Below are 56,889 nucleotides of genomic sequence, written 5' to 3' on the forward strand. Positions count from 1 at the left end.
TGGTATCCAATGCTTGCTGAGTCATCCACCATTTGTTATTGGTGGTCTATTTGTCTTTTACCACTAATTAGTGGTTGTCTTGTTTCTACCACTCACATGGTAGTGGTCCTGCTTTTGTAATGGAGGGTCACATGTCCCTTTTAATTTTGTCGAGGAATCTTCGGCTTTCGGCTTCCTCGAGGAAATCGTGAATGTGGTCCATCCCCACTTGTACTGGTATCGGTAAAGTTTTTCCGATCAGATCTCGGCTTGAATCCTTTACCAAATTCCGGTTCCTTCTGGTTTTGGCATTCTGGACAGATGTTTTCAGACCATCTTCCTACATGTGCCATATTACAGAATTTCCGACGAGTTTCTTTACTTGCCGGCAGCTTGCTATTCCACAAAAGATTTCTTTTCTTTTCAAATAGATCTTCTGCAAAACTTGTTGTTTTTCCTGTCATGGTATTTAACAGGAATGATCCGTTCACTGAATGATTGTAGAATTTGAACGGAAACTTGACTTTGTCCATCTCAGTGAGACAGACCCAAATACCCCAAGCTCTTCTGGTAGAAATGTCATCTTCAGTTATTGAAGACACCAGGGGTGTTTCTTCTGTCGGAGGGTCCTTGATAAATTTCTGGACATTCAAATCTGGCCTCCTTAGCTTGATGAAATGAAAGGTTTCGTGAGAACCTTTTCCTGCTGGTTCTGGTGCTGTACTAAAAAAGTATAGCTCCAGAACATCTCCCCTGGACAAATAATCATTGTTTGCCCAAGTCTCGTGAACAGCTTCCTGGATCCATTTTGGTAGACCTGAAATTTCTGGAAAGCTGGGTGATGTAGTATAAACTGAGGCAAGAGCCCCAAATTCATACCATGCTTTAACTTCCTTTGGATATGAATTTTGTTTCATCCATACCCTTGGATATTTTCCTGAAACGTCAACCCTGCTTGTGGCTGGGTTAATGTTAATTCGTGTTTTTAATTTCTCCCAATTCTGCTGATAAACCTGAAATGGAGAAATTATACTTTCATTAGTATCAACCTTAGTTTTGCCTTTGTCAATACGAGGCCTAAGGTTAATCTCTCCCTCTTCAATCCCCGAGGTGAAGGGTTGACTTGAAGACTCAAGATAAGGATCAGGAGTCTCAATTTTTGTTTTGGCCGACTCATCTGATGATGATCCCGACTTAACACTTGTGCAAGGGGTATTTGAATCCCCCGCTACAGGTATAGAGTCCTGTACTCGAAAAATCTCCATTTGAGAAACCAGTGGTCTCTCAATGCCCTGGAGGATAGGCCTTTGCGTTACAGACCATAACTGAGTATATGCCTGTAAACATCCTGTAATTCGATCAGAGACAATTCTCTTATCAGCTTGTTGTAGCCTTCCCGCAACTTCTGCGTTAACAGCTAACTTGTTGAACTCGGTTTGAAGCATTTCAAGGTGTTCCCTCAAATGCCTCTGCATCTTGATAATAGCATCAATGTCAATGCTGTCCATCTCTTGTTAAAAAATCTGCAAGAATATTTTCATGAGATTTTATTATCATAATATCAAAAATATAATTTTGACATAAAGCTTGCCATCGTAATAATCTAGCCTTCTCCTGTTTAGACTCAATTCTATTCCTTAAAAAGGCTTTAACTTGAGTGTTATCAACTTTCAAAGTGAATTTCTTTGCAAGTAAAAATAACGGCCATTTTTCAAAAGCCCTTTTTACTGCATAAAATTCCTTTTCGTTGATATGCCATCTTATGGCTTCTGCGTCTGAGAATAACCCACTACAATATCTGCATGGTTGTTCTCCATCTGGTGTGAGCTTTGTTAATACTGCAGCCCACCAATGATCACTGGCATCGGTATATAATACCAGATCATCCTCGTCTTGAGGAATAGCCATCTTTGGAAGATTTTTGCAAACCTTCTTTAAATGGATAAGTCCTTTTGTGTGATCGTCTGTCCATATAAATCTAGCATCTTTTTTCAACAATGAACTAACACCTTCCTGTGTTTTGCTAGGTTTTTAATAAACATCCCAGCAAAATTAACAACCCCTAAAAAACTTTGAAGTTGCTTCTTGTCTTTGAGATTCTCTGGAAAATTCTGCACCTTTTCTACTATGTGTTTTTGCAGAATTATTCCTGATTCATCGATTTCAATTCCGAGGAATTCAATCTTTCTTGTAGCAATGACTGCTTTCTTTTCAGATAAAACCAGACCTTCTTTCTTGCAAACATTAGAGAAAATCTCCAAATGTTTAACATGTTCATTCATATCTTTGGATGCTATTAAAACATCGTCGATGTAAACAAACATAAACTTGAAATAATCTTTGAAAATATTATCCATCTTTCTTTGAAATATCTGGGGTGAGTTAGCCAATCCCATTGGTAATACTTCCCAAATATAATGTCCTTGAGGTGTGGAGAAAGCTGTGAATTTCTTGCTTTCTTCCTGCATCCGAATCTGATAGAATCCAGACTTGCAATCAAATTTAGAGAATATCTTGACATTGCGAATGCAACTAATCAAGTGTTCTCTACTAGGTATAAAATACCCATCAAACTCCAGAATCTTATTAATTTCTTGATAATTAATAACCAATCTGGGTTTTCCTCGTTTAATTTCACCATGATTTCTTACCAGAAAACCTGGACTGCTATATGGTGACATCCCTGCTTTGATTAATCCAAGGTCCAAATGTTCCTTGATTATAATCTGCATATCCCTCTGATCAATGATGTTCATTGGGATGGGTTTACAACGGACAAATTCATACTCTTTGCCTTCCTTGATTTTAAGGCAAGCCCTGAGTTGATTTCTGTCCCACCATGCCAAAGGATCTTCGTTATAATTTTCTTTGATCCTTTTCTTGACATCTTCCAGTGATACCTTAGATTCAAACTCTACTTCATTTGTATGTAGAGTTATCTTAAGGCATTCTATATCTTTTGGTTGGAGTTCCTTATCTGCTCTTAACTGAAGCATTGTTTCTCCAAACCGTCTTGAATCCTTCATTTTTGGGTTCAGAAGTTTTCCTGAATCACCACGCTTGTTGCGAAACTGGATTGGCAATTTTCTGTAAAATGCCTCCCTAAGTCTCTGGACTATGATTTTGTGAGCACATGGTGTTGTGAACACTAATCTTCTAGTCTCATTTTCTTGTGTATAGGACTTGAACATTTGTAGGAAATTATTTCCTAACAATATGTCAGCTCCTGTATCATGAAAATAAATTGGTGGTGTCTTTACCTTGTACCAAGGTGTTTGTCCAGCACCGCCAATCATGATTTCAGTCATCTTAATCCCTTTACATAAGATTATGATTCTTCTGGAAAAATCTCTTCCAGCAATCTTGGGTAACTCTTCTTCCAAATTATTTGGAAAAACTCCTCGTTTTGCTGTACATATTCCAGCACCTGAATCAATATATGCAGCAAAGTATTCTGCCTTATATTGTTCATACAACATTCCTACTGGAATGTATATGGAGAATGGACTTGTGGTCATTGGATTTTCCACATTTTATCTTCTGCCATAAACTCCATTCCATATTCTAGACGTTTCCAAGGTTTATGTTCCTCGAGAAACTCTAGCCCAAGAATCAATCGTTCTGATTCTTTTCCTGGAATTCCTTGAATATGAACCTCCAATTCTCCGATATTAATCAGTCCTTGGTAAGTTCCTATCATCGGTTGTTCCAAATAGTATATTGAATTACAAGGAAATTGATTCCTTTGTTTTGTAATGTCAAATACTATTTCTACTTCCTTCCAACCTTCTGGGCATCTGAGCTTTCCTATTGTAGAAAAACTTTTCAGCTCCTGTTGGGTTTCTATGACAGGCTTTTTATCCCATCTGTAACTTGTAATTCTATCTCCTTGAAAAGATAGTCTTCTTGGTTCCAGTCTAAGACTTTGATTCCTCTGTAGAATCGGTTTGTCTTGGATCTGGATATCTGTTTCCTGTATTAAAGGAAACTCAATTCTTTCTGGATAAATTGCCTGCGCAACTTTTCCAAATATCTCAGGGATTTCAATAAACTCGTTTCTAATAAACAATTCAGAATGATGTGTATTAGATAGAGCATATGAAATCTGATAGGTAATAGAATATGGTCTATTGCCTTCTTTCATCAACCTTTTTTCCTTGAAGTTCTGATGTAATGTCAAGGCTCGGCTGAAATCTCGATCCGCCAGGTTGTAGGCTATCCTTGGATAGATTACTCCTACAATTTTCCCTGCACAGAGGTTTCCTGAGTTTGTTCCCAGTACTGAATCTTGTAGATTCCCCATTTTTTTATCGCATATGGCGATATCAATTGGTGAATCTATCCCTTCTTTGAAAGTAGCCTTTATCATAATCTGGATTGCTCCTATATGAATCCAGGACATAGTCCTTGCTACTTCTATCTTGAGTTTTTGTAATTCCTCCTTTATTTCTTCGGAAGGAATTAACTGCATCTCCATTCTATTTCCTGTAAGTTCCATTGGGATAGCCATTTCCCTTCTAGAAACTTTATAGATTAGATGATGCTTTCTGCTTCTTAGGCCAAGACTTCCTAAGAACTTTTCTACCTGTCCTGCAGAGAAACCTTGGTATCTCTGTAGACTTGGATTTTCTCTCATGATTCTTTGAACCATGTTATGAGATATTATTGTCTGGCTAAAAAACCCAGACAAATCTTCATGTGTTTCGTGTCGAAACACCTCGTCTTCAGTCAGATTCCGATTCTGTTCCATCAGATTCTTCCTGACTTAAGACTTCCTCTTCTTCATATATACTCTCATCTGAGGCAATATCCTCAAATCGGTATACTTGAATGAGATCTTGGTAATAAACTGCATCTTCTATATCCGGAGTAGGATCGAAGCGTTTAATACCTCTTTTCTCATTTTCTGGACAGTTGGTTGAGATATGACCTCTTGCTCCACATGTCCAGCAATTACAATCTTTGAAACTTTCATTGGCTCGCGTATGAGCTCTTCTGAAAGTTTTCTTTGTAGGTGTTCTTCCTGTGCTTCGAGATGAACTTGATGCCTGGGATGATATCCTACTTCTCGATGGTCCGCTTCTTTGTCCAGATTTATAAGATCTGGCTTTCTGTCTAGACCATACGGTTCTTGGTTTCCAAGAACTTCTTCTACTTCGTGCATAAGGATGAGTCCTAAAACTTTTCCTTTTATGCTTCTGTGGTTTACTTCCAAAATTGTTGGAAGATCATTTTCCTTACAACACAAAGGAGTTCTTTTGTTGATACCCCTTAGTCGTTTGTAATTCTTTTGTAATGCTGCCATGTGACACCATTCTGCTAATTTCCCTTTAAGGAAAGAGGCTCTTCTTGCCAATGTATCTGGATTACCAGGTACGTATTCCCTTATGAGCATTTCTCTCCAAGGGCTTGGCATTTTTGCGAAGAAAAGCTGCATAGCTATATCTTCTTCGACTCCTGAATTCCATCTATATTTGGTAAATAACATAATGTATTCATCTACCAAACATATATCATGTAATTCAAGACTATACATAGCTTGAGTATATTTTTTCTTCTTCTCTGTATCTTGACTATTGAAATAGTCTACCCCTATAAAGTGTGCTTTGAATAGGGTAGCCATCTTTCCAGCGATCTCACTAAGAGATTCCCCAACTAGGACTGACTCTTTCATGTCTGATGAAGTCATGTCCCAAGCAATTTTCACTGATCCCATAAGACTCATTTCCAAAAGTTTAATGAATCCTTCTTTGTTGAGATCAAGTGTTCCTGCTGCGATCCTCATAGCAGATGTCCAATCGTCTATGAGATCTTCTCTGTTTTTGAAGTCCAATATATCAAGGTTAAGCATAACCCCGTAAGGATGTATAGGATCTAAAACAGTTTTCCCATAGGGTGTTTGGTGCAAAGGAATTTGAGTTCTCCTTGCCCTTGTTCCCGCTGGGTGTGATCCTCCACCAGTATGGAAATCAGTCTGAGATTCTCTCATATTTACATTATGAGATCCCATACTTTCCCTTGGTGGTTCCTGAGAAGATGACCAGGTTATTGCAGGTGGTGTTTCACCTACTGCTGTATTCATCTTTAGATCTACTACTTTGAGATTTGCGAAAGATTCCGCAAGCTCTTGTAGATCCTCAAAACCAATCCTTTCTAAAGTTGTCATCAGATCAATTTCTTTTCTGAGACAGACTTGATTAGATTGATCATCTTTTCTTCTTCAGTTAAAGGTTTTGACACCACTCTGGCCTTCTCTTGTTGATGTAACAAAGGTTCGGTACCAAAGGATGGTGGTAACCAGCCTCCTGAAGTTCTTCTACTAGAACTGGGTTGTTGTTCTAGTTTCTGTATTCTTGTTTGAATATCCTTTAAGATCTCAAGAATTTCTTCTTGTTTCTCTAGGACCTTTTCAATCCTTTGAGGTACATAATATAGCATATTGCCATAATTTTGTACCGTTTTCTGTATTTCTCTAAGATCCAGAGAGAGCTTAGAGGAGTCTGGTACTATCTCCAGAAATTTATTATTCTGAATCATAAATTTTTACCTGAGGGTGCTGTTGCTTCCCTTCGTAGATCTTCTGTCTATACAGATTCATTGTTCTCTGAAGAATTTCTTCTGAGTAGATTTTGAAGTATGTTTTTACGGTTCTTTAAACCTTGTAATCGCATACCTTTCGTTCTGAGTTCAGTGAAGCATGTACTTCGCTGTAATTCTTGTTCTAATTGAATTATTTCCAGGGAAATAAGTTCAATTTCGAACTGGATGGTAGTCCCTGGCATATTTAACAGATCATTGAAGATCTGGTCTTTTTGGCCTGTAAGAGTCTACCTTTTGTGTATGCAAGGTTTTGCAAACACTGCTATCTTTCATCAGGAGATAAATTTCCTTTGTTCTCCTGTTTCTGATATCTAACAATAGTTAGATAAACTTGTGTATATTCCAAAATATTGGAATAGTTCTTGTAAATTATTCTTCTCGAACTAAAGTTCGGATTCATAATTTTTTCGAAATTCTCCTTCTCATACATTTAGTTACTAGTAATAATAAAATTTTCGTGTTTGAAATAAATTAACCATGCTCTGATACCATTTTTGAAGCGCGGAGGATCAATTAAAAGAAAATAGGGAATAAGGGTAGTTTTGTCAATTTTATAGATTTAGGGAGTTAAAAGAGAGTTTTTGATGGCTAGGGAGTTAGGGACAAGTTAAGTTTGGTTTTAGGGATTTACATGTTAGAATATATAATATATTTAAACAAACAGTTTATTAGTTTTTGCAGAGCGTTTGGTTAAAGAAACATGAAAATTAAAGGAATCATATTTTAATATTTTAAAATTATTTTTAATATAAAATATGCTAAAAGTAACGTAATAAAAAATAATTCTCTATTTAATCCGTCTCCGTATTTCATCGATTCAGTCTCTTAGTTTTCAATTGTCTAGACTTAATTCATCATTTTATGTTTTTTTTTTCGATTTATTCATCTCGTTAATTGAACAGATAAAAATGAAACATAAGATATCTTTTAGAAACTCTTCTGGTTTGATTTATATTTTTATAGCATTAAATATTCCATTGCTACAAAAATAGTTATTTTTTTAACATTAGTTCCAATATAGTATGTATGTATAATATAATATAATTTAATTTATAATAAATATTCGTTTAATTAGAGTTTTAAAGAATTGTTTTGAATATAAATATTTTTTTTCTTTTAGAAATGATTGACATAAAATACGGAGCAAATTGTACTTAAATTTTTCGGGGGTAAACTAAGGGGCTCTTGGATTTAATCAATTGTTTTGAATTTTTTTTTTTTTTTAGAGATGATTAACATAATCTTTATCTTTGAAACGAGTCAACACTACAGATATTCACAATAAAAAGTATAATTTTTCATTGATGACCTAAATAAGATATTCGTCTCACAAAATAGGATTTATGAGATCGTCTCACACAAGTTTTTGCCTAATATATAAGACGAAGCATTTTTACTTCTATCGAACCAAACTCCAAACATATCTTTTCATTTCAATTTTTTTTTTCTAAAATATAACAATTTCTCATGTGTCTCGACTGAATGTAAAAAAGAAGAACCAATTTGAAATTTCCAAGGCGCCATATAACAGCAAAATTTATGCTATATCCTGTCTGGAAATACACAAAAATTTCTGTGAAATGATTTTACGGGTCAGTTTTGTTATACATATATTCTATTTGAATTACTCGTGAAAAAATATTAATATTTATGTAAAAATATTACTTTTTATAATAAATATAGAAATTGTTAATCTGTCTCATGGATATTTAAAATATTACTTTTTATTATAAATATAGACATTGTTAATCTGTCTCTCAAATAAATATCCGTGATACCGTCTCACAAGAGACCTGCTCTCAGAAATATTATATTTACATTTATTTATCCCTATACTTGTGTATAAATTACAGATACCCATTTTCGAATTTTTTTAAATAATTTATTAAATACGATATATAATGAAACTTATCATTAATTTTCACGAGCTCTTGAATTGTGATTGCTACTTAGCTTATATCAAATTATTGTGTTTGTCCCACATTGTATTGTTATATAGTTTGACGGACTAAAAGGGATATAAAAGGACGGGCTCACTACCTTTACACCTCATACCTTTCTCGGCCTTTTGGCTAAGATCAAGTGTAGTATCTGTTCTTATCAGTTTAATATCTGATACGTGGGCCAATGGCCCACACGATATTAAATTTATTTTTGTAGGGGGAAGGCCCATAAAGGTAGCTTGCTGCCTGGGTCTTCGAGTGTCGCCCAAGCGTTGCACTATTACATGGGCCTGGCACACCCCACCAATCCAAGTATAAATTACGGTCCGATATCATTTAAGATTGACAAGTCTTTCTACTGCACGATATCCAACTATTGGTAATTTGCGAATGTTTTGTTCTTAATAATAATAATAATAAATAGCATTGCTAAAATTTAAAAAATATATATATTATATATTTCAATTTTTAATTATTTGAGTTTTTCAATGTACATTAATTTATAATTTAATGTAAAACAATTATTTTTTAAAATTTGTTGAAAACAACTTTTTGATTCAATATTCTATTTGGACAGAACTACCTGTCGAATAAATTTATGTGAAACAGTTAAAAAAAACCCGATTAAATTGTGTTTTCCATAAATAACCGATTAAATATATTTTCAAATAAAAATTTGAATCACAGGACAAATAAACAAGGATTTATAATTTAATCAATTCGGATGATTATTTTGGCGACACACACACACACACCAAGATCTATAGTATGAAGATATAGTAGTAAAAATTATGATTTTTTTTCCCATCGATCTTTATGGGCCAAAATGGGTTTTCTTTTAAAATCAAATCTAATTAACGGAAAGAATTAAACCAGAAAAAAACGTAAAATGAAGGACTAACTCGAGATTATTGGAAAAATGAAAATTGGAAAATACGACAAAAATGGAGGACTAAATAGGTATATTTATAATTGGGTCATGTACAGTTATTGGGAAGAATAAACCGATAAAAGTTACGTAAAATGAATGACTAAATTGGAACGATTGTAAAACGAAGGACTCAATTAAAATAATCAGATAAAAATTGGGGACTATATAATTTTTACAAATTTGTTATGCATACATTTTTTTTTTATTTCTAGGAACACACACAGGAGCGACACTTGAATACTCGAATCCCACATCCCAGCATCCTCATAATTCACTTGGTTCAACAAATATTATTTGGCTATATCACACCTCATTTTTTGTTTTTTATTATTAAAATCGACAATGCTACTCTTTAATTAAATGTTTTTTAGTAAATTTACTAATAATTTTAATGGACAATTCCTGAAACAATTATGAGTAAGTTTCTTGTGAGACTGTCTCACGAATCTTTATCTGTGAGACGGGTCAACCCAATCGATATCTACCGTAAAAAGTAATACTCTTAGCATAAATAATAATAATTTTCACGGATGACCCAAATAATAGATATGTCTCACAAAATACGACTCGTGAGAACGTCTCACACAAGTTTTTGTCAACAATTATCTAAAAACATAATTACATAAAATATAATTATATTTGTTAACATCATTAAATGTAAAAAAATAAATACACAAAAATTAGTAAAAAATAATTATTACTCATATTTTTTGTTTATATTTTATTTTCAAATTTCCCAAACAAATGATGTTCTTTCTTGTTTTTACAATTTTTTTATTCTCTATCTTTTATATTTTTTTACTATAACTTAAAAAATTAACTTAAAAGTACTAAAAAAGATTAGTTTTAAAAAATATTTATAAGATATATAGTTAATATATTTGTGTTTTAGCATTTTTCAAAATAAAAGTATGGGCCTCTTGGAGTCTTTCATAAATGATACCGAAAATAGCATTGTTATTATTATTTAGTTAAAAATAGCATTATTATTATTAGATACAATTATAAATGTGACAATTGAAATGAAAATGTCATTAATAACTAAAAATATGCTTTATCGATAAAAGTTAAATACAAAACTCAAATCACAAAAACTCTTATAAAACGATTTACATAATATCATTTAATAAAGTTATTGTTGCTCGATATAATCTTTCATTAGTAGTATGCTATACACTAATACAAGGCAAGTAGCATTCATTCATCGTTCTATAAACGGGTTTTTTTAAAAGTAATTTAATTTTTAAAATTAATTTTAAAACTAATTTAAAAAAACTAATGCAATCTGCGCTTACGAAGCGCGGACGCTGCACACGTGGAGCCACGTCCGCGCGACGGAAACTTCAGCGACAGAATATATAAACAAACCCGTCACAAAAATAGATTCTGCGACGATTTTAGAAAACCGACACTCATATTGAATCAGCGACGGTTTATTATTCGTCCCTAAAATTGCATCCGCGACGGTTTAATAAACTGTCGCTAAATCGCATTAAACCGTCGCTATTCCGAATTTTGGTATTTTCAATTTGTGTCGTACATTGCACGCCGTATCATTATATTAACGACGTGCATATACATACCGCAGATAATGGTATTAACAGCGTGCACATATACGACGCGGATAATCTTGAACTTTAAACGGCTTGCATCTTTGCAGCATGCAATGTGCGCTGCGGAAAATGAATTTGCGCGTTGCGAAAAATCATTTTTGTAGTAGTGAAGACAGAGAGAAAAACAGACAAAAATTCATCACGAAAAAAGTTTAACAACCGTCGCTATTCCGAAATTTAGTAATTTCGCCTAACGTTGTACATTGCACGATACGGATAATTGTATTAACAACGTGCATCTGTACGTCGCAGATAATATTATTAACAGCATGCTCATGTACGACGCGGATAATCTTGATTTTTCAACGGTTTGCATCTTTGCAGCATGCAATGTGCGCTGCGGAAAATTAATTTGCGCGCTGCGAAAAACCATTTTTGTAGCAGTGAAGATAGAGAATAAAAACAGACAAAAAGTCATCACGAAAAAAGTTTTTTCCCTCTGAGTTTTGTTTATTTTTTAATAAAAAATAAATAATAATTTTTTGTGTTAATGTACATGTTTTTTCTGATCAAGTTGTCACGAAATATTTGAATTTGTGATATGGGAATTTTCAATAAAGAGAAAAAAACATACAAAAATTCATCACGAATAAACCAGGTCGAATAGTAGAAGTTCTTGGAAAAAAAAATTCGTGATTAATTTTTGTCTTTTTTTTCACTACTACAAAAATGATTTTTCGCAGCGCGCAAATTCATTTTCTGCAGCGCACATTGCATGCTGCAAAGATGCAAGCCGTTGAAAGTTCAATATTATCCACGTCGTATATGTGCAAGCTGTTAATACTATTATCTACGGCATGTATAGGCACGTCGTTAATACAATTATCCGTAGCGTGCAATGCACGACGAAATTGAAAATACCAAACTTTCGGAATAGCGACAGTTTTAAAACCGTCGCTAATAGGAGCGACAGTAAACCGTCGCGGATGCAATTGTAGCGACGGATAATAAACTGTCGCTGATTCGATATGAGCGACGGTTTTATAAAACTGTCGCGAAATCCATTTTAGCGACGGTTTTTTTTATATATGCCGTCGCTAAATTTTCCTTCGAGTTGACGTGACTCTACGTGTGCAGCGTCCGCGCTTCGTAAGCGCGGATTGCATTAGTTTTGCAAACCTTTTTTTTTAAAATTAGTTTTGAAATTAATTTTAAAAATTAAATTACTTTTAAAAAAAAACCCTTTGATCAAGTAGGTTCCCCATGGACAACCCATGCATGTATCTTGGGATAGAGTTAATGGGGGTAGTGTCGATGCTACTTGAGGGACAGTGCTCCCACAGGATCTGGGTCGTTGATTTGAAAGAAATTGGTGGACTCCGCATATGTGTGGTTAAAATTGGATCTTTGATCTTCTCATGGGGGCAGTGCCCCCACAAAGTAGGGTGAAATATTCCGTTAATGGGGGCGGATGAGTACGACCATCTCATTCAATTTTTTATTTTATTGAATAAAGATATAAAAATTATTATATTTTTTCGTTTTCCTCTCTGATATTTACTCCTACGAGGCTAATAGATCTTTATTTTCTGGCTTCGTCCGTGTGTGTAGGCAAAAACTTATGTGAGACGATCTCACGGATCATATTTGTGAGTAGGGATGGGCACGGGTCGGATTTTTCGGGTTTCGGGTAGTTCGGGCCGGGTACCCGATTTTTTCGGGTAGCATTTTCATTTTCATTACCCGAACCCGACCCGATTCTGGACACTACCCGCTTTTCGGGTACCCGATAAAGTCGGGTTCAGGTTTTTTTTGATAAAATAACATTTTATCATTTTGTGTCTACTAAATAATATATGACGAGAAAATAAACTTATCAAAATAATATTGTCTCGTGAATGTCTACAAAAGTTAAACACAAAAATATTTATCTGAAAACATAGAATGAGTATTATAATTAACAAATCTTTAAATCGAGCATAAACTATTTAGATGCATATATAAGAAATTAACAAGTCTAATCTTGAAAATTCAACTTAGATCTTCACCAAAAAAATCAGAATCAATTTCTTGTTTGACTTTTAAAATATCTTCTGGAATATTTTATCACCTACATAAAAAGATGTAAATTTATTAACAAAAAAATGAACATCATGAAACAAAAAATAAAGTGTACCAATAATTCATGTTTTTCATCAATGCATGAAACAAACCTGAGAAAAATAAAATGCAAGAAAATAATCAAATAAACTGAGAAAAATAAAATGCAATAAAGTGTACCAATAATTCAAGAATAATCAAACATCAATAATAGATGTATCAACACCCAATTTTATCATTATAAGCCCACTGCCCATATGTATTTTTTAAAAACAATCGGGTACCCGATCGGGTAATTCGGGTACCAATTCAATATCCGAACCCGACCCGACTAAAATATAGTCGGGTTCGGATAATACCCGAACCCGACTATTTACCCTATTTTACCCGAAAGTTGCACCCGATCGGGTTTCGGGTCGGGTAGAACCCGAAAAAACCGACCCGATTGCCCACCCCTATTTGTGAGACAAATCTCTTATTTGGTTATCCATGAAAAAGTATTATTTTTTATTGTAATATGGATAGGGTTGATCCGTCTCACAGCTTTATATATATATATATATATATATATATAATTTTTTTAATTAAAATTTTAAAAATGTATAGATAAAGTGTTTCATAATAACTTTTGATTAAGAATTGATATGATTATTTAAAATAAGATAAAAACAAAAATTCATATGATTTTGCTTAATTTAAAATTGACAAAAACTTGTGTGAGACGGTTCATGAGTCATATTTTGTGAGACAGATATCTTATTTGGGTCATCCATGAAAAATATTACCTTTTATTGTAAATATCGGTAGAATTGATCTTCTCACAGATAAAGATGCGTGATATCATCTCACAAAAGACTTTCTCTTTTAAGATTACAAAAATTTTCTTCAATATCTAATATATTAAATAAAATAAGAGTAATTTTTTTTATTAAATAGAACATATATCAGAGTTAATTAATATAAGTGACGCATGTTCGATAATATGGTAAGTATAGATTTAGTTAAATATTTATTCTATCATAGCTAAAAGAAATATTCATTTTACCATAATTCTTTTTATTAATCAAGATAAATATAAACCAAAAAAATAATAATATTATTATTATTATAATTATATAAACAAGATAAATATAAACCAAAAATGCCTTTCTTCTTCCGGAATAAACAGAATCACTTCCCAAAATGCCTCTTTGAACTAATTAATCACGTATGCATACATATATATATATATATATATGTATGTATGTAAATATACGTGCAATTCATGTATACATACACACACTACGAACATCGATTGATTCACAGCTGAAGAAAACTGTCTTCAGCTCCTTCATTCAAATATTCATTATTTGAAAGAGGCTCAAAGGATCTCTTAACTGTCATATTTCCAATATTTTCCCATTTTTTTTGCTGAATTATGCCTTTCGTATGATTCAGGTATGTGGATTTAGTATTGCTTGTTTTTTTTTTTGGTTTATTTTCAGGATTTTTTTTTTATTGATGATACGTGAATTTGGAGGTGATCTGCGTAGAGATATGGTTTAGAGCCGATTGTATTACGCTAATTGCTGTTTAGGCGTGTTTAGTGGATCTGTGTCGTTATTTTTAATGTGAATAAGTTTGGTGGTTTGATGATTTCGATTTTTGCAGGTCGTTGGATGGTTATTAGTTTTTCCAATTTGGGTGAATAAAAGTAGATTTGTTTTGAAGATTGAGGGAAACAATCAAAATAAAAGTACTAATTTTTTAAAATAGAGGTTTGAGATGAAGAGGTCTAGAGAGGACGTGATCATGAATTCTCAACATAAGCGGCCTGTTATCTCTTCTCGAGTTCCACCGTAAGCTTATTATTATTTTGTTTAGTTTTAGTTTCACTATTTTGTAAAGTTAGTTAATTGATTGTTGGTTTTGTCGTTTTTGTTTTTAAAATTAATGAGACCGATATTCCATCATCAAACCTACAGTTTTGAATGTCGTTAGAAACTATGGTAATCATGAGTTGCATGTATTATGTTAGTCTTTGCATCATCAAGTGTCTAAAAGTTGAGATCTTTTTTACTCATGCTCTTTAGTTATGGTTGTTTCAGTTTTTTTTTGTTGGCCATAGTTATAGATAAAAGAATCAGGCCGGTTTGAAGTATTCATTCCTTTATTTGTATATTCACGCAGTTGTTGCGACACCACATGTTATAATAGTATTTTAGGTTTTCAGAAATAAGTTCGATTCTGATACCTACACTTATAATTGCGTTTCTTTTAATGTGATGCAAGTACTGATTTGTAGTCACGAGTCTTTGATGATGTGATATCTGTAAATGGGTCGATGATAGTTTTTAATCGAGTATTCCTTTGTTCTTATTGATTTAAAACTAATGCTTTGGGATGATGAAGATCCGGTCAAGTCCAGATGGTAACCCCAAGCAGCACACAGAGGCTGACAACAAATGATGCATTGACATATCTGAAGGCTGTGAAGGACATTTTTCAAGACAATAGGGATAAATATGAGGATTTTCTTGACATAATGAAAGATTTCAAGGCTCAAAGGTGTAAATTCTGCTTTCCTCCTTGTTTATTACAGTTATCCCATTGTTCAGATTCTGTAAGTGTAGTGTATTTATAGCCTGTTTACATGGTTTCTTTGCAGAGTTGGTACAACGGGTGTTATATTGAGAGTGAAGGAATTATTTAAAGGGCACCGACACCTAATTTTGGGTTTCAATGCTTTTCTCCCTGTGGGATATGAAATCACTCTCCCAGTGGAGGATGAACCACTTCCAAAGAAGAAGCCAGTAGAGTTTGATGAAGCAATCAACTTTGTAAACAGAATCAAGGTCAACTGCGAAAAGCATTGTACCACTACAGTTATCTACTCTGTACTTTTTAACTAGAATTCAGTGTAAACCTCTTCTGAATGAATTGCAGACTAGATTTCAAGGGGACGATCATGTGTACAAAGCTTTCCTTGATATTTTGAATATGTACAGAAAAGATAATAAGTCAATAACAGAGGTTTATCAAGAGGTATTCCACTATAAATCATATTTCTAACTTTTTAATTACATTCTTAAAGAGTGAGAATAATGACATTTGGGATTCCAATTTTTTTGTAGGTTTCAGTTCTTTTTTGGGGCCATGCTGACCTACTTGTAGAGTTCACACATTTTCTACCAGATACTTCAGGTGATGCATCTGTCCATTTTGCTCAGTCTGATAGAGATTACATACTACCACGGGATGATAGAGGCTCTCCCATGACCATGGCAAGGTCAAGTCTAGTTGACAAGGTAGTTAGTTTCTTTGTGATTGTGTGGGCATGCGTTTTTTTATGGTGTTCTGCTACATTTGTACTCACTTGTCAAAAGCCCGCTCTTTCACACGATGTTGATGACCAGAATGTCGATCACACTGATTCAGATCAGTGGAATTGGATTGAAAAAGTGGAAAAAAAAGAAGACGGGGACCAAAATGAGTGGGAACGCGAGGACAATTTTAATCATAAAAGAAAATCTGCTCGCAAAGATGATTCTGTGACAGACCAGGTTTACCAAGGTAGTTTAAATTCTGCAAGCTTTGTTCCTTGGTAATTTTATGTCCTGGGAAATATATTTAATTTATGTCTTCATTGGTTTGCCTGTTGTTATAGAATCAATTTATCAGAACAGTCAATCTTAACTAAGATTATGTTTGTACAACTTATTATTTTATATATGTTGAATCTTAATCAGTTTTGTTCAAACTCCAGTCGATATGCTTGTAGGAATTTACTCATAATGAATAATATTAAAGCTCGTTAATTGAACTTTTTAATTCTCTTTCTGTTGCAGAATTTTTTTTGTCTTGAGGGGATTAGGATATGAGCACCTTCTGAAAATCAAAGTAGGGACATTCATCATCACTAAATTATGTCAATTTATTCTCAGGGATGCAGGAGCTGGTGTCATCTTTCTGTGAGAAAGTGAAGGAAAGATTACAGGATCCAAATAATTACGAGAAATTTTCAGATTGCGTTCGTTCCTACAAAAGGAAATTCATCACGTCATCTCAATTTCGTATTCTGGTGATCTTCTCTTGAATTATCTTTGCTATTTTTCTTCACACATGACTTGCACATGTCTTGTTATTAATATGGTTCTGTACAAGGGTATATACAGTATTACCTTTTTAACCCTTTTCTGTTGTGGACTGCTTATGCTGTTTCCTTGTGGTTAATATCTACTGCTTCCAATTCATTTTCACAATTCTTTCTTTTGAGACCCCATGAGAGTAAGTACCAATTCATTTTCACAATTCTTTCTTTTGAGACCCCATGAGAACAAGTACCCTTTGAAATTACAAAATCTTTATGTCCGTCCTTCATGTTCCCTGTGTTTGCACGTTGAAAGATGTAAAGCCAAGTCGTTCGATAATTTCCCGATCCATTCAGTAGAGAAATTAGTTAGTAGCTTGTTCCGTGGTCTGAGATTAATTTAAATATCTACTTGTTGATTTTTTATTATGTGCTTACTTCATGAATGAATGAATCTATGTTCTCCTACACCAATCCCCTTGTCAAGTCTACACTAATGGCTATCACTGTTTCTCAGACTGCAATAAAGGTCCATGTTGTCAATAACCACAAATAGGCTTACCGACATTTCTTTTGTGATTTAAATTCAAGAAGTGGTTAAAAAGGAATTTTTAGTTATTGAATTTTTAATTTTTTAATATTTTAATTTCTATGATGTCCTTGGTAAAGTCACTAATCTAGATAGAATCTTTTGGCTTCAGGTGGCTAGTTTGCTAGGGACTCATACAGACCTTATGGAAGAGTGCGAAGATTTCATAATTTATGTTGAGAAGACCGGTAAATGTCAATTTTGGTTTATCTTTAGTACTCTCTCTGAAAGTGCCCCATCTCTGTATGTGCCCCATATATTTCTGTGCCTGGGGATACTTTCTAAAGTGTGTCTTCGTAAAGCTTTTTCAGTTCATACTGAAAAAGCTTATATATATATATATATATATATATATTTTGAGGAACATACTTATAAACTTTTTCGTTCATCCTGATAGTTGTTTACTATGTTAATTATTTGTGTGGTAACAAATTTTCTGAATGATATTGCTAAATCATACAAGAAATGTCTGTATAGAAGTCTGTTACAACTTACACCTATAGCGCCTCAAGAATGATAAATGTCATGTATTGTAACCAATTTATCTCATTTCAGGAAGCTTGTGGAACAATAAAACTATTGTTAGATCTTTAAAGGTGGAAGATCGAGATGCATGTGATCATGACGGAGAAGGCATGGATAAAAGTAAAGATCGAGATATCAGAGAAAGTGATAGATATGATAGGAGTATTGCCTTTAACCCTAAAGATGTTTCGGGACACAGGATGTCTTTACATGCAAGCAAAGACAAGTTGATGGCTAAATCTATTCATGAACTCGATCTCACCGACTGTGAGAGCTGCACCCTAAGTTATCGGCTTCTTCCGCAAAATGTAGGTTTATTTATATATATGTCCATAATGAATCATCTAAATTTTCTACTCATATAACATTGCCATTTCCATAAGACAGTATCCGATTTCATTAGCAAGTCATAGAACAGAGATTGGTGCTAAAGTGCTGAATGATCGATGGGTGTCTGTCACATCAGGAAGTGAGGATTACTCATTCAAACACATGCGGAAAAACCAATATGAGGAAAGCTTGTTCCGTTGCGAGGATGATAGGTGTGGACTTTCTCATGAGTTCAATTGTCACAACTTCACCCCTTAATGAATTTACTTTCATTTTCCTTACACAGATCTTTATGTTTTCTTCTTTTCTATGCTGTCATCACTTGCTATTCCATAAGTCTCTAGCATAGGCTTCTTTATCCTTGCATAACATCTTAAACAGATACTATAAATTTAGCATCTGAATTGTTGTTCGCTTTTCAATAACTATTGGTGGCTGTTCGGAGCTTCTTTTACTTCTTTTTCATTTGTCTAATTGGAGATGAATATTGGTCCCTGGTGGATTTTCTTTCATTTTAATTGCCAATTGGCTATCTGCCAGGTTTGAACTTGACATGTTGTTGGAATCTGTGAACGCAACAACAAAGCAGGTTGAAGAACTCTTAGACAGTATTAACGTTAATACAAGCATGACAGATAGTTCATTTCGCGTGGAAGATCATTTGACAGGTTCAGCCAATGAGTGTGATGAAATATGAATCCTCATATTATTATGCCTTGCACCGATTTAAAGTTCATTTCCTTTTTTCCTCGTTTCAGCTCTTAATCTACGGTGCATTGAGCGTTTATATGGGGATCATGGGCTTGATGTAATGGATGTATTAAGGAAGAACGCTTTGCTTTCCTTGCCGGTTATATTAACCCGGTTGAAACAAAAACAAGAAGAATGGGCAAGGTGTCGCTCCGAATTTAATAAAGTGTGGGCTGAAATTTATGCGAAGAACTACCACAAGTCACTAGACCATCGAAGCTTCTATTTTAAGCAGCAGGATACAAAGAACTTAAGCGCTAAAGGTAAAATAGGTTAATTTTTTTTGACTTGGTTCCTTATCTCATTTTACAAGGCTATGTTTTTGTTCATTATTTGTTTTACTATATGATAATTTTAAAAATTACAGTCAAGTATTAGAAAAGTATGAAAATGGTTCTCTGTGTTGATCAGTACATAAAATAGAAATTTGAAGCATATTTTATTTTCAGTCATGGATGATGATGCTTTAATGATTGCAAGCATCTTACACAATTTTATGATATACATGCTTTTTTCAGTGATTGCCATTTTATTGTCTTCAGATTTCATGCTTTGGAAATTTTATGTATCAATTGAAGATTTGTTGGATTTTGGTGGAACACTGTGTATTCTTTACTGTGTTATTATGGCATCTTTTGTTTATTTGATTTGTAGTTTGTGCTTTTTGTTTTTACAAGTGATGGTGTTCTCCACTTGCCATAAACTTGATACAGTCTACTTCTTACCTGCGTGTCCATTCTTCTGGCTGGAGTTTTAGAGTTAACTACTGGTGAAGATATTGTTTATTTTTAGTTTTTTTTTGGCCGGGTGGGTCTTTGGATGATGTTCCTTTTTACCTGCGTGTCCATTCTTTTTATGATATTCCTTTTTTGTCCTTCAGTTTTCAGTTTAATTTTCTCACCGTTGCTTTCAGCCACGCACCCCACTCGTTTGTCACCATTTTTGCTCTCCTTGCCTGGTTTTACCAGATCCCTGTTTCATTATACATGGCCACACCAGTCTCCCTCCACATTGATGCCTCTGAGTCAGGTATCTGATTCTGGGTACCTAGAGTTTCTCCTATTTTCTTCCGTTATTTGTCTTCTCATGTGTGTTTGGATCTGAGTTCCTTTTATGCATAATACAATTTTTTTAATGTAAAAATTATCGTTTGTTGACCGAAGATCTATTTTTGTAATTTAATAAAGATCCAGACACATATTTGGCTTTTTTCCAGAATTGAGGTTTGTTCAGTTCTGTATATGGATCTGAAGCAACTTGGTTTCTTGCGTTGTTACTTTCTTGTGATTCTTGTTAACATTAAAAAATCTGTACATTCATCAAAATTAAAGATTAAAAATTGTTTGTATGGTGTAGTCAGGCATCTGATTCTGGGTACCTATGGTTTCTCCTTTTTTATTCCATTATTTGTCTTCTCATTTGTGTTTGGATCCGAGTTCCTTTTATGCATAACATAACTTTTTTTGTGTAAAAATTTTCCATTGTTGACTGAAGATCTATTTTTGAAATTTAATAAAGATCCAGTCACTTATTTGGCCATTTTTCCAGAATTGAGGTTTGTTCAGCTACCTGTTACCTGTATATGGATCTGAAGCATCTTGATTTCTCCCATTGTTACTTTCCTGTGATTCTTGTTAACATTAAAAAATCTGTACATTCATCAAAATTGAAGGTTAAAAATTGTTTGTGTTGCTTCCGTGATCGCATTCTTCAAGGAAATTCTTGATCTGAAAAATCTCATGAGTCTGCCAGTTCAAAACTCTGATTACGAAGTGTACAAATAAATTATGCCTGCTCAATTTCGATATTTGATTTTCTCTCTTTTCACTGAAAATGACAAATGACCAAAAAATTGTGAGAATGAGATTGCAACAAGTCTTGACTCTAATATTTGTTTGTTTTGTTTTTGTTTTAGTTTTAGTTTAGTTTTAGTTTTCGTTTTCGTTTTTGTTTTTTATTTTTATTTTATTTTATCTTAATAATGTAGGATAAGGCTTTTTTTAATTCCTTTCCAATCTTCTCACTAGTTTTCCCTTATAAAACATTTTGCATCCATCATTGATATTGCTGCAGATGGAAATAAAAACTCCACAGATAATTTTGCAATTCTTCAAGATTGATCTACTGGTATTTAATATTATCATAAATTCATACTAACAAGGGATGCCTAATTGAGTTCCTCTCTCTCTCTCTCTCTCTCTCTCTCTCTCTCTCTCTCTCTCTCTCTCTCTCTCTCTCTCTCTTGCATGTTAAGTGTATTATCTCTTCCCATAAAATGTTGGTCTGAGCTTGTATATTACACAAGTTTTGAAATTTATTTTCCTCCAGGCTGATTTTTGGCTGCTGCCGTGCAAACTAAGTAATAAACTGTATCTAGTCAAAGAAGTTGGATTTCTACAATTGATAATAAAGTTTAGCTGGAAAACATCAACCGATTTCTCCCTCTCCCTCTCTCTCCCTTTGTCTACTTCTATCTTGAAAATTAATACCGTGATTTTTAATGACCACATATTTTCATTATGATTTTCTCTACATTCAGCATTGTTAGCTGAGATCAAAGAAATCAGTGAAAAGTACCAGAATGAAGGTGATATGCTTCTCTCAATTGGTGCTGGATATAGGCAATCTAAACAACCTCATATGGAATTTAAGTATTCCGATCATGAAATCCATGAAGATCTTTATCAGCTCATGAAATATTCATGTGGAGAATTTTTTACGTCGGAACAGCATGACAAAATCATGACAATTTGGACAACCTTCCTTGAGCCAATGCTTGGTGTTCCTGCCCGTCCACACAGTTCTGACTCTGAAGATGTCAAGCATATCAATTATGTAGCCGAAGATGTGGCCAATATTGGTGTAGAAGTGAATGCTAGTCCTCTTGGTAAGGCAACTTCAGGAAACTGCAAATCAGTGGACCTGTTGAAAAATGGTGACAAAAATATTCCGACTGAACAACCTAGCTCCAGCAAAGAGCAGATGGGAAATGGCGGCGATGGGGTTAATATTGACGGTTCATATCATAAGAGTGATGTCTGTATGGCATCCAAAAATGCAGCGATGCAGACTGATCGCAGTATAATGTCTGTCGCCTCAGGGTCAAGCAAACAAGCTGGTGTCTTTGAGCAACGCGCATCTGCCGAAAGTGGCATTAATGAGGAAAACACTTCAAATAGGCAGAATGGTTCATATTTAATTCTTTAATCTAGTTTTTTACTTTTGAGATGTATTGTTAAATTTAAGGCAGCTTTTAATTATTGTGCTCTTTGCTATTGCATCAGGACCTGATGTTGCCAATTCTGATTATCCAATAGTGGCAATGCTTAGTGAAGAATCACAGGTAAATAAGATTTGCGTGAATTGAATTTTAGTACTTTATTAGCAATCCCTCTATAAGTTTGGCTTGGGCATGATTATTTTGGTATTTGATAGCTACCACCTTTGCTTTGTCTGGTTGCAAGGAAATCTGATGATGAAAGTACTTAGATTTTAGAGAAGATTCCGTGAAGGGAAAGAAAGATGTAGGAAAGTTTTCATGTTCTTCACATCTGTTTCAGAAAATTTCCTTTCGAATAATCCGGGGCCTGATGAAAATTGGAAGTTGTGAATATAATACTTGATAGATTCAAATATATTTAATTCTTTGCATAAATTAATGAATGTTCAGGTAAAATGAAGGTGAGAAAGAGAACATACAAAATCATACTTGTAAACATGTAGTTAAGTAAAATGACGTGGCCACTTGTTATAAATTGCTGTTGATTGGTTATGCAATTATCTGAGATATGTTAAAATTTGAACTAGAAATTTACTGGAATGTCAATGTTTAATTTTATTCTTCAATATATTTTGAGGTGTGATGAGTTTTGTGGGAACACTGGCCCCTATAATTAGGGGGACTGGCAGCGGCTGTTATCCTCCTAAGTCCTATCTAAACCTGAAATAACTATAATATCGGCTCTCCTCACACTTTTTGTGACCTCTTTCCCCTCCAACCAGAAGCAGGTTTTGGATCAAATTTAAAGCCACTCTTTTATGTACTACCACAGAAAAAAAGGCAATGGATCCATGTTTAATTACCTACAACTTACTCATCCCTCGAACTTCCTGCCATATCATTTGTTACCCATCGAAGTATATAGAAGCTATTTCTTTTGACTAATTTGGATTCATTCTAAGACATGGATGATTAAGAAGACATTTAGGTACAGTTTGGTACATAGGATATGATAAGTAAGGGATATATAGTATAAGGATAAATCAAGGATAAATATAATGATAAGATAATATGTTGAATGTTTGTTATGATTTTAACAAGAGTGATTAAATTTATATATTGAATTGTAATGACAAAATTAACCCTACAACAAAAACTTATATTTCATTGTTATCAAGATCTTGTAATTGCATATCTCAGTTCTTAAATTACGTTATATATATATTATATATATATATATTTATATACACACACATATATATACATGTGTGTGTGTATATATATATTTGTGTGTGTATATATATGTATCTATATATTTGTATATATGTATGTATTCAATAAACATTTAACATTAACTTAAATGCATTTAAATTGGGGGTAATTAAGTCATTTGTAATGTATTTTATCATTACATTAAAATTATCACACCTCTTACAAAGGATGTTTTATCATTCTCAAAATCTATTTATCAAGGGCCTATGATATTATCATGGGCTTTTTAAAAAGGTACCAAACATGAGATAAGGGAGATTATTTATCAATCCTACCCTTATCACATGTACCAAACCATGCCTTACAGTAGCTGAGAATAAAAGTTTTTATTAAGAAGCAAATCACTTGACAGTTTCTAATTTTTCTCACCATGCTGTGTTTGGTGGTACATCGACTTCTGGGTGGAGAATGTTGAATATTTGTTAGAACAGAAAACGGAAATGATTTTCCTTGGAGCTCTTGCAAGCAAACTAATACCTGATTATCATTTATTTAATATTTTCTGAATGACAGTGATCCTTTCATTCAATCAAGGAAATAACCAGAGTTACAAATTTTTGTTTCTTCTCTTCTTTACCTTACAAAAATTACTAGCAAAATGATCAACTTGTAAGGTGAACATAATTTATTTTATCACCTTAACTGGTAATTGAATGTTATTGAACCATTATATTACATGAAACATAACTTCTCCTCTAGTTTATAGTTGACAAATTTGATTTCCATTAGCTCAGAAGCTATTTGAACTTGTTTTCTGGCTTTTGTAATATGCACACTAATCTTTCTTAACAATTGCAGAATAGATTCTGCTTTTGAGCCAATTTTGCACTGTGTTTCCACTGTATTTTTAGTTTTGTTATCTCATTCCATTTTTCTCTGTTGCCTGATTATGCTGCAGGATGATGGTAGTACAAGACCTGCTTCATCTTCAATTAAGGTGGTGTATGAAGATGTCAAAGCTCAGAACTGTAAAGAAGAAACTGAAGGTACTGCTAAAAATGAACGAGAAGAGGGTGAATTATCTCCTACTAGAGATCTTGATCAGAATAATTTAGCACCATTTGGAAATATTGGTACCGAAGCAGCACAAACTCCTTTTATAAGTGCTGGAAGCACGAAAAGAACTGAAGAAGAAAAATGTAAGGAGGATGCTGAAGAAACTGAGGCTAATGCTGACGATGGAGATGAAATGAGTACCAAGGGCTCATCAGACGGTGAGAATCTCTCTGAAAATGTTGATGCTTCAGAAAGTGAGTCAGCTGATGGAGTAGAGTGTTCGCCTGAAGAGCCTGACGAAGATGGAGAACATAATGAGAATGATAGCAAGATTGAAAGTGATGGAGATGTAGGTGGCGCGGTGAATGCCCATGACACTGAGGGACTGACTGTATTTACTGATCGTTTTTCACAGAACGCAAAACCTCTGACAATGAAAATCCCAGTGGGTTTACTGGGCAAAGCCAAGAATTCAGAATTTTTTTACGGAAATGATTCCTTCTATTTGTTGTTCAGGCTTCACCAGGTAAGGTGTATCTATCTATAGGATGGGTTTATGCTTTTTAACGGGTTCTTTGGGGTGTTCTAAGTAATTATTACACCCTCAATTGTACTGAATACACTAATTTACAGATGTTGTATGAAAGAATGCATAGTGCGAAACTGCACTCTTTATCTCCAGAAAATAAATGGAGGATTGCAAGTGATGCAAATCCAACTAATTCGTATGCTAGGTAGTATATCTAGACTTTTTCATAGTTTTCTTTTCATGGGAGGAAGCTCATTAAACATTGTTAATGAATCATAAACTTGAAATCATTGCGATTTGGAGCAGATTTAAGGATTCTCTACACAGTTTACTGAATGGCTCATCTGATAATACAAAGTTTGAGGATGACTGCCGAGCTATTATTGGTACTCAATCATACATCCTTTTTACCGTAGACAAGCTGATACATAAACTTGTCAAGCAGGTGATTGGAACATATTCTTCTTTATCCCCCAGTTTGTTTTGTAATTATTTGTGTAGTTAGTAACCTATGTACCTTGGTATTTGCAGCTACAGACGATTGCAACAGAGGAAATGGAAAACAAACTCCTCCATCTATGTGCATACGAGAGGTCAAGAGATCCTGAAAAGGTTTCTGATGCAATTTATCATGAGAACGCATGTTTTCTTATTCCTGAAGATAACCTGTATCGAATAGAATGTGTAAGTTCATGTCAGTTTTTCATTTTGTTTTTCAATTGAAATGTTGGTAACCTGATAAAACTATTATTTTCAATTTACAAATAAGTTTAGTTAAATTTAGAGTCTGATAAATGAATATGCACTTCCATTGCAGTTGGCTTCTCCAAGGCGTCTAACCATACAGCTCATGAAAAATGAGAATGATAAACTTGAAGTGAATGCTGTCTCCATGGATCCCAGTTTCGTCGCATATCTGAATGATGTCCTCTTATCAGTTCCTCCAGATAGAAAGGAAAAACCAGGGGTATTCTTGAAGAGGTATGATGTGGCTGAAAATTGTTAAATTACGTGTTTCCATATGCATTTATTAATCCTGGCATATAATTTTCAGAAATAAAAGAAAATGCACAATTGGAGATGAGATCTGTGACGTGCAGAAATCCATGGAAGAACTTGTAATCTATAATGGCCTGGAAAGTAAGGTGGTTTGCAGTACATTGAAGGTAATAGTAGTTTCAAAGCTTTAAATGTGCTTTTATTACTCGTGTAAAATTTATTTCTGCAAATTGAATACCCTTTCTTTGGCTAATTTTTGTTTGTCCTGGCATGATTTAGGCAGCTTATGTTTTAGACACAGAAGACTTCCTCTATCGGACAGGGAAAAGGAGGAAGATTTCAAATCAGAATGGCTCGTGCACTGATGCTGTCAATGGAGCTTCCAATGGTGTTTCCAATGGAGCTTCCAACGGGTATTCTCACAGAGTCAATCGACTTCGCAAGTTGATGTTTAGTTGATAGTTTACATTTTTCAGGGAAACGTGAAAGTATGCCTTTCAATTGTTTATTTGAATTTCACTCGTTCATTGTTCAGTTCCAATGCTCCGGTGCACGGAAGTTGCACTTATTAACTGTGAATGGACTGTTTGATACACAGGTGCAGCCGTTCGTTAAAGGAGTAGAGCCCAGAAGTAAACTAAAATAAACTTTCTTTTACTAGTTCCTGGATTAATAATAATGGTAGTGAAAGGAAGTGATTTTAGCACCATAGGTGTAGACTGAGTAAATTTCGATCTAAAATATAGAAATTTGTTCACTTTCATTCACAGTGATTCAGGCTATACTATTATTATCCAGTTTTGCTATTGTGGCATCTGGATTTTGTCGGGCTAAGAGTAACATGGAGTTCGTTTGGGTGTTTCATGTACAATGAGTTTCTAGAATATTTAAGAAACACATGTGTCGGACGGACATGAACTGATTTATGACTTGTAAACAGCACGTGTATTGCACGTACTCAAGAAGTACGTGTGTCGAACATGAATAATTGTTATTGAATTATTATTAAAAAAGAAGCACGTCTGTTGCACGTGAATATTCATAAAATACGGGTGTCATGTACAAATAATCACTTTTCGTTTGTGGTTGGTAGATCATATTGATTATGAAGATTTTGATGGGCCTGTGGCCATTTAATCCTGAATTTGGGTTTTTCTTTAATTTAAATCAACCAAAGTATAGTTATTGAGAATAACATCTCAGTATGTTACTGATAAATTATATATGATATATCATATTGTTGAATCGTAGCTCGTCAGACTTATTCATGAAAAGTATTTATTATTCAATATAAAGGCTTTATAAACATTCGCATTGATAATTTGAGCAAATCAAAAGAATATATTTTTCAATGTTTGTTTAAAAAATCACTAAATTGTTTACATGTACTATTGGCTGTGGATGCAATGCATCAATATAAAGTTGTATTACGAATTTCGAGTGATATATTAAAATTTTATTTTAATTTAAAAACAAAACGTTCGATTAATCCTACAAGGTGTTATAAACAATAAGAGTTCAATAGAAGTGTGAGTTGACCACACTTAATGAATTATTAGTCCACCGACTCACGTGTTGCGTGCTTGTATAATATTTTTTATAATTCATTTGATTTATATTTAAATGAGGATCAAAATATAATTATAAGAAATAGCGATGGACAACACTGTAATTTTGATATATAAATTAAAAAAATTAAAAGAATAAAATATAACCTCAGTAAAAATTGAACTTATAACCTAAACCCTAAAAAACAATGACTCTATCTTCTGAACTACATATAACTTGCAATAAAGTTTTAACATTTTATTAATATATATAATTATTAAAACAGATTATGACACCAAATTAGTTACTCTAAGTATCTCAACCTTAATAAAATAGTATATATAGTATAGATTAACAATAATTATAATGTAATTAAATAAAAACTTTAAAACATACGGAAAACCGGAATAAAGGAAAACATTAAAAATGGAAGAATTCACACTTATTACTATTAAATCAAACAAATGAACCCATTGAATTAGCACAAATTCAAATAGTATAAAATTAGAGATGATAATAAGTCGAGTTTACGCTATCAAATAGATTTCTTATTTATTAAACTAATTTTTTTAATACGCTATCAAATAGATTTCTTATTTATTAAACTAATTTTTTTTATAAAAAAAGGAAAAAGAAAATGAATAGCACGAATTCAAATAATATAAAGTTAGAGACGATAATGAATCAAGTTTACATGGATTTCTTATTTATTAAACTAATTATTTTTTAAAAAAAGGAAAAAGAAAATGAGTCGGGTAGTGTCAAATTAATATTTTATTTATTAAATTATATATATAAATATATATATATAAATATATTTTAAAAAAGGAATATGAAAACTCATGTCAATTCCTACTTCATTTTATTTTATTAAAGTTCGTAAGTAGCACGATCGCTGACTTTTGTTCACCAAATCTCCCAGGTGATAGACCCTCCGCCGTCGATCAACCGCCCGTCGTTCTAATCAACGGACCACAATGTCTCAGCTAACTCACCGAGCTCCGACCCACCTCAAACCACTATTCGCCGCCCTCTTCGCCACACGCCACCTTACCTCCGCCTCCGCCTCCACCTCCCCAATCACCGTCGAAACATCCCTCCCTTTCACCGGCCACAAGATCGACCCCCCCTCACGTTCCGTGGAGACCACCCCACAAGAACTGCTGACCTTCTTCCACGACATGGCCTTGATGAGGCGTATGGAAATAGCCGCAGATTCGCTCTACAAGGCCAAATTAATCCGCGGATTTTGCCATCTCTACGACGGACAGGAAGCCGTATCCGTGGGAATGGAGGCCGCTATCACTAGGAAGGATTGCATAATCACTGCTTATAGAGATCACTGTCTCTTTCTCTCCCGTGGGGGGACGCTACTGGAGTCGTTCTCGGAGCTTATGGGGAGAAAAGATGGGTGTTCGAAGGGGAAAGGGGGTTCGATGCATTTCTATAAGAAGTCTGGGGGGTTTTACGGAGGGCATGGAATTGTAGGGGCCCAGGTACCGTTGGGTTGCGGATTGGCCTTTGGGCAGAAGTATAACAAGGATGAGAGTGTGACATTTGCTATGTATGGTGATGGAGCTGCGAATCAGGGGCAGTTATTCGAGGCGTTGAATATGGCTGCTTTGTGGGATCTGCCTGCAATTTTGGTTTGCGAGAATAATCACTGTAAGATTGTTCAAAGATTGGAGCTTTTGCATTTCTTTTATTTATTTTATTTTGTGTAAATATACATTTTAAAAGGTTTGTTGAGTTACTGGGTTTTATTTGCCTATTCCATCGGATTCGTTTCTTTGTGTGAAAGAGTAGTTAGAAGCTGAGAGTGATTTTGTAATCAAATTATACTTTCGTACTTTGTGGAAGTAAGCTATTGGGGTGGTGTTGTTTAATGAAATTATCTGTATCTTAATAACATGAAAGCTTGGGATTAGCCTGAGTAGATTTACTAGGTCTCGTTGTAATGATCAAAAGTTGGAGGATTCAACATTTCAGTTTCTTGTCACTCTCGATGTGGACTACTGGGAAAAATGTTTAGAGTTTATACGTTATGCCCGAATGGTTGGTACGCCTCGACTAAACTCGAGAGGTACACTATGATTGATAGATGTGATGCACTATGATTGATAGATGTGATGTTTGCGATTTTTGTTTGCATGTTAGGACTTAGGAGTGATTTATGAGAATTATAAGCCATTGTTGGTTTGCGGACATCTAAATTATCGTAGGTGTATTTGCATGCAGATGGAATGGGCACAGCAGAATGGAGAGCAGCAAAGAGTCCTGCTTATTACAAGAGAGGGGATTATGTTCCAGGGTTGAAGGTGAGTCATCGGTAGCATTATCTTGAAAAAATATCGTTTCAAACAACTTTTACATGTTAAAATACCTGCCATGGTTCCTATATGTTCTGTTATTGGGATTCAGTGCACATAGTTAATTGTTTTAAATGATGTCTTGCAAATATAGATCACTTTTAAGGAAAATGATTTTGTTAGTGATAGACTGCATGATCAATGAAGTATCTTTCTGTCAGATACTCAGATAGATTAAGTGTCACGTCCCGGGACGGGGGTGGGTTGACACAGGCGTTGCTCTCAAATATTACATTCGAAAACAACAAGCCTCAGAAGTACAGAATCTCATAAACCAGTCTTTTATTCATAATACGAAATAAATCAATTGTCTGTTACAACTCGAATACTGATGTTTTACAGCGGAAATGTAAAACCAAATATTACAGTATCTTAACAGATGCAGCGGAATAAAAATAAACATAAACTGAGAACAACAGTCTTCTTCACCAGCCCCAGAACTGGATCTGTTCCTCTTCTTCTAACATTTCTTCAGTACTCTTATCTGAGATGGGTTTGGTGGGTGAGTGATATGATTGTCACTCAGTAAGCAGGGGCGGGAATAACTCCCAGTTTTCGAAATCGTTTTCAACAGAAACAGTAATACAATAATATACAGAAAACTCGTATTTTCATAACAGAAATCAGAATTCAGAATTTATATGTTTCAGAACAGAAATCAGAATTATTAAGCACTGAGCACGTTAGTGAATTTCATGGCTAAACTGATATCAGTCCCCTATATGTTCTCTCCTCTAAGGGGTGAGGCCAGAATCAGAATCAGAATCAGAATTCAGAAATGTTCAGAATATATATTCCTACCATTAGTTCACTAGGGAGTTTCAGTGCTTCGAAATCAGAAATCAACATACAGAAACTGAACTTTAAAACAGAATTATCAACGGATTTCAAGATATTTATATATAAGCCCACTTACTGTAATTTGCTTAGAGGTTTCGGTTGAAGTCTGGAAAAATGCTTTCTCTCGCTACTGGTTTCTACTGCTCGAAATTCAGCACCCTCTTAACTCGAAAATTCAAGAGATAACTCATGATTTGAGTAACACCAATTTCAGAGACTTGAGGTGTTATTTATAGGCCACAATCTGACTGTTAGGCTCCTATTAATGGCCATAATCTGACATTAACAATCTTTATTCCGTTTAAATGCTTCAGTTACAAGTCATGGCTGAATTGGTAACTGTCTGCTGCTTCTTCGCTCTTCTGTTGCTGCTGCTGCTTTCTCGCTCTTCTGCTGCTGGATTCTGTCGGCTGGAAAATACATGTCTGCTGGAAAATATAAACTTCTGAAATATTAGCTTGATGCTGGAATTGCTAGCTTCTGCTGGAATTTTCATTTGCTACTGAAGTTGCTGGCTGCTGAAAATTCGGGTTCTCACATCCCTCCCTCCTTATGAAAAGTTTCGTCCTCGAAACTTGGCTATACTTGATCTTCAAAGAGATAGGGATATTGTGTTCGCATTTTTTCTTCCAACTCCCAAGTAGCTTCTCTTTCGGTGTGGTTGGACCATTGTACCTTGACATATGGAATAGTTCGTCGCCTCAGTACTTGGTCTTTGTGATCCACAATTCGAATCGGAATCTCTTCATATTTCAGCTCTTCATTTAGATTACTCTCCGCCAGAAGTGGTCCAGCTCCCAGAATGTGACTTGGATCAGAGATATATCTTCTCAACTGCGATACGTGAAAAACGTTGTGGATCCTTGACATATCGGGTGGAAGTGCTAATTTGTAAGCAAGTGTTCCCACTTTTTCAAGAATCTCAAATGGTCCGACGTATCTGGGGTTAAGTTTCCCAGCCTTATTGAATCGGAATACACCCTTCATGGGTGACACTTTGACATATGCCTTCTCTCCAACTTCAAATTCGGGTCTTCTTTTCATGTCAGCCCAGCTTTTCTGTCGATCTTGTGCAGCCTTTAATCGCTCCCTGATCATAGCAACTTTATCCACTGTTTCTTGGATTAGTTCGGGTCCAACGATGAATTTTTCCCTTACTTCATCCCAATACAGTGGTGATCGACATTTTCGTCCATACATAGCTTCGTATGGTGCCATTCCAATGCTGCTGTGGTAACTATTATTGTATGCGAACTCGATTAAGGGCAGATGTTCGCTCCATGTACCACTGAAGTCCAAGGCACATGCTCTCAGCATATCTTCTAGAGTTTGTATTGTCCTCTCAGTTTGGCCATCAGTCTGCGGATGGTAGGCCGTGCTAAGAGTAACCTTAGTCCCCATAGCTTGTTGAAAGCTCTTCCAAAATCGAGATGTAAATCTAGGATCTCTATCTGACAGTATGCTAGCTGGAACTCCATGCAATCGTACGATCTCATTCATGTACAATGTGGCTAGCTTATCCAAATTATAGTTCATGCGGACAGGTAAGAAATGCACAGATTTTGTGAGTTTATCAACGATTACCCATACTCCGTCATGCCCTTGTCTCGTCTTTGGTAAACCCACAACGAAATCCATAGAAATATGCTCCCAATTCCATTCTGGAATTTCTAGAGGTTGCAGAAGTCCTCCAGGTCTTTGGTGCTCTGCCTTGACTTGCTGGCATACGTGACATTTGGAAACAAATATCGCCACGTCTTTCTTCATTCCACTCCACCAAAAATTTTTCTTTAAATCTCTGTACATCTTGGTACTGCCAGGATGAACTGAAAATTTTGACTTATGTGCTTCAGACATTACTTCTTGTCGAAGGTCATCAATGTCTGGTACGCACAATCGTCCGTTCATCCACAAGATTCCTTTGTTATCTGTCTCGAATTCTGGTGATTTCCCTTCTTTAGCTTGCTCTTTCAGCTTCACTAGGCTGGAATCTCTATCTTGACTCATCTTGATTGTCTCTCGAAGACATGGTTGTGCTGAGATTGATGTCACGATCACCTTACTCATATTCTTTCGACTTAAAGCATCTGCTACTTTGTTGGCTTTGCCTGGATGGTAGCTTATTGTCAAGTCGTAATCCTTCATGAGTTCGATCCATCGTCTTTGTCTCATATTTAGTTCCTTTTGTGTGAACAAATATTTGAGACTTTGGTGATCAGTGAAAATCTCACACTTGGCTCCATAAAGATAATGTCTCCAAATCTTTAGTGCGAATACCACTGCAGCTAGCTCGAGGTCATGCGTTGGGTAATTTTGTTCATACGGCTTCAACTGCCTTGATGCGTATGCAATCACCCTTCCCTCCTGCATGAGTACACATCCTAAACCTTCTTTGGATGCATCACTGTAGACGGTGTAGTCCTTACCCTCCATAGGTAATACTAGCACTGGTGTGGACGTAAGCTTCTTCTTCAAAGTCTCGAAGCTTTGCTCACATTTTTCACTCCATTGAAATTTAGAGTTCTTCTGTGTGAGCTTGGTGAGGGGTATGGCTATTGAAGAGAATCCTTCAACAAATTTTCGATAATAGCCTGCTAATCCCAAGAAACTTCTAATTTCTGTCACCGTCTTTGGTCTAGGCCAATATGAGATTGCCTCTACTTTCTTAGGGTCCACAGATATTCCTGCTGCCGATATTATGTGTCCCAAGAATGCGATGTTCTCTAGCCAGAATTCGCATTTCTTGAACTTGGCGTATAGTTCCTTTTCTCTCAACTTCTGTAGGGTGAGACGAAGATGTTCTTTGTGGTCTTCTTCACTTGACGAATATACTAGAATATCGTCGATGAATACCACAACAAACTTGTCTAGAAATGGTTTAAACACTCTGTTCATGAGATCCATGAATACTGCCGGAGCGTTTGTTAATCCGAACGGCATCACTGTGAACTCATAGTGTCCGTACCTTGTCCTGAAGGCTGTCTTTGAGATATCGTCTGATTTGCCCTTCAATTGGTGGTAGCCTGACCTTAAATCGAGCTTGGAAAAGACCGAAGCTCCTTTGAGTTGGTCAAACAAGTCATCTATCTTTGGAAGCGGATACTTGTTTTTGATTGTGATCTTGTTCAGCTCTCTGTAATCGATACACATCCTCATGTTTCCGTCTTTCTTCTTTACAAATAAGACAGGAGCTCCCCACGGAGACGCGCTTGGTCGAATCTGCTTCTTATCCAACAACTCTTGAAGTTGCTCTTTGAGTTCTTTCAACTCTGCTGGAGCCATTCGGTATGGTGCTTTTGAGATTGGTGTAGCATTGGGTACTAGATTAATCTCAAATTCCACTTCGCGATCAGGAAGTTCGCCCGGGAGTTCTTCAGGAAAGACATCCGGGAATTCTTGCACTACCGGAATCTCTTCTAGTGTAGGTGCAGTTTCTTGTTTTACCTCGCTTAACATGGCTAGGTAAATTTCTTCTCCACTTTTCATGGCTTTCCAAGTTTGAGAAGCAGAAAGAAGAGTCTTTCGTTCTTTGATCTTGCCATGAAATAAAATTTTCTCTTGGTGTGGAGCTTGGATGGTTACCGTCTTTCCATGACAGTCTACTAAGGCATGATTCTTGGCTAACCAATCCATTCCAAGAATTACATCGAATTCCACCATGTTTAGTTGAATCAGGTTTGCCTTGAATTTCTGATCTTCTATGAGAATACAAATATCTCGATATAGAGTGCGAGTTTCTAAAATTCGATTTGCAGGAGTGACTACTCTATATGGTTCTTCTAAGTTATCAGGCTTAGCTCCTAACTTCTTGGCAAATCTCTTAGACATGAATGAATGCGTAGCACCACAGTCAAATAACACATAGACAGGTATATTATTGATTAGAATGGTACCGGCTACGACATCATTGGAGTTGTCAGCCTCTTCTTGAGTTATAGCATAGACTCGAGCATTTGGTTTGTTCTCTTTAGGCTTATTTGGAGTTGATCCTCCTGCTGGTCCATTCCTTGGATCTGGAAGAGGACATTGAGCAATGCGATGGTCCATCTTTCCGCAACGGAAACAAGCTCCAGAATTCCTACGACATTCACCCGTGTGTGTGAATCCGCAAGTTTGGCACTTGACTCCCTCTTTGTTTGATTGAGAAGAAGTGGTTCCTTTGGATGGAGCACTGGTATATTGGTTGCTTGCAAACCTAGGCCTCTTGAATTGCTGGCCCGCTTGGTACTGGCTTGACTGAGGACGTTTGAGTTTGTTCTCACCTTCACGCCTGTTGATGTCATTCTCAGCTCTGATGGCGGTTCCCATCAATTCATCAAAACTATTGGGCTCGATCACGGCAAGGGCAGATTGAATACGGCTGTTCAATCCCTTTTTGAAGCGATGCATCTTCAAGGCTTCGTCTCCCATGATGGTTGGGGAGTAAGTTCCCAACGAGTGGAACTTGGACGAATACTCCACCACTGTCATGTTTGGTTCTTGAACCAAGCTTTCAAATTCTGACAGCTTTTGCACTCGAACTGCTGTCGGAAAGTACTGCCTCAGGAATACCTCTCGGAACCTTTGCCAAGTGATAGGTCCCGCCTCTAACATAGCTGGTGAGACTCCTTCCCACCATTTGGCAGCTTTATCGACAAGAAAAGGTGTAATCACCTCTACTCTGATCCTTTGGAGAACCTCAAGTAATCGAAGATGATTTTCCACCTCTTTCATCCAATTCTGTCCGACCTCTGGATCGGTGCTTCCATCGAAGTTAGGGACTCTTGCTCTTCGGAGAGCCTCTTAGTGCTGCTTAGTCCCGTTGTTCTGAGCTGGAGGTGGTGGCGATGGCTGGTTAGCATTGGGGTTCACTAACCCTTGTAACGTGGTTGCCACAATCGTGGCTATCGCCATTAAATCCACTTGGCTGAGGCCAACTGCTGGTGGCTGTTGTTGTTGTTGTTGTTGTTGTTGTTCATTCTCATCGTTGCGGTTGTTGTTACGGTTGTTGTAACGAGGATTGCGGTTGTTTCTAACTGGTCTTCCGTCCATATCCTGCAATTATGAAAGTTCTAAGGTTGATAACAGAATAGAGACTAAACAAAAGAATCACAATGATTGAGTAATTGCTCCAAAAATTAAATATGAACCAATGGATAGAAATAATCTTTTATTGATTCCTCAAGAAAGTGCAATTACAAATGAACTTTGAAAATGTAATAGAAATGTAAATGGGACAAGTGTCACAAGACTACTAATGATGTTCTAATCTATCACTTCTCCCAAATCTAAATCCATATGGTCCTCTTCAACTTCCTCTTCTTCTTCTTCGGGATCCTCCTCGGGTTCATCTTCATGGTTGGCTATTACTGCTTCGAGATGTTCAATATGACCATGCAGAACTGCATTCTGGTCGCTAAGAACTTCAACAGTATCTTGCAACTCTTGAATCTGAGCATCAGTCTGTGCACTATACTGATTGTGCTGGTGCACAAGTTGGTGATTCTGATCCTTGAGTATTTGGATCTTCTCGAGTAGTGTATCACGTAACTCGATGAATTCTACCACAGTCTCTTGGGATATTTCAAACTCCTCTTGAGTCTTCCTATTCCTCTCTTCTGCTTCATGTAGATAGTGAGCATATCTGTGAACATCACCCTCCAAGTGTTCTGCTCGACGCTCTAACTCGTCCTTGTCCAGCTTTAGGCAGTAGTTATGCCCATTTAGTTTCTCTAGCTTCCTCTCTAAGTTCTTAACGTAGCTACTTTGGTCAGCCATATCCTACATCCAAAACATGAGGGTAAAGGTTCAGAATTGATATCAAGAATATGGATTAAGTTATAGACAAGTACTGGAATGAATAGAATCAGTAAGCCTATAACATTCAATAGCAGAAAATAGCTCAAAAATTTTCAGTCTCAGAATGGCGTGAAAAATTTACTAAAAATCCTTGACATCAAGAACATGAATGGTACCAAGTTTGGTGTAAAAATACTAAGCCATTTGGAAATGAAAATTCCTCAAGGTTTCGAAAAGTTGGAAAATTTTACGGAAATGATGAACGGAGGTTTTTGGGGTTCGTCGGTGGTGCTAGAAAAATTTTGTTCTAGGTTAGGTTCTCCTCGTCGAGAGCTTTCCAACGCCTACTTTTAATAGTAAAAATTCCTCCTGGATCAAAAGTTATGGTCGTTTGAAGTTGGCGCGAAAAACACCTCAACTTCCATGTTATTTGCAAGGTCTACTGCATTCCCTTGTTGGAATACACTGTCTACTGCAACTCTGATGCTGCTGCAATCAGTCTGCTGCATTTCCAGCGTTGTCTGCTGCATTCTGAGTCTGCTGACTCAGTCTTCTGCATGCAGATCTACTGGTTCCCATCTACTGATTCTGGTTTCAGACTACTGGTCTTATCCTACTGTTTTTTCCGTCTACTGGTTTTGGCCTATTGATTTTTTTTTTTTTTAAAAACTCGTTTCAGTAGTCTATTATAATAGCTTATTATTTTCAGTAGTCTATTCCCGAGATTTATTTTTAGTAACTTTCAGAACCTATTTTCAGAAGTATATAAGAACTCATTATTTCTAGTTCCTCCTCCCCAGATTATGAAACCCGGTTTTGCTCTAATACCACTTCAATGTCACGCCCCGGGACGGGGGTGGGTTGACACCGGCGTTGCTCTCAAATATTACATTCGAAAACAACAAGCCTCAGAAGTACAGAATCTCATAAACCAGTCTTTTATTCATAATACGAAATAAATCAATTGTCTGTTACAACTCGAATACTGATGTTTTACAGCGGAAATGTAAAACCAAATATTACAGTATCTTAACAGAGGCAGCGGAATAAAAATAAACATAAACTGAGAACAACAGTCTTCTTCACCAGCCCCAGAACTGGATCTGTTCATCTTCTTCTAACATTTCTTCAGTACTCTTATCTGAGATGGGTTTGGTGGGTGAGTGATATGATTGTCTCTCAGTAAGCAGGGACGGGAATAACTCCCAGTTTTCGAAATCGTTTTCAACAGAAACAGTAATACAATAATATACAGAAAACTCGTATTTTCATAACAGAAATCAAAATTCAGAATTTACATGTTTCAGAACAGAAATCAGAATTATTAAGCACTGAGCACGTTAGTGAATTTCATGGCTAAACTGATATCAGTCCTCTATATGTTCTCTCCTCTAAGGGGTGAGGCCAGAATCAGAATCAGAATCAGAATTCAGAAATGTTCAAAATATATATTCCTACCATTAGTTCACTAGGGAGTTTCAGTGCTTCGAAATCAGAAATCAACATACAGAAACTGAACTTTAAAACAGAATTATCAACGGATTTCAAGATATTTATATATAAGCCCACTTACTGTAATTTGCTTAGAGGTTTCGGTTGAAGTCTGGAAAAATGCTTTCTCTCGCTACTGGTTTCTACTGCTCGAAATTCAGCACCCTCTTAACTCGAAAATTCAAGAGATAACTCAGGATTTGAGTAACACCAATTTCAGAGACTTGAGGTGTTATTTATAGGCCACAATCTGACTGTTAGGCTCCTTATTAATGGCCATAATCTGCCATTAACAATCTTTATTCCGTTTAAATGCTTCAGTTACAAGTCATGGCTGAATTGGTAACTGTCTGTTGCTTCTTCGCTCTTCTGCTGCTGCTGCTTTCTCGCTCTTCTGCTGCTGGATTCTGTCTGCTGGAAAATACATGTCTGCTGGAAAATATAAACTTCTGAAATATTAGCTTGATGCTGGAATTGCTAGCTTCTGCTGGAATTTTCATTTGCTACTGAAGTTGCTAGCTGCTGAAAATTCGGGTTCTCACATTAAGACCTTTTGAAGGAGCCAGATTTTGCTTAGAATGATAACTTATGAACTTGGTAAATGAATGTGAAAGAGTTGTACCATCGAAGTCCTCGTCTCTGGTTTCATTTTTTTCTTTTTAGATCTGATTTAAACTATATTGGTGCGTGCTTTTTTTGTCCATTACAGGAATTGTAGAGTAAGAACCACCATAGTTCATGCATTTTGTGAGTCCTAATATGACTCCTGAAGTAGACTGACAGAGCGCAGAAATATATGTACTTTATTTTGTATACGAGTGATAAAAAATGCTTTGCATTTAGTAGATAAGTAAATTTCTTTCCTTGTCTTGATAACATACTTTATATGTTATCTTTGTGTCGCTACATAGTTTTCTATTCTCTTTTCATATGATTTATCAGTTGTTTACATCTCACAATAGGTGGATGGTATGGATGCTCTTGCAGTCAAACAGGCGTGCAGGTTCGCTAAGGAGCATGTCTTAAAGAATGGACCAATTGTGAGTGATATCATTTTTTGACCAATTCATAATTTTTTTAAATAAGGTTTTACCACGTTATTATATATGATTTGATGAATAAATAGACCTAAATTTCTGCAAAAGTAATTTACATTTATTAGTGGCTGATAAATGTTCTGAGACCAATTTCTTGTTACTTGTTTTGGGGGGAAAAAAGGAAGAATCAAAGCGGATAAAATTAGTTGAAATTCCTTGTTAACTCATTTTTATTTCTTGTTTCTTTTACTGGTCACTGAAAATTTTGATGAAAATGTGATGTTATATTCTCATATGACGGATGCATTAGGGCAAGGGCATGCATATTTTCATTTTGAAAGTTTATAACACTTCGTTTATCATAAATTTGTGTTCAGAAATTGCAGTGTACTCTTGTTATGTATATGAACCATATTATTCGACATATATTTCTTTGTGAGGCAGCTACATCCCTTTTGGTTTTCTTACTAACGATGATTCTTTACAGATCCTTGAAATGGACACTTACAGGTATCATGGGCATTCTATGTCTGATCCTGGAAGCACTTATCGTACCCGTGACGAGATTTCTGGAGTTAGACAGGTAGAGATGACGTCAATGTTTTTCTTCCTTTGACTAACCAAGTACTTTCATTTCAATAAATTTTTTATTATCGTTTTCCCTTTATTGCCAGGAGCGTGACCCTATCGAAAGAATCAGAAAGCTTATACTATCTCATGACATAGCCACTGAAAAAGAACTGAAGGTAATATAGTTATATCTCTTCAATCCTTAGGTGAGTGGGAATGCGTTTGTGGGGGGTTGGTTTGAAGGGATTCGGCGAGTTTCTTTTAAAACATGTTTGATACATTTGACTTGACGAGATGGATTACCTACTGTTCTCTTTTACCTTAGGACACAGAGAAAGAGGTGAGAAAAGAGGTTGACGAAGCCATTGCTAAAGCTAAGGTAAGAAATGTGCCGCTATTATTCTTTGTTACAAATTAATTTGCAGAATTTTTCATTCCTTTTACATTGTAATTTATGTTTATTTGGTTTTGCAGGAGAGTCCTATGCCTGATTCTTCAGAGCTCTTTACTAATATTTATGTGAAAGGCTTGGGAGCTGAGGTAACATTTTTTGATCAAACTCTGTTAGTTTAAGCTTTCCCATTGATGCGACAAACGACGTGCAGAAGTAGTCCTTAATTGAACAATTGCAGGTACCGTTTCTGAATATGGAGCTAGAGTGGATGTTAAATTGATTTTACTTCAATGTCCCTTGTAACAGGTATTTGGAGTGGATCGAAAAGAATTGAGAGCTGTGCTTCCATGAGGCGAAGCCATTGAGTAATATCTTGGTATTCCACTGCTTACATTCAACTAACCTGCAATAAAACGAACAGAACCTCAGATGATTGAAGTTGATGTTCCAAAAAGCTTCCTCAATCTTGATTTTGGTCTTCTTTTCTTATTCGAAAATTCTTTTTGCATTTGTGCAATTGCTATAATGCACAACCGCATGGTAAGCCATGTTTTTGGATATTGGTTTCGATTTTATATACTGTGAATGTGTCTATCAACATGTATAGCACTAACTCTCTGGGTTGAGCTCTTAGCAGTTTTCAGTGTTTTTGTGGAACATCACATTCTTATATCGATGATTGGATAAAGGGTATTTGCTACTCTCTTATTTATTCCTTTTTCTTTTTCTTTTTTGTTTTTTAATTCAACTTCTTTTCATTGGGTTACCCGGACCCGTCCATTTGATGACTATAATTCAGTTTCTTGTAGTGTTTCTTTTCAGTTGCCTAGTTGTTGGTTGACATGTCAAAATGGGTCAACTCCTTTTTTTGTCCGATGAAAAACTATCGACCCAACCCACTTATTTTACACAACGGGACAAGAGAAAATTAATAGTGCGTGGCACACAGTATTTTCGAATGGATAGGACCAGTTTTAGGTGCCTAACGGCGTTACTAATCACCAAGTCTAAAGCCCACTGTCCAATATAATAATACTACAAATATTAAGGCCTATCGAAAAATTAGTATTATTTAAAAAGTATAATGGTTAAATCGACTGACAGATTTTTTTATACTAATAACTAAAATCTAACTGATTTAATCTGTATTTTTGAAAATTAAAATAATTTGATTCGGATGATTAACTCGGTTTTAACTCAAATATCAGTTAAAATATTGTATTTAATGGGCTTAGTGAAAAGATTGGGGCAATTATCTTTAAATTAAAGTATATTTCATTTTATGTGATTTGCTCTTTATAAAGGCTGAAATGTCCTAATCATCCAAAGTGGAGTCATAAAATATTGTTACTTGATGTTATTATAAATTAAGCAAAAACTTGTGTATGATGGTTTTACGGGTCGTATTTTGTGAGACTAATATCTTATTTTGGGTCATCTATGAAAAAATATTATTTTTTATGTTAAAAGTATTACTTTTTATTGTGAATATCGGTAGGGTTGACTCGTCTCACACATAAAGATTCGTATTACGATAGACATACTCTATAAATTATAATTACAGGACCTCGAATAACATTTATTATTATTTTTTCTCAATAAATGTGCAGTTTACAAGTTTTACACCATTTTATTATTATTTTTTAACTTTAAAAACTCGCAACCACTGCCTTTGATTCATAATCGACGTCGGGAGAGGTTATACCACTAAGCCGAGTAGCTCGATCGTGTTAGCACTTGAAGTTCAGATCAACAAATTTCTTAAAACAATTGGCACGTGTGAGTCACACTTATTGTATAATTAAAAATTGATAATCTATAAAACTTATTCCTTATTTATGAAATCCAATGTCACGACCACATATGGCGTGATGGGTTCAAAGATATTCAAGCACGAGATAACTTTGGCCATTCATTGATGACAAAAACTTGTGTGAGACGGTCTCACGGATCATATTTGTGAGACGAATATCTTATTTGGATTATCCATGAAAAAGTATTATTTTTTATGCTGAGGGTATTACTTTTTATTGTGATTATGAGTAGGGTTGATCCGTCACACAAATTAAGATCCGTGAGACGGTCTCACATAGACCCACTCATCATTGATTTCAATCTTTGATTGGGCACCAAATTGTGTATAGTGCAAAATAAAAAGAACAAGAACAAGAACATTAATTTATAGAAGATCATCGATAATACTGATAAAATTATAATTATTATCTCAGTGAAATATGACAAAAATTTGTGTGAGACGGTCTCATGAGTCATATTTGTGAGACGGATATCTTATTTGGGTCACCCATTAAAAAATATTACTTTTTATGCTAAGAGTATTACTTTTTATTATGAATATGAGTAGGGTTGACCCGTCTCGCAGATTATTATCCACGAGACAGTCTCACATGAGACTCACTCGTGAAATATATATAAAAAAACGTGTAAAATCATGTATGTTGAATTAATTGTCTTTTAGCATCCCCTGTTTTAAAAAATCAGGCGTATCTGCTCCATTTCCAGTGAGTTTTAGGCCTGATTTTTAAAAATATAACGCTTCAAATATTATTAAAGTTATACAAGAGTTGTGTGTTTTTTGGATTTTCATAAGAGTATTAAATATTATTTACTTCTGACGAATATTTTATTCATAAATATTTCTTAATAAATTCTTTCTTTGTTGATACTATTGATATATTTAAATATGAAATTTTGTCTTTCTAAAATAATTAGATTTTTCTCAAATATTTGTTCTTGCTCGGTAATATTGTGATAAGTTCTCTAGATATTTTGTTACTATTAAAAAGACTTTTTGTATATAATAAAATTCTTTGTTTCCTAATTGTGTAGGACTCTACACAAAGAATCAAATTTAGGGAAAATGTGAAATAAATAAGAGAGAATGGAAAATGAATTCATATATAGAGAGATGTGTGTGTAACTTTTGTTGTTGAGTGTCGAGTCGTGCAAAGAAACTAAGAAATGATGGTTTCACGTGATAATACAATCAGTGCATCTATGGTTTTGTAATTTTTTATTTGGGATGCACTTTACTTCCTTGGATTATTAAAAATGTTGTTTTTCATAGTTTCAGTAGTATTAGTTTTGTAAACTATTTACAATTTTTTAGTGAATATTTTGCCATGAAACACAATACAAGTATTATACTGGTGCATGATTTATTTTGTCATGTTTTAATCTTAAAACTTTATTTGTGTGGTTAACTAATTTATTCCGATTCATCTTATAGATAAGTGTTACAACACCTGCACACAACACCTAAAATCTGATACACGCAATCTAATCAATTTCTTTACTTTTACGATAAACAAATCAAACTTATAACTTCAATATCACTATAGTCCATATGTTAATAATAATGATCTAACTCCTATGGAATTTAAACCAAAGATTTATAAATCCGTGACTGAATTCACATGAATTGGAAACTCGAGTTGTTTTTTTTATATGAAGAAAACGCATGCAATGGGAAAAAAACATTTGTAACTCTATGTCCAAAAATACCGTGAGAATAATAAAGACTCGCGGTTTGCTTGCCTTGTCTTCCACTCCATGTTGTCGTGTAAGGCCACGCTACCTTATTCAGGGCATGTAATATTTCTATTTAAATTTTGGTTTATTTAGTGTGTTGTAACAATTAAAATTTGACAATTAGGTGTTATCGAATAGTAACTTCTACGATCACAAATAAATAAAATAATAAAAAAAAAAGTGCTGACTACCCTTTGATTTGGCATCCTTCTTGCATTTTATTATTGGCCACATTTTGACTTTCGTCGGTACTTTGAGGTAGAAAATCTTCCATTTTTGACCGTTTATTCGATTATATCCTTAGGGTAATGGTTATAAAAAAGATACGGGGTTTTTCGAGTTGTTCAATACATTGTATGACATGAAAAAATTATATGGTTATCTTTGGATCGAATATAAAACTAGAATAACATGGAATTAACTAATCTTGACACCCTTTGAAATTTTTCTGATGGGTAATGACTCACTTTAATTATTCAATTTATTATTGAGGTCCAAATTAATCATAAAAGTCCAAACCCGCTATACACTCCAAATAAATCTATAAATAGGAGAAGATTCTCATTATGAAGGGAGTATGATTTTATGCTTAAATTTTTTAGCTCTCAATTAATATCTTTAAATTATTTTTTGACTTGAGGTCGGAGTGTCTACATCGGGTAAACATCGGCGCTATAACCCACAAAGATTTCTTTATACCAACTACTTGGACCCGTTTAGAAAATAATTCGGATAATCACAATTTTGGATGCATCACTTTCTATAAAAAAAAATTGCAACTTTTCTACGTTTGCATGATTATAATAACCGGGATGGGCGTGTGAGTATCTTGTGAAGCATTGACTATGTTTCTCGCTGTTTCCTAGTTGCGATGTATGAATAAATTTTGTCAATTTAGGTAACGTTTGGTTGGGGTGATTGGGTAGGATAGATAATTTTATCTTACTCTATCTGGCGTTTGGTTGTGGTGATTATTTAATCAATTCAATCCCTCTTATGAATGATTAGGTTATATTAGGTAGGTTAAATTAATACCTCCTCACCTCCTAGGATTATTTATCCCACTCTTAATACCTCATATTTTTCCAATTTTACCCTTCTCCTAAATTCAAACTCACCACCACTTCCCGCCTAAAATCAAACTTACCACCACTTCCCGCCACCGACTGCCGCCTCCACAACCGCCGCCGGCCGACCACCGGTCGACCGCCGACGGACCGCCAACCGCGGCCGAGCACCAGCCGACTGGCGATGGACCGCCAGCCGACAGGCGATGGACCGCCGGCCGACAGCTGTTTAGCGATGGTTTTTAAAATCCGTCGCTAATTTTCCAAGCAGACCATTTCCGATCGGTCGCCGCCGTCGCGAAGGAGAAGGGCAATTTCGTCTTTTCATCCAAAAATTCAAAATTATCTCACACTTAAAAATCTTACCAAATATAATATTATTTTACACCATATATTACAATTCTACCAAAATTATTTTCTTTATCATTTACGTATTAATCATTAGTTTAATTTATCTTTCCAATCAAATGCAACTTTAGTATTCCGAGATAATCAGCAAACAAACAATTGTTTGTATGACTGTAAAAGTTGTAGCGTTTGCTGTTGAAAACACAACACGTGGGCTGTTTCGATTCTGTGCATTTTGACATTTTCTGTCCCTTGTGTGGAGTATCTTACTAATTAAGTGGGACAGATGTAAATTCATTTGAAATAAAGCTATATTTTTTGTTGAAACTTAATTTTTTTTATGAAATTTATGATGACATTTTGAAGATTTTAAGCTGCATCTTTCTTGTCCATATAACAAACACTTTGCTTAATCTTTGGTTACTTGGTAATCTTTTCCGATTCCCTCACTTGCGAAAGCTTTACAAGTAAGTATATATCATTGATATTGAGAGATCAATGGGTGAATCCTTGGTGGAAGCACCGGCTATAGGAAAGAAGGTACTCCATTTAAGTCAAATTCGAAGCGCTCTTAGCTAGTATTATTCCGTTTGATTAGAATTTATGTCCCTTGTCTGAAAATCAAAAGTTTGAATCGAGTTTAAGAGGTTTTGTTGTGCAAACAGATGGGTGAGCCTGATGCTGGACTGGGAGTTTCGGTTTCGTTTGGTAGATTTCGGGATGACACACTTTCTTGGGAGAAATGGTCGCATTTCTCACAGAATAAGTATTTGGAGGAAGCTGGGAGTTTGTCAACTCCTGGTTTGGTAGCGCAGAAGAAGGCATACTTTGAAGCCCATTACAAAAAAGTTGCTGCTCAGAGAGCTTTGGAATTGGAGCAGGAGAAGTTGGTGGAGGATGCTGATCGAAGCTCGGAGGAGACGATCATCGAAGGGGTTCTTGAAAGTTCGTCTGAGATTGAAGATAAGTCTGTTGCATGTAATGGTGAGAAATCAGAAGTAGAAATTGGAAGTGAGACCCGTGGAGCTTTTTCGAGTAATGTAGTTATTGATGATGAGAAAGCTATGGAATTAGAGCAGGAGAAGGTGGTGGAGAATGCTGGTCGAAGCTCGGAGGAGCCGATCAAGGAAGAGGTTGTTGGAAATTCATCTGGGATTGATGATAAGTCTGTTATATGTAATGTCGAGAAATAAGAAGAAGAAATTGGAAGTGAGATCCGTGGAGCTTTTTCGACGAATGTAGTTATTGATTATGAGAAAGCTATGGAATTAGAGCAGGAGAAGGTGGTGGAGGATGCTGGTCCAAGCTCGGAGGAGCCGATCAAGGAAGATGTTCTTGGAAATTCATCTGGGATTGATGATAAGTCTGTTAGATGTAATGGTGGGAAATCAGAAGAGGAAATTGGACGTGAGGCATGTGGGACTTTTTCGAGGAATGTAACGATCGATGATGAGGTGACAGATGACGATTCTGGATCGATTCAAGGGGTGAAGCAGGGAGCTTGTGCAGATTGTTTCGTAGATGAGATTGATTTAGGGGAGGAAAACAAGGATAGTGTTCTTCAGATAAACGAGGAAGCGTTGTATGGTAATGGAAACGTTTTCGAATCAAATGCCCGAGAAGAAGGAACGTTGGTTGCGGTGGAAACTCCTAGAAATAACTTTCCGATAATCGTGGAAACACCCCCTGAAAGTAAAGATAGCAGAGAACAACCAACTGTATTGGAAAAGCAAAGTTCAAAGTCGAATGCTCGAGATATAGCTCGAAAGGTCTAGATTCTAAAGCTTATTGCGTCCTTCACGTTTTAGTAATCCAATTCTTCAGTTCATGTTGAATGATCTGGTGAGTTTAACGAGTGTTTCTGATATCCAGGCAACTACTGCTAAAAGGACAACGGATAAAATTGCCTCACCGGTTGTCCGAACTCCTCAAGCTTCAATTCCCCGATATTCTAGGCCAATATCAGCTCACTTGACAAAATCTGTTCCCCACGTCTCCAAAAAGAAGGAGAGCGAGTCATCATTGCCAAAGATCAAGAATTTTCCACCGGAAGAAAGCAAGTCTGTGATATTGGGGGATCAAGATATCATCAAACGAGCATTTGGGATTAATCAGAATCGTTTCAAAGGATCGCCCTCAAGTGGAAAGTGCAGTTCATTAAAGCAGGTTCACAAATTTTACTTCGAATTCATGGATCATTATATATTTATGCCATGTGATGTGAATTGAAAGGTCTAATTTACTCTGGCAGGCGTCATCCGAAACCTGTGAGTCAAAGATCTCCACGTTTCCCACACCTAGTAATGAGAATAAAGGGTAATCCATCAAATTACTGAGAATTTATGTTTTTCAATACACTGAGTTTGATCAGTAGTTTCAGTATTTCAGAAATTTTGTTCTGTTAGTGTGTTATGGATTGCGTTCTTTCGAGTGCATGAGAAGGAAATTGATGATGACTGTGGATAATCAATGTTTTGTCTTGAATCTTCACTCTTATTATAGCACCTTGAATCTTCTTGAATTGTATGGTTTTTCAAATCTATGCCAGATTGCAAAAAAGTTCAGCACCACATCGAAAAAACGCATCACCTTTCTTGAGAAGTGATGAAAGAGCTGAGAAGCGTAAAGAGGTATCGTGTTCCATCAAGCCTTCATTTGGCTTCGAAATATATACTTCATAATTTTTTCCTTCCTAAAATTTAATTTTCTTTTACTTGTTTGCGTGACTAATCGTGAATTTGAGCAGTTTTTGAAGAATTTGAAGGCAAAATCAATCACCAGAGAGAGAGAAAACGCACAACTTAGAGCAAAATCTAAGGTACGTTTGTGTAAAAAAACCACAAAATGCTCCATTCCTTTTATTTGACTTTGACGGAAAATTCGATCCAGGAAGAAAAGGAATCTGAGATCAAGAAACTGAGACAAAGTCTCAACTTCAAGGCCACGCCTATGCCTTCTTTTTATCAGACTCGAGGAAAGGGTCATTCACAAAAGGTAAATTATACGCAGTTTCTCTGGTTCTTGATTTTGTTTAACATAAGCATAATGGTTGAAAATCAAAGAGTTACCTGTTAGAAGTACTGGATTAACCAATTTCTAATTATGGTAGTTCTGTTATAGTGCCAAAGAGTTGAAACCACAAATTTAGTGTATCTTCGTGGCAAAAGGGGTTTATTTTCACAGTTATAACCGGCTTCAATGGCCCTTTGGTTCATGATGATTGATCAATCTTGCTCGACCATTTTGATAGGACCCTCACTCGAAGAATTTATTAACCTTTTCGCAGGAGGGTGTTCTGGACAATAAGATTCGTCGCCGCCCATCCTGTGTCCAATAGGTGAAAGACTGTTCTTGTGGAAAGCTAAGACAACACCGAAAATGGCGTAAGGGTAAGGATTGAGTTATCCGAGCATATATGCTGGACAATCGAGCACGTGGTAAGAACTTCTGGACATCAGTAGCAGAAAGACTAGTGCAACTTTTTGTGGCGTAGCTGAAGCAAGAAACAAATTATGTTTCTCTGCTGGTATCGGTGTATTTTGAGTATGTGATGAAAAAGGGTATACTCTAGTTTTTCTCAGTCAGTGAAAGGGGATATATAAAGTAAAAGGATACAGTTGTACATTTTCAAACTGTAGATTTTGTTTATTATTCTTTTTTTTATTATTATTATTTGCTTATATATTCAGTGACAAGCCTAAGAAGCTGTCAATTTAATTTATCTTCAATAAACGAGTTGACGATGTAACTCAAAATCTTTTAATTGTATAACAACTCAAACATTGTATAGTTTCGCAGTTGCATGTTTGTACAATATTCTCAAGTACAATATTTCGATCGTTGTGTCACACGATAAACATCTTTTAATCGTAAATGCAAAGTAAAATGCAGCTCACGACTTCTAACTGCACTGCATTAGCATATCTCTAGGATGCAATATACTGTATGACAGAGGACCAGATAATATACTCTTACGGCCACATTCATCCTGAATGCATGTCATGTATTTCAAACTCTTAACTCATTTTTCTAGATTTTACTGTATCCTTCGCCTTTAAAGGATGAAATTTCAAAGAACAAAACCAGAAAGAATCGAATACTAATTCTAAAAATCGAATTCCTTATGTTTCTGTGGTGTTAATCAGAATAACAAATGGAAAAGAATCATATACTTGAAGAATGAACAAATGACAAAAACATTTTCAATTCTTTTTCGCTTCTGTACAAAATTGAAAGTCATGCCTACCCTCAGAATCATTATCCGAATCACTGGATTTGCTCTTTGAATCCTCTGACATGAAATTCGCCGGCAATTTAGGGAATCTAAACACTCTAGGGGATCCGGCGGACGATGATCCTGCCACGGAAGGAGAAGATGATGGTACAGGATTCTTTTTCTGCGTATTTCTAGCGATTTCTACACAAACTTGATCAACCATTCCGAGAAAATCTTTCACAATGACAAATAATTGAAGTATATTTGTCCCTTTCTCTTTTGACAACCCTGCTTGATAGTAATCTGTCGTTTTGTTCACAAGCTCTACTACTCTTGTCTGCTCTTCTTTAACCACTTGTATCTCCAATTCAGCTGCATCAAGGAAACCCGCCATTTCTTGGGTGAATCCTCCATTATCCCTAGATTGTGCCAGGACTTTTCGAGTTTCCACCAATTGTTCTGCCAATGATGAGACAGCTTTAACAAGAAGATCATAGTCGAATGCTGCTGATTTTTTAACATTGGAGAACTCAGCGCTCAGGCCACCGACTATTGGTAAGCCAAGCATCATATATTCCCTTTCCCTATCATCTTTTGATGATAATTTATCGGTTTTTTGGCTCTCAGCTTTGCTGCTACGGCTATTAGTCCTATTCATGCTCTGATTTCTATTAAGCACGCATCGTTTACCCTCTGCTCGAACCACTTCTTGAATGACAAACTGAAGAAGTGTTGTTTTTCCATCCATACTTCTGACATCAGATAGTTTTCTCAAAGCTGTAAGATTAAAAGCTTGAGCATTTCCTCTTGATGTGCCTGCATTCAATCGATTTCCCGCTTTAAGTACGGCTTCTAAAAGTTTCAAGAAAAGCCCTCGAGTTCTAAGCTCCTTACAAGCTGATTCCAGTGTTTGCAAGTATCCTCTGATATGTGAAACCTCTACATCATACGTTGACTTATACAGCATTGCATTGAAACGAGTAAACGCCGATGGAACAGCCTGAAGGAGATGATATAGGAAATATTCGGCATCAGCAAGACGTGCGGGATCACCATTAAATTCAAGAATTCCGGACATTTCCTCATCCGTTGGAGCAACTTTTACAAGCTTTTCTAATGTATCGGTATTCAGACCTCGTCCCTCGAGTAATACACTGATTATATCTTCACTAGTAATGCCTAGAGACTTGATCACTATTGCTGTGTTCTGTGATTTTCTTGTGTCAAGAATGAAAATTTGTCGCGGAGCACTTGATTTATCCTGCTTTGAAGTAAACGATGTACCATCCCCTCTAGGGGATTTTCGGTTCGTTGCCACATATCCAAAGAGAGCTTCCATCATATCACCATCAAACCTGCATTCACATCACAAGAAAGGTAAGAATTCAGACTAAATTTATGATAGATTGAGAAGTTTTGTAGAATCATTACTTGAAAGATCCCTTGTCGATATTATCCCACACCATTGAATGCTTAACATCCGGATTCACCTTATCCCAATGCAATGGCTTGAGTTTCACCTGTCCACTCCCATGGCTAGAAGTCTCTTCTCCCTCAGAGGATGCGCGTTTACCTATCATCCCCTTCGTTGCTGGCAAAGACGAAGCTGAAGAAACACTGCTAGTGCTAGACGGCGGTGGCGGTGGTGGAGCAGGACCTTTATTTGATGGAATTGGTGGTGGTGGTGGTGGTGGTGGTGCAGGTCCTTTTCCTGGCGGTGGCGGTGGCGGTGGCGGTGGTGGAGGCGTGGGCGCGGGCATTTTTCCTTTAGGAATCTCCGCAGAAGCTAAAACTATCTTTGGTGTGGCTGCTGCTGATGCCTCCGGCGGCTCAGGCACGTTTTTTGCTACTGGAACCGATGAATCTTGAATATTCTCAGCCTTAGAAGCAATTCCAGATGAAAGGGTCGATGCTTTATTTGTCATTCTCTCTTCTTTTTCTCCCCAAACAAGACTCTGAGAGGTTGAAGATTTCCCCCTAAGCAACGGAATTTCTTGCAAAGGTGCCTCATTTTTCCTATCTTTCTGACTGCCAGTTCTCTTCTCTTCTTCTTTCTGCTCATCTTTCAACTTATAATACTGTTTATTGAAACTAGTCCTCTTCTCCCCACTTTCCAAGTTCCTCCAATACAGCACATCCAACCCATTTTCATCCACAATTACCCCTTTAAGATTACCGTTGAATCGGCTAAAATTATCGGCATGATTCACCGGAGCACTAATCGTCGGATTTGGACTAACAGTGGAATTATCCCTGACCCTCCTCCGGTTTGAGTACCTTAGAAGAAGAAAAAATAGCAGCCCGGAACAAACCAGAGTGGCTGCAGCTGTCACACCAATGGCTCTCCCCACCGCCGCTCTGGTCGATGAACTTCGCGGCGGAGACGGTGCCTGCAGTGTTGGAATCGGCGGCGGCGGCGGAGGAGGAGGAGGAGTAAAAGTTGGGTAGTAAGTCTGAATATTCTGTGGAGAAGTTGATTGAGAGAGAACCCGCGGGATTGAAGAAACGATCAAAAGAATGATTGAACATAGAATTTTACATGGCTGAGATTTCACAGCCATGATTTCTTGCGAAGAATTCAAGAGTTCTTGAAGATGAATGATTATATCTTGCTATTTTTTAAATGTAAATTTCAAGGATCTCATTTTGTGAAGGTCATATGTACTTGTGTTGGAAAGTTTCCAAAGAGCAGTTGGCTGGTTATTTAGACTGAAATGATCATTTTGCCCTTCATTTTATAATAGATTTTTTAAAATTCGGAAATTATAATATTTTATTTTAAATTGCTGGCTAATCAATATATAGTTCAATAAATATATATTTCATTCGTCTCATCCTATTTACGTCACTCATGAAAAATTAATACAAAAAATTACTTATAATTATAAACATGAAAAAATTGATTTGTTTCATATGTGAGATCGTCTTACGAAAATATATGTTTTTCTAATATGTTATGGAGTAGGTCTCTTGTGAGAAGATCTCACGAATCTTGAGACGGGTCAACCCTACCGATATTCATAATAAAAATTAATAATCTTAGCATAAAAATTAATATTTTTTCATGGATGACTCAAATAAGATATCTGTCTCACAAAATATGACGCGTGAGATCGTCTCACACAAATTTTTAGCCTATGCTATGAAAGATGAGAGGCAGACACTGCGGTATGACCCATCTTTTATCGAGTAGTAGTAACGCGGAAGTCAAAAGGGAAAGACTCCATGAGAACGTATTTAACCAATTCACATTGAAAATGTCATTTTGTGGCCTACAAGGAAAGTCCACAGTCCACACAAGGTTATTTACTTACTAATATTTCTTGTTTTGGAATTTGGAATACATTCTATTGAACTAATCTCGGAGTAATCCTTTGATTATCTAATTTAAATTGTGATGGTTGGCAAATGGAAAGTGAATTTTTCCTTCAATGAGGACGATATTTCATCGATAAATATGATAATTACCAAATATAGAAGGAAGAAGTATTTATATAAAAAAAATAAAAATTGGGTTGTTTGTAATCTTGGTCAAATTTTATATAAACTAAAAAAAATTAAACATTATGTAATATAATTAATTACACCGAAGAGGGTTACTTTTTTATATTTAAAAAAGTTTGAATAAGGCTATTTTTCTAATTTTCTTGTATTTTTTGAGTGGGATGTGAGGATGACAAAGTTTGAAATATTTTCGATAAAATTAACAAAATTGTATTTAGTTTTTTTTTAAAAAAAAAAATCGCACCATATTATAACTAATAGAAATCAAACACGTGATATTAACTTTGATATAGTTTGTAGAATTGTGGTGCTCGACGACATTTTACTACAAGTCACATTCCTTGTAAATGAATACAACCTTTAAATGTCTCATAGAAATATTTTGAAAATTAAAATTGAAATAATTACACATTAAATGTTTGTAAAATATCAGTAAGTAGACCTGGGTTGAAGTCAACTGGGTGAACACTTCCAAGTTCTGATCGATCAAAATAATATATATATATATATATATATACTATATCTATATATATATATATATATATATATATATATATATATATATATATATATATATATATATATATATATATATATAATTTATAAATGTGTGTTTGGATTTAATAATTTCAAATATGTTAAAATTAAAAATTTACGGTAAAAAGTAAAAATCTCAAACTCACAAAATATATTAAACTACACACTTTATAAAATTTTCTCCACTCAATTGTGTTTTTCTTCACAAATTGAGAGACCTATTTATAGAATTTCTTTGGGAATAATCCAAAAATAAATACATCATTACATATATCATGACACACTAATTTTCAATATTTACCACTCTTATTTTCAACATTCAATAATTTCAACTCTTATTTTCAATATTCAATAATTTCAACTTTTATTTTCAACACTCCTTTTACGATGATGATCATGATATAATGTTCATTACGTGTTATGATATTGCCTCGTTAAAAACCATACTAGGAAAAATTCATTGGGATAAAAATCATATTAAGGGAAAAATAGTGCAGTCTTGTAAACTCCTCCTTGTGTTAACACGGACGATTGTTCACAACTTTCGTAGATTAAGCATCTCAATATTATATATATATGTTTTCTGAATATTGTGGTAGAAAATGCCTTTGTGAAGATATCTGATTAGTTTTCACTTGATTGAATGTAACGAATATCAGTATCTTTATTATTCTCAAGCTCTTGGGTGAATGTGAAAAAACCTAGGCAGAATATGTTTAGTTCTGTCGCTTTTATATATCCTTATTTCATTTGAGCAAACACATGTAACATTATCTTCATATAGTGTCACCGGCTTTTTATCGAATGATAATCCACATGAGATTTTGATATGTTGGGTCATTGATTTTAGCCACACACATTCACGACTTGCTTCATGTAGTGTAATGATCTCGACGTGATTCGATGAAACTGTTACGAGTATTTGTTTCTGAGAACGTCAAGAAATTGCAGTGTCTCCACGAGTAAATACATATCCGGTTTGGGAATGTGGCTTGTGTGGATCATATAAGTACACAGCATCAGCATAACCAATTATACTTTGATTTATATCTTTTGAATACAAAAATCTCAAGTATGTCATTCCTCGTAAATAACAGAATATATGTTTAATTTCATTCCAGTATCTTTTTGTTGGATATGAGCTAAATCTTTCCAATAAATTTACAGCAAAAAATATATCAGATCTTGTACAATTTGCAAGATACACAATGACAGAAATAACACTTAGATATGATACTTCTGAACCAAGAATAACTTCATCATCTTCACATGGATATAATTGATCTTTTTCTATGTTTAATGTCCTAACAACCATTGGAATACTTAAATGATTTGATTTATCAATATGAAAAAGTTTAAGGACATTTTCTGTATAATTTGACTGGTAAGCAAATATTCCACATTCTTTTTGTTCAATTTGTAAATCCAGACAATACTCTTTTTTTTTCCAAGGTCCTTCATTTCAAATTCTTCCTTCAAGTACAACACAATTTCTTGAATTTCCTTATTCGTTCTAATGATGTTGAAATCATCAACATTTACAACAATAATTACGCATCTGAATGTTGTTTTCTTAATGAAACTCAAGGGCATATTGAATTGTTTGCATATCTCTTTTTCATTAAGTGGTCACTTAGCCGATTATATAACATTCGTTCGGATTGCTTTAACCCATATAATAATATTTGCAATTTCACAGAATAATTTTCTTTGGATTTTGAACTTTATGCTTCAGACACTTTAAATCTTTTTGAAATTTTCATATATATTACTATCGAGTGATCCGTATAAGTAAGCTAGTGACAACATTCATAAGACATATTTCTAATTTTTCAGATATCGCCAAACTAATCAAATACCGAAACATAATTGCATCTATAACAAGAGAATATGTTTCTTCATAATCAAATTCAGGCTTTTGAGAAAACTTTGTGCAACAAGTCGAGTTTTATATCTTATTATTTCATTTTTCTCATTTCGCTTTTGAATAAAAACCCATTTATACTCAACAAGTTTTACACATTCGGGTGTAAGGACTATAGGTCCAAAAATGTTACGTTTATTTAGCGAATTCAATTAAACCTGGATGGCGTCTTTCCATTTTATCTAGTCCGGTCGATTTTTACATTCACCAAAAGATTTTGGTTCATGATCTTCTTTGTCATTTATGATGTCAAATGCCATATTCTAAGAAAATATATCATCAATTTCTTTTATATCTTTTCGGTTCCATATTTTTTCGGTATTAACTTAATATAATTGATAGAGATTTCACGATTCTCATCAGTTTGTGGTTCTAACAGAACATTGTCATCATGATGTATTTATGCCGAAATATCATTCTATATTTTGTGATCATCGTGTTTCTATGTGCTTTTTATTTTTCGAGATTTTTATCCTTGGAATCGATTGACCTTCCACACTTCATTCGTTTTATGGCATCATGAGTGTCTTCAATTTATTTCTTTGGAAATTCAATTCGAGCAGGGGCATTTACAGCATGTATATATGATTTAGTTACCTCTTTTGTGTCTGCAAATGCATCTGGTATTTGATTTGTTATTCTTTGCAAATGCACAATTTGATGTATATATTTTTCACATTATTTAGTTCTTGGATCCACATGTAACAATGATAATGTATACCATGTAATTTATTTTCGATATGTTTCTTTTCTCCGCCTAACATTGGGAAGATTTTCTCATTAAAATAACAATCAGCAAAACGTTCTGTAAACACATCGTCTGTCTGAGGCTCAAGATATCGACTGATTGATGTGATATCATAACCGATATAAATTCCGATATTTCTTTGATATCTCATTTTTTTTGTTGATGCGGTGTAATAGGCACATATACCATACATCCAAAAATCTCAGATGAGAAATGTCTGGTTCTTTACCAAAGGCAAGCTGCAATGGAGAGTATTTATGATATGCACTTGATCTGATGCGAATTAATGCGGCAGCATGTAAAATTGCATGTTCCCCATGTAGAAACAGGGAATGTAGTTTTCCTAATCATTGGTCTAGTAATCAGTTGTAGACGTTTAATCAATGGTTCAACTAATCTATTTTGTGTATGTACATGAGCAACATGATGTTCAACAGTGATTCTGTTTGACATACAATAATCATTGAAAGTCTGGGAAGTAAATTCATCATAATTATCAAGTCTAATTTCTTGATTGTATGATCGAGAAATTGATTCCGTAATTTTATTATTTGAGCAAGTAATATTGCAAATGCCACATTCTG

General features: G+C 35.2%; 3 protein-coding genes, 1 non-coding gene and 1 pseudogene across 8 annotated transcripts; 4 read left to right on the forward strand and 1 right to left on the reverse strand.

Moving 5' to 3' along the window:
* The first annotated feature begins 8,630 nt into the window (after positions 1 to 8,630).
* Positions 8,631 to 8,826, forward strand: LOC140831225 (U2 spliceosomal RNA). The gene has a single exon (XR_012117805.1). It is a non-coding gene; the product is annotated as a U2 spliceosomal RNA (small nuclear RNA).
* Positions 8,827 to 14,259: 5,433 nt separating this feature from the next.
* On the forward strand, positions 14,260 to 27,146 carry LOC140830651 (paired amphipathic helix protein Sin3-like 4). 5 transcript variants are annotated; one of them, XM_073194068.1, is made up of 23 exons: positions 14,260 to 14,543; positions 14,757 to 14,944; positions 15,498 to 15,653; positions 15,754 to 15,940; positions 16,032 to 16,130; positions 16,220 to 16,393; positions 16,472 to 16,658; positions 17,030 to 17,166; positions 17,877 to 17,952; positions 18,320 to 18,597; positions 18,677 to 18,831; positions 19,160 to 19,287; positions 19,378 to 19,632; positions 21,909 to 22,556; positions 22,654 to 22,712; positions 24,760 to 25,383; positions 25,491 to 25,591; positions 25,693 to 25,831; positions 25,918 to 26,070; positions 26,204 to 26,367; positions 26,441 to 26,552; positions 26,665 to 26,873; positions 26,984 to 27,146. In XM_073194068.1, exons 2-22 carry the CDS (start codon positions 14,871 to 14,873, stop codon positions 26,842 to 26,844), a joined length of 4,086 nt encoding a protein of 1,361 aa, XP_073050169.1. In that variant the 5' UTR covers positions 14,260 to 14,543; positions 14,757 to 14,870; the 3' UTR covers positions 26,845 to 26,873; positions 26,984 to 27,146. The 5 variants fall into 5 exon arrangements, with proteins under 5 accessions (XP_073050169.1, XP_073050168.1, XP_073050170.1 ...); XM_073194067.1 differs by having other exon boundaries at positions 26,665 to 27,146; XM_073194069.1 differs by having other exon boundaries at positions 25,924 to 26,070; positions 26,665 to 27,146.
* A 1,646-nt stretch (positions 27,147 to 28,792) lies between these two features.
* On the forward strand, positions 28,793 to 41,124 carry LOC140830653 (pyruvate dehydrogenase E1 component subunit alpha, mitochondrial-like). Its single transcript, XM_073194072.1, has 8 exons — positions 28,793 to 29,598; positions 30,172 to 30,251; positions 39,374 to 39,451; positions 39,936 to 40,031; positions 40,123 to 40,194; positions 40,344 to 40,397; positions 40,493 to 40,558; positions 40,719 to 41,124. The coding sequence occupies exons 1-8, from the start codon at positions 28,911 to 28,913 to the stop codon at positions 40,761 to 40,763; spliced, it is 1,179 nt and encodes a 392-aa protein (XP_073050173.1). The 5' UTR covers positions 28,793 to 28,910; the 3' UTR covers positions 40,764 to 41,124.
* Positions 41,125 to 45,567: 4,443 nt separating this feature from the next.
* On the forward strand, positions 45,568 to 49,126 carry LOC140830654 (uncharacterized; annotated as a pseudogene).
* A 347-nt stretch (positions 49,127 to 49,473) lies between these two features.
* On the reverse strand, positions 49,474 to 52,288 carry LOC140830655 (formin-like protein 4). Its single transcript, XM_073194074.1, has 2 exons — positions 51,024 to 52,288; positions 49,474 to 50,947 (listed from the first exon to the last, which is right to left on the reverse strand). Exons 1-2 carry the CDS (start codon positions 52,151 to 52,153, stop codon positions 49,579 to 49,581), a joined length of 2,499 nt encoding a protein of 832 aa, XP_073050175.1. The 5' UTR covers positions 52,154 to 52,288; the 3' UTR covers positions 49,474 to 49,578.
* Between the last annotated feature and the right edge of the window lie 4,601 nt (positions 52,289 to 56,889).

Source organism: Primulina eburnea, chromosome 4, assembly GCF_022965805.1.
Source record: "Primulina eburnea isolate SZY01 chromosome 4, ASM2296580v1, whole genome shotgun sequence".
Taxonomy (NCBI): domain Eukaryota; kingdom Viridiplantae; phylum Streptophyta; class Magnoliopsida; order Lamiales; family Gesneriaceae; genus Primulina; species Primulina eburnea.

Coding starts and splice junctions, on each gene's coding strand:
- LOC140830651 (XM_073194067.1), top strand. CDS start 14,871: ATGAAGAGGTCTAGAGAGGACGTGATCATGAATTCTCAACATAAGCGG. Junction 15,654..15,753: donor AAAGATTTCAAGGCTCAAAG/GTGTAAATTCTG, acceptor GTTTCTTTGCAG/AGTTGGTACAACGGGTGTTA. Junction 18,832..19,159: donor TTCCGTTGCGAGGATGATAG/GTGTGGACTTTC, acceptor GCTATCTGCCAG/GTTTGAACTTGACATGTTGT.
- LOC140830653 (XM_073194072.1), top strand. CDS start 28,911: ATGTCTCAGCTAACTCACCGAGCTCCGACCCACCTCAAACCACTATTC. Junction 39,452..39,935: donor TCTTAAAGAATGGACCAATT/GTGAGTGATATC, acceptor GATTCTTTACAG/ATCCTTGAAATGGACACTTA. Junction 40,032..40,122: donor AGATTTCTGGAGTTAGACAG/GTAGAGATGACG, acceptor CTTTATTGCCAG/GAGCGTGACCCTATCGAAAG.
- LOC140830655 (XM_073194074.1), bottom strand. CDS start 52,153: ATGGCTGTGAAATCTCAGCCATGTAAAATTCTATGTTCAATCATTCTT. Junction 50,948..51,023: donor ATCGACAAGGGATCTTTCAA/GTAATGATTCTA, acceptor ATGTGAATGCAG/GTTTGATGGTGATATGATGG.